This window comes from Hyla sarda, chromosome 6 (genome assembly GCF_029499605.1).
Source record: "Hyla sarda isolate aHylSar1 chromosome 6, aHylSar1.hap1, whole genome shotgun sequence".
NCBI lineage: Eukaryota > Metazoa > Chordata > Amphibia > Anura > Hylidae > Hyla > Hyla sarda.
In genome coordinates, this window is record NC_079194.1 from 41,481,198 (window position 1) to 41,553,286 (window position 72,089).

Sequence of the window (72,089 nt, forward strand, 5' to 3'; positions counted from 1 at the left end):
TCAGATGGTGCACCACCTCCCTCAAATACCTTGGATCCAGGTTCTGATCAATCTGTTAGACACATATAGACTCAATTTCCCACCCCTCTTACATTTCTTGGGGAAGATGGGAAAGAAGGGATTTTTCATGGTTGGACTTCTCTATCTTTTTTCTTGTATTCCTGTCCATCTGCACCACATCTTCTTCAGGGAACTGACATCGCTCCAATTGGAATTTGTCTGGGCCCAGAAACGACCAAGATTGGCCAAGCATATTCTCATACGGAGAAAATCCGAAGGGGGACTAGCCCTCCCAGTCTATCTTTCATATTACTTGGCGGCTGTATAAACCAGAGTACTGGATTGTTGTCATCATCGTACTAGCAAACAATGGGTGGTCCTTGAGGGCCTGAAAGGCTTGAAAGTGATATGATGGTGTTCCTGTGGCTCCCTCATCATACCTGTTCATGTCATGACCCTTCCCCCGGTGCTCTGCTCCATACACCGCACGCGTAAGCTGTATTTGTCCAAACTCGCACTTTTTCCGTTTGATGCACCCCTAACTCCACTCTTTAATAATCCTACCTTCCCACCGACCCTCTCTAGTCACCACTTCCTAACTTACTACCGAGGTCAAGGTATCACATTTGCTAACCTCCTGACATCATCATCACTTAGACCCCTTGAAGACATCCTCTTTGGTACTATCCTGTCCCCTACTCAGCACTTCCAATACGCTTAGCTAAAACACTATTACCAGACCATGAAAGACAGACTATACTTCCATCGCCCCCTAACCAGGTTTGAGCGTCTATGCATGTCCACCCACCCTAAGACTCACACCATCAGCTTTCTCTATAACATACTCATTGATGAATTATCGACAAAACATCTTCCCTTTAGGCCGGGATGGGAAAGGGACCTAGAAGTCCACCTCACTGATGAAGACTGGCACAAAGCCATGAAAAACTGCCACAAATCATCCCTGTCCTGCAAAGAGCAGAAGACCAACTACAAAATATTCATGCGATGGTATAGAGTCGCCACGCTGCTAGCGACCTTACTTGCCCCCCCCCCCCCCCCCAATGGACTTCTGGAAAATCACTTCAATACATCTTGACTAGCGTTGAGCGGCATAGGCCATATTCAAATTTGCGATATTTCGCGAATATATGGACAAATATTCGTCATATATTTGCAAAATTTGCATATTCGTAATATTCACGTTTTATTTTCACATATGCGAAGATTCGCGTATGCAAAAATTAGCATCTGTGAAAATTTGCATATAAAAAATCACCATAAGCGAAAATTCGCATATGCGAAAATTAACATGTGCAAATTTTCGCATATGAAAATTTTCGCATGTGCGAAAATTCACTAGTCAGTCTCACACAGTAGTATTAGAGCCTTCTTAACACCACACAAGCTGGAAGCAGAGAGGGATGATCACTGTGATGTGTACTGTGAAAAAAAAACTCCAAAAAATAATATTCGTAATTACGAATTTATAGTTATATTCGCGATATTCGCAAGCAACACTAATCTTGACCCCATCCCGGAAATTATCCTCCTTTCCATACTCCCCCCATTGATACCTGACCTTACTTCTAGATTAATCGCTTTTCTATTAATAGCTGCACGGACGGTTATCCCACTGTGGATTGTGGAAATCTACTCACCCGCCTACCATAACGTCCTGGCTCCATGAAGTATCTCACATTCATAGAATGGAGGAACTCACAGCCACCGTACATGATACTCAAAGGTGCTTTAACGCTACTTGGCACCCCTGGACTGCCTTTCAGGCCTCCCCGTCCTTTACTTCCCTATACCTCACAGAATAGGCTCCTAGCAGTCCATACCCCCCTGACTCCACATTTCTTTTCCTGTGCACTGTTACCATACACGCTTTGCTATAACTCACCTTCTCCGCTCAACCACTGCCAGATGTGACTGGATGCCGTGGGGGTCTGGCATCACCCCTGATCGCAAGGTAACCTGATCTCCCTCTTTAGGATCCTCTATATGTTCTCTCCCTTTTTCCTCTTCTCTCTCCTTACTGCTTTCCGTCCTTCTCTATTGTCCCCCCTTCCCCATTTTCATTCCTCACTTCCCCCCTCCCCCCCTTCTCACGTCTTTCTTCCCCCTATAAACTCCCCCATTCTTCTTCTAGTTATTTTACTCTGTTCCGAGTTTTCTTGATTTAGCATTTTTACAGTTGCTTGTTTATTACTGGTGGAATGTCTGCAGTATATGCACTGCCTCCATACTGTACAGGCCTACGGCTTGGCCTCCCTTACCTAGACCGACGGGATTTGAAATACTTAGCCTCCACCATTTTGATGTATTTACAGTTTATGCAACTGTTTCTTTCAATGACCTGTTATATTAGACAGTGTTTGTCTTTATCTTTTGCTTTTTCTCTTCTGTAAGAAAACATTCAATAAAACTTGAATTTGGAAAAAAAAGCTTCTATTTCTGACCTACAGAGAGGCTCAATAGGGGTGTAGAACACTTTGCCTTGTCCTAACAAGCATATGGAGTGTCCTGGGGTAGTGATATAATGCTGTTTTTCAGTATGATATGCAGATTACAGGCATCACAATATGAATCACTGCTGCAGAGCGTCTGGATGTGGCAGATTTTTTATGTAATTTTTATTTAATTGAATTTGAATGTACTTAAATTTTTTCATTACCCATTCTGGTGGGCATCGAGCTGGTGGTCCTCCGCCAGGCGAGATACCCCCTGTTCCAGTTCCTGCCTCTCTGCACCCCCCTAACTCTGAAAGTGCGAATGTTTCATTTAATCAGTTAAGGTTCATTGTTATCGCTCCAATCTGTTTAATTGGATTTTTGTGACAATTCCACAGGTAATATGGGCCTCAGTCTCAGTCTTGAGAGCCTCAGTCTTGAAAAGGCTACATACATTTTTTTAAATTTAAATTTAAGATTTATATCAGATTCCCAAGTTTAATGTCCTGGCGTTTACTTTGTACTAATACTGTATGATAAAAAAAAAACAATCTAACAAGGAGTCACATGGCGGCACAATGACAGAGCCAAGAGGTAGCAGGAGCACGAGGAGACAATAATCTGGCAGAATGACACAGCCTGGAATTGGCAGCAGCAAGAGGAGACCATATAGTGGCTGAATGACATGGCCTGGAGTAGGCGACAGCATAAGGAGACCATAGGGCCTCACAATCCCTAAGATTAAAATATGAGCTTTCAAATGTAAATTGAAGATTTATGGAAGCTAGTGGTACCATAAAAATTTTTTTAGGAAATGTCCCAGGTCCAGCAGCCTCGGTAAACTATATAGTGGGCTGAATGACACAGCCTGGAGCTGGCGAGCATGAGGAGACAATAGGGCTTCACAATCCCTAAGATTAAAAGATGAATTTTCAAATTTAAATTGAAGATTTATGGTAAAGAGTGCTACCATAAATATTTTAGGTAATGTCTCAGGCCCAGCAACATCAGTAAACAATATATTAGCTGAATGACACAGCCTGGAGCTGGTGGCAGCTTGAGGAGACAATAGGACTTCACAATACCTAAGATTAAAAGATGAATTTTCAAATTTAAATTGAAGATTTATGGTAGCTAGTGGTAATGTCTCAGGCCCAGCAGCTTGAGTAAACCATGTAGTGGCTGAATAACACAGCCTGGAGGTGGCGGAAGCATGTGGAGACAATTTGGTGGAAGAATGAGACAGCCTGGAGGTGGCAGCAGCATCAGGACTCCTGAAAATGACCAGGTGACAGAGTGGTCCAGGGGTGGTAATACCAGTACCCGGTGATGAAGGTGGGTGAAAAAATGTCTGATGCAGAGGTATGTTTGTAACTTGGGAGCAGCGCCTTAAATCACTTTGGCACTATCCATATTTGTGAAGTGTTGGTGTGGCACCATGGTCAATTCTGATGCATCAGGCATTGGTGGGTGGAAATCCTGGCTGATCCATGCCTGATTCATCTTCACAAAGGTTAGTCTCTCCACATTTTTCGTGGACAGACGAGTTCTCCTTGGGGTGACTATGGCCCCCGCCGCACTAAACACCCGCTCTGATGACACACTACTGGCCGGACAGGTTTTCCAAGGCAAACTCTGCTAGTTGCAGCCACAAATCAAGTTTGGCTGCCCAGAAGTCCAGCAGATCTTCAAGGTGTGTTGGCATGGGTATGTCAAGGTATGCCACCACCTGCTGGTTCAGGTCCTGCTCCAGGTCAACCTGCTGCTGATGAGTTGCTTCACTATGCGGACTCATCAGCGGCTGTAGACTCAGGCTGCTGCTGATGGAGCTGGTACTGCTCCTGCCACCCCACCCCTCCCCAGCAGCCATGGCAGTGGTAGAGGGCCCCCCCGAGTCAGACCTGCGAGGGTATGGAAGATGGCGCCGATAGACATTGGCCAACTGAATACGTAGGATGTCTCTGTAGTAGGTCAGTTTGTCCTCCCTCTCATTTTGTGCCGGAAGCGAGGATCTATTAAGGTGGAGAGCCAGAAGTCATCCCGCTGCAGAATGGTGACAGTCGACGGTCACTACTCAAGCAACTGAGCATGCATCATGCCATTTGTGCAAGTGACTCGGAGGGACCCTCTGCCTCCATCTCCACTGCATACTGCCACGGGGTGTCTGGGTCCTCTGTCTTGCCTTCCTCATAACCCTCTAGCTCCTCAGGCTGCTTCTGCTACTCCTCTCCTTGTGTTCAGCCCCCATAGGGCTCATGTGGCCTCGAGATGTAGGCGCCACGTCTCCAGTGCCCTGACCAGCCCTCGTTTCCAACTCGTGTTGTAGTAAATGAAGCAGTGGAATGACGTTGTTCATGTTTTAATCCTGGCGACTGACCAACATTGTGGCTTCCTCAAAGGGCCTGAGCAAACTGCAGGTGTCACATATGAGCTATCACTGGTTGACATTGAAGTTACAAAGGGGAGTACTCCTATACGCTTTGATCATCAGTGATGGCTTTTCTCTGTTCGTATAGTCGGTCCAACATATGGAGGGTGGAATTCCAACCTGTGGCAACATCGCAAATCAGACTATGTTGGGGGATACCGTTCTGAGACTGCAGCTCAAGGAGTTTGTGCTTTGCTGTGTACGAGTGGCTGAAGTGCATGCAAAGTTTCGTTCCCATTGTTAGGATGTCTTGCATATGGGGGGAACACTTCAAGAACCGCTTGACAACCAGATTGACCACGTGTGCCATGCAGGGCACATGGCTCAGCCTCCCTTGTTGCAGTGCAGACAAGATGTTCTTCCAGTTGTCGGTCACCATGGTTCCCATTTCCAGTTTTCGTAGAGTAAGCCATGATTCGATTTCTTTATGAATGACTTTTAGCAGTTGCCCCTGTGTTTCTCCGTTCGCCAATGCAAACCATGTGAAGAACAGCGTGACACCGCTGTGCCCTGCATACATGATATGCTGAAGGGGCACTGAGACTTGTCCGTGCAGTGGAGGCTGAGGACACGGTGGAGGATGAGAAGGCAGAGTCACATACTGTCACAGGACCAATGGCCTAAGAGCGTGGAGGCTGAAGCAGCGTGACCTGTCCAAGTTGGTGTTGTGGCTGTGCAGGAACCCCATTCCCCCAATGGGCAGTAAAGGACATGTATTGTCCCTGACCATAGTTACAGCTCCAGACGTCGGCGCTGCCATGCACTTTGGTACACACCGACAGGCTCAAGGACTTGCCCACCTTCTCTTCCACAAAATTGTGCAGGGCTAGTACTAACGGCTTGGGACTCTCCACCTCGGCTCGGCACAAGCCATCAGTTCTCTGAAAGGTCCAGATTCCACCACTTGAAAAGCGAGAGACTGCAGCACCAGCAACTTGGACAGGAAAGAGCAACTTGGCTGAAAGAGGGAGCGGCGTGCCACTGGGTGATGCAGCAGGCTGGACCACCACATCGGAGCCATGGTTCTACCAGGCCGCTTTATGTTGATGCTGCATATGTTGACGCAGGGTCGTGGTGCCAACAATGGGACCCTGTCCACGCTTCCCCTTCTGTTGACCAATCTTGCATGTAGCTATGTTAACCTCCTCCGGATGCTTGATGAAAAACTGCCACACCGCTAAGTAGCTGATTTTCCCACCAACAGTCCGCACTAATTGACTGTTACTGCTGCCGTCTCCAGGAACCTGTTCCATTTCCTCCCTGGAAGGTAGGCTGTTGCAAAGCAAGTGGTCTCCCCTGGGCACATTTGGGTCCATAATTTCCACTTCTGCCAAGATGCTGACTGCCAACCATGCTACCACCTTGCTGGCTCAGCTGCTGCCTCATGGGCAACCTGCAACCTTCTCCTCCTGATGATGAAGCCCCTTCTGCACAGGCTCCCAATTGCGATTGGCTTTATTATCATCAACAAGAGTCTGCACGTCACTGATGTCCTCCTCAAGTTCCTCAACATTGTCTACTTTAGGACCCTGAACGCTGGCAACACCACCTCCAACTTTCCTCTCCTCATCACTTCTTGCAGACCTAGCGGAGGAAGCGACGGATGTCTCCTCCACTTGTTGGCTGGGCAGAAGCTGCTGGCTGTCCTCTATTAGATCGTCCTCAGTGAATAGTGGAGCTGAACCCACAGCATAAGATACTTCTCTAGGAAAGGGACCAGCATAGGACAAACTCTATGGGAGGACAGGGACTGCTCACAGGCGATGCCAACTGAGGGTTGTGTCTGTGGAACCCACCAACTGTTGACTGAGGGTATCAGGTGTCATTTGTGATGAAGTGGATGACCGTGTTAACCAATCAATGTCAGCAGATGAATTGCTGGTCGAGCTAGCTGATACCGGGAGATTAGGCCTCTCGCTGCGACTCCTGCTGCCACTTGCCCCTAGTCTGCTGCGACCTCTGCCTGCACCTGATAAATTTAGGCCTATGCCACTCCTCTGTGCACGTCCTGACACTTCTCTGCCTGACATACTTAGTGTGTATATGAGGGGAGTACAATTCGCTTCATTACACTTAAAACAGTATTTGTCTAGAACAGCAGCAGGTGTGTACTTTTGGCTGGCCTTTTTTTCAGTAATTAGGCCCTTAAGACTTTATCAGGATGTACGTATGTGGTATGCACTTATGAGGGCAGAAAAATGTGCTTCAGTACGCTTGAAAAAGTATGAGTACAACATCAGCCGGTGAGTACTTTTGGCTGTCCTTTTACAGTATCTAGACACTTGAGACTTTATCAGGAACACAATGGTACAACACTTAATTGTACATATGTGGTATGCACGCATGAAAGTAGGAAAAAGCGCTACAGTATGCATAAAAAAGTTTTTGTGTACAACACCAGCCAGTGAAGAAGGGACTTATGTCCTTGGTTGGTGGTTTTGAGGGACTACCCAAGGTCACCATAAAAGGATTGAAATTAAGGACATATATAGCTCAGGGGAATGGAAAGACCCTATTGCACCCCTAATCCATTCTATAGAACATGTCCAGTCCTACAAGAAAAAGGTAGCTATAGCGAATCCCACCTTCATAGAAACCATGGCCATAGAAACAGGATATTCAGATGTTAACCTCTGGCCTCAGTGGATGAGGTATACAGCAGGAAAAAGTTATATAACTAACTGTTATGTTTGTGGTATCGCCAGGCCTCATCTAGGTAAGGTCCCATTATATATCCCAGAACAAGCAGAGGAATGCTTCCTCAGCCTATATACAAATAGCTCCACAAATCACACAGATTGTGAATGGTGGAAGAAGGAATATCCTATAACCACTAAAACCCCTAAACCAGGAGAAGGTATTACCATCTACCCATGGAACTATACTTGCTATTCCATCCCAGGTGACCAAGGCAGATTCATGGGAAACTTTACTGATGGTTACTGTTCCTCATATCGCGTTATAGATAAAGACAAACTACAAGGCCAAGTCCAGACTCTAGGTGATATTTACTGGTTGTGTGGGGATATGAAGCTTAGAACCCAGTTAGAAGGAAAGTGGACTGGAGAATGCACATTGACTAAAGTCATTATTCCTGTGTACATCTGTAACCATGAACCAATAGCAGAACAAGAAACTCGCCATAGAAACAGGTGAAAAGTCCCTAAAGGGAGCCTTGACTCCATGTGCATATTGATGCCATTGGAGTCCCAAGTGGGGTCCCAGATGAGTTAAAGGCTAGAGAAAAAGTAAAAGCAGGATTTGAATCTTTCCTACTAAAACTAATCACCATAAATAAAAATGTAGACTGGATTAATTATATCTATTATAATCAACAAAGATTTGTACATTTTTCAATAGAAGCCTTCAAAGGACAGGCTGAAAATATTAGCACCCCATCTACCATGACCTTTCAAAATAGGAGTGACTTAGATATGATCTTAGCCGAGAAGGGAGGGGTATGCAATATGTTTTGGGATACCTATTGTACATACATCCCAGATAACATAGGACCCAATGGTAAAGTAACCATAGCCATCGGAACTTAAAAGAAATTCTGGAGTGTCAGACCCCTAGGACCAATATTTTAATGGAATGGGGGGTTGGCAGAAGATGTTGATTCAAATAGGTATAATAATTCTTCTCATCCTTGCATTTATCATCTGTTGTGTGTTGCCATACCTGAAGATGTGTGAAAAAGCCATGGACAATACTACTCCGATGATGACTAACCTTCACTATGAAGAATACCATGATGAACCACATACTCCATTACATGAATACAGAATCATTGCAAGTGTAAGGGACAGCATCTGAAAATCTTGCCAAAGAAGTCTGTGGCAAGGGGGGGAATAGCCATCTCTAACGTACAGCAAGAAGAAAAAAGAGTTGGAGAAGTGCATAGGACAGATGAGATAGAGCTACATGGTAGGGAAATAATGTAAAATAGGCATTTTAAGGGGGGATTGTAATGGATTATATATGTGTGTGTGTGTGTGTATACATGTATTATAATTGGTATAAAATGACTTATTTTATTTCTGCTTAGCTTTTTGCTCATATTAGCTGACCTGACAGATGAAATCCACTTCTTCCCCAGTGAAACCTGACAATCAAGATTGAACTTTGATATTAATGTTTCAAGAGAGATAATAATGTCAGTATGACATCTGGGGGAAAAGTACAAGGTTATAATGGCTTGAAGGGTTACTCCCGTGGAAAACTTTTTTTTTTTTTTTTTAATCAACTGGTGCCTGAAAGTTAAACTGATTTGTAAATGACTTCTATTAAAAAATCTTCCAATACATTTTATGGGATGTATACTACAGAGGAAATGCTTTTCTTTTTGGATTTCTCTGATGCCATGACCACACTGACCTCTGCTGACCTCTGCTGTCCATTTTAGGAATTTTCTCAGGGATTTTCTCCTGCTGTGGACAGTTCCATAAATGGATAGCAGAGGTAAGAAGAAAGCACTGTGGTCTTAACATCAGAGAAATCCAAAAAGAAAAGTGTTTCTTCTGTAGTATATAGCCCCTAAAAAATACTGGAAGGATTAAGATTTTTTTTAATAGAAGTAATTTACAAATATTTTTAACTTTCCGGCACCAGTTGATTTTAAAAAAAAAAAGTTTTCCATGGGAGTACCCCTTTAACGCTTAGGCTAAGGGCTAAGTTTCCACTTGTTTTTTTTCTGCAGTTTTTGGAGATCTGCCACTGCAGTTATTGAGCCAAAGCCAGAAATGTATTCAAAAGGAATAAGACATATAAAGGAAGGACTTACACTTCTCATCCCTTATGGATCCACTTCTGACTTTGGCTCAAAAACTGCAGTGGCAGATCTCCAAAAACTACCAGAAAAAAAAACAAGTGGAAACTTAGCCTTAGAAGTAAACAAGCCATACAAATTTGCACATGACAAAACCACACACACGTACACACACATCACTAATAATCAATAATGTGGGTGGTAATTTATGTTGATTCTGAAGTCTATATAACTTATGCAATGTGCTGTCATGAACAGAGGAAGAATTGTTTTACCCTGAACAAATGTGTTAGTGTGTGACATTCACTCCGATGCATGCATCAACTCTAATGCCCAATTAGGCAGAGGATAACAGATATTTACTAGGCCTCTGAAGGAGTTCCACTTCACAAGCAGGACTCTGCACTACAGACAAGAAGAGCTCTGTACACTGAGGACAAGCAGGGCTCTGTACACTGAGGACAAGCAGGGCTCTGTGCACTGAGGACAAGCAGGGCTCTGTACACTGAGGACAAACAGGGCTCTGTACACTGAGGACAAGCAGGGCTCTGTACACTGAGGGAAAGCAGGGCTCTGTGCACTGAGGGCAAGCAGGGCTCTGTGCAACGAGGACAAGCAGGGCTCTGTGCACCGAGGACAAGCAGGGCTCCGTGCACCGAGGACAAGCAGGGCTCTGTGCACGGAGGACAAGCAGGGCTCTGTGCACCGAGGACAAGCAGGACTCTGTACACTGAGGACAAGCAGGGCTCAGTACACTGAGGGCAAGCAGAGCTCTGTGCACTGAGGACAAGCAGGGCTCTGTACACTGAGGACAAGCAGGGCTCTGTACACTGAGGGCAAGCAGGGCTCTGTGCACCGAGGACAAGCAGGGCTCTGTACACCGAGGACAAGCAGGGCCCTGTACACTGAGGACAAGCAGGGCTCTGTGCACTGAGGACAAGCAGGGCTCTGTACACTGAGGACAAGCAGGGCTCTGTGCACCAAGGACAAATGTTTAAATCAATGTATGTTACAAATATACATATAACGTTATTATCTACAATGTCTAAAAATTTTTTGCAAATGATAGTTACACTTTGCTGTAAGCACTTCATTGGATGTATGTTGTAAATGATGGTGGTAAAATAATCCAAGTCAAGTAATTGCGTATCTGGAGGTCGTCCTGGAATGTTTCTAAATGTTAAACATAAAATAAATCTAACAAAATTGGAGAAACTGAGAGTCCAGGCACCATTCCAATTTATAGTTTGTCATTGGAATGATTTGTTTTTATCCATATTTTTATATAACTTGGTAGAGCATGAACAAATTGTCATACATATATAGGAGAAAAATGACTTTTTCTACATGAGCAAAAGATGATCTGTCCACAATGTGAACCATCTTTCACACACTGATCTAGTTATTGTAGGTCCATTAAATACAGCAACATGCATTAGACTTTTTTTTTCCTCTGAAGCAGGAAAAACATTTTACACATTTTTAGAAAGGTATTCTATTTTAGTTGCAGGTACAGTTGTAATCTTTTAGATGACATATCATTTTACTAAACCTATTAGCACCTGACATGATTTACATAAATTTGATTTTCTGTCAATCAAAGCTGTCATTTCCTCATTTTCTTGGCTGAGCGAATCCTAAAAACTAACTTTAATTTGACATATGTGTCAAAATTGACATATCTCAAAATTCTTCCAATTATTTTGTGTTTGAACTAAAACAAAATAAAAACATTTTTTTTTTCTTTAGAAATTGCAATTGTCATTGATGTTATCAACAATGAAGACATAATCAGGAGTGTCCAAAGGGCATCAAATGGAACCTTATTTTTGTAAAGAAAACAAGATCACAGATATACACACATTATATATATATGCCATAGAAAAAGACAAGATAGAATTGTCAAACCCAGGAACAAAATAAACAAAACAAGACTAAGCAACAAAAAACAATGTATCACAATACCTATAAAAAAAAAAAAAGTTAAATCCTGGTCAGCCACCATCCCACACTTGATCACAATTTTTAAAGGACCCAGAGAATCTTAGAGTTCTTTAGTACCAAACCATGTGCCTAAAAAGAATCATTAAAGGAGTACTCCGTTGATAGATATCCAAAGGATAGAGTATAAGATGTCTGATCGTGGGAGTCCGGCTGCTGGGACCCCCTCAATCTCCATGCAGGCACCTGGCATTCTGAACATTTAGGTTCAGAGTGCCGGCTTCAGGTGGCCATGGTTGTTACATCATGCCACTCTCCTCTATTCATGTCTATGGGAGGGGGCGTGATAGCTGTGCTCGAGCGACCAAAGCCATCACACCCCCTCCCACAGACATGAATGATGGCGGCGTGGCATGATGTCATGACCACAGCCACCCGAACCCAGTGCTCTGAACATAATGTTTAGAATGCCGAATGTCTGCACAGAGATTTCAGGAGGTCCCAGCAGCCAAACCCCTGTGATCAGAAACCTTATCATCTATCCTTTGGATAGGAGATAATATGTCAATGGAGTACCCCATTAATGCCCTAGTATCCTCCACACTCAATTGCTGCACAATAAATGCTCTCCATTTCATAAAGAAGGATTTTTTGAATGTAGTTTTCTTACATTTATTTATTGTATAATTGTAAAAGAAAAAAATATTACAACTAAAAGTATGAGTTTCCAAGCTTGTATGTGAACCTTGTATTTCCTGAGAGTGAAGAGATAAATGTAATTTATGTCTCCTTTCATCCTTCCAAAGTACAGACACCTGCTACTGACCTGAGTAACTATGACCTTGCAGCAAATTTTAGGAAGAAGATTAACAACATATAGTACATCAGAGGATTCTATCTAATTATCCCAGAATTGATGTCACCCCATTGTCACACATTCCTTCTTCTACTTTCTCCATGTTTGACAGATTACATTTCAGCATTTATATCGTCTGCCAACTCAATCACTTTCCATTACCAGCTGTCTATGTTTATGGATTTTACTAAAATATTTAAATACTTTTTATAGTAAAATGGATGTTTCTTCTATTTTTCTGATCATACTAACTTTTAAATCTTTTTGCTGGTTTTACTTTTTATCTACTTCCTTTTACCAAAGATGTTTAACCCCTTCATGACCCAGCCCATTTTCACCTTCACGACCTGGGCATTTTTTGAAAATCTGACCACTGTCACTTTAAACATTAATAACTTTGGAATGCTTTTACTTATCATTCTGATTCCGAGATTGTTTTTTCGTGACATATTCTACTTTATTTTATCGGTAAAATTTCACTGATATTTGTATCCTTTCTTGGTAAAAAATCTAAAAATTTCATGAAAATTTTGAAAATTTTGCATTTTTCTAACTTTGAAAGTCTCTGCTTGAAAGGAAAATGGATATTCCAAATAAATTACATATTGATTCACATACAAAATATGTCTACTTTGTGTTTGCATTAAAAAATTGACAAGTTTTTACTTTTGGAAGACATCAGAGGGCTTCAAAGTTCCGCAGCAATTTTCCAATTTTTCTCAAGATTTTCAAAATCTTAATTTTTCAGGGCCCAGTTCAGGTTGGAAGTGGATTTTAAGGATCTTCATATTAGAAATACCCCATAAATGACCCCATTATAAAAACTGCACCCCCCAAAGTATTCAAAATGACATTCAGTAAGTGTTTTAACCCTTTAGGTGTTTCACAGGAATAGCAGCAAAGTGAAGGAGAAAATTCTAAATCTTCATTTTTTACACTCGCATTTTCTTGTAGACCCAATTTTTTTATTTTTACAAGGGGTAAAAGGAGAGAAATCACCCTAAAATTTGTAACCCAATTTCTCTCGAGTAAGGAAATACCTCATATGCGTATGTAAAGTGTTCGGCGGGCGCAGTAGAGGGCTCAGAAGGGAAGGAGCGACAATGGGATTTTGGAGAGTGAGTTTTTCTGAAAGGGTTTTTGGGGGGCATGTCCCATTTAGGAAGCCCCTATGGTGCCAGAACAGTGGACCCCCCCACATGTGACCCCATTTTGGAAACTATACCCCTCATGGAATGTAATAAGGGGTGCAGTGAGCATTTACACCCCACTGGCGTTTGACAGATATTTGAAACGGTGGACTGTGCAAATCAAAAATTTTATTTTTCATTTTCACAGACCACTGTTCCAAAAATCTGTCATACGCCAGTGGGGTGTAAATGCTCACTGCACCCCTTATTACATTCCGTGAGGGGTGTAGTTTCCAAAATGGGTTCACATATGGATATTTATTGTTTTGCGTTTGTCAGAACTGCTGTAACAATCAGCCACCCCTGTGCAAATCGCCTCAAATGCACATGGTGCACTCTCCCTTCTGGGCCTTGTTGTGCGCCCCCAGAGCACTTTGCGCCCACATATGTGGTATCTCCGTACTCGGGAGAAATTGCATTACAAATTTAGAGGGTCTTTTTTCCCTTTTACCTCTTGTGAAAATGAAAAGTATAGGGCAACACCAGCATGTCAGTGTAAAAAATTTATTTTTTTACACTAACATGCTGGTGTAGACCCCAACTTCACCTTTTCATAAGGGGTTAAAGAAGAAAATACCCCCCAAAATTTGTAAGGCAATTTCTCCCGAGTACGGCGATACCCCATATGTGTCCCAAAACTGTTGCCCTGAAATACGACAGGGCTCCAAAGTGAGAGAGCGCCATGCGCATTTGAGGCCTGAATTAGGGATTTGCATAGGGGTGGACATAGGGGTATTCTACGCCAGTGATTCCCAAACAGGGTGCCTCCAGCTGTTGCAAAACTCCCAGCATGCCTGGACAGTCAATGGCTGTCCGGCAATACTGGGAGTTATTATTTTGCAACAGCTGGAGGCTCCGTTTTGGAAACAGTAGCGTACCAGACGTTTTTCATTTTTTGGGGGGAGGGGGGCTGTGTAGGGGTATGTGTATATGTAGTGTTTTTTACTTTTTATTTTAGGTTAGTGTCAGTGTAGTGTAGTGTTTTTAGGGTACAGTCACATGGGCAGAGGTTCACAGCAAGTTTGCCGCTGGAATTTGCGCCATCTCAAACTTGCAGCACTCACTGTAAACCTCCGCTCATGTGAGTGTACCCTGTACATTCACATTGGGGGGAGGGGGCAAACATCCAGCTGTTGCAAACTCCGAGCATGCCCTTTGGCTGTCCGTGCATGCTGGGAGTTGTAGTTTTGCAACAGCTGGAGGAACACTGGTTTGGAAACACTAAGTTAAGTAATAAACTTTCAAGTGTTTTGCAACCAAACTTAGTGTTTCCAAACCAGTGTGCCTCCAGCTGTTGCAAAACTACAACTCCCAGCATGCATGGTCTGTCAGTGCATGCTGGGAGTTATAGTTTTGCAACAATTGCAACAGCTGGAGGCACTGAGGTAGGAAACGGACAATGTTTCCCAACTAGTGTGCCTCCAGTTGTTGCAAAACTACAACTCCCAGCATGCCCAGACTGCCAAGGCATGCTGGAAGTTGAAGTTCGGCAATATCTGAAGGATCAGATGTTGCCGAACTACAACTTCCAGCATGCCTGGGCAGTCTGGGCATGCTGGGAGTTGTAGTTTTGCAACATCTGGAGGTCCACAGTTTGGAGACCACTGTATAATGGTCTCCAATCTGTGCTCTTCCAGATGTTAGAGAACTACAACTCCCAGCATGCCTGGACAGACTGAGCATGCTGAGATTTGTAGTTTTGCAACATCTGGAAGAGCACAGATTGGAGACCATTATACAGTGGTCTCCAAACTGTGGACCTCCAGATGTTGCAAAACTACAACTCCCAGCATGCCCAGAAAGCCAAAGGCTGTCTGGGCATGCTGGGAGTTGCAGTTTTGAAACTCTCAGAGGCAGCAGTGAGATCGCTTTACGGCGATCTCACTGCTGCCAATGAAGATGCTGCACTGCTGCCGGAAACTCACCTCCGGGACGCAGCGCAGCCAGGACCGCATGGAGGACGCCGGGACCGCTCGGGACACCGCTCCGACGGGTAAGTGACGCCGGGGGACGGGACAGGGACACTTAGCAGAGCGGTGTGTGTCCCGATCCCCCTGATCCGGACTCACACACCGCGCTGCTAAGTATTCTGATAGCGAAACGCTGCTATCAGCTAGTCAGATTTGACCAGCTGATAGCAGCGATCGCTGGGGGGGGTGGGGGACGAAACCCCCCGTGGTCGCACGGTAAGATGGCTGGCTATCAGTGATAGCCACCATCTTTCCGGGCGCTGCGGGATGCCGCGAGTAGCGGCAGTAATGTCCATGACGTACCTGTATGTCATGGGTCGGGAACACCTTGCCACCCATGACGTACAGGTATGTCATAGGTCGGGAAGGGGTTAACATGGTTAAAGAGGTTCTCCAGTGGAAAACTTTTTTTTTTTTTTAAATCAACTGGTGCCAAAAAGTTAAACAGATTTGTAAATTACTTCTATTAAAACATTTTTATCCTTCCAGTACTTATTAGTGGCTGTATATTACAGAGGAAATTATTATTTTTTTGGATTTCTTTTCAGTCACGAACACAGCGCTCTCTGCTGACACCTCTGTCCATGTCAGGAACTGTCCAGAGCAGGAGCAAATACCCATAGCAAACATATGCTGCTCTGGACAGTTTCTAAAATGGACAGAGGTGTCAGCAGAGAGCACTGTGGTCGTGACAAAAAATAAATCCAAAAAGAAAATAATTTCCTCTGTAGCATACAGCCGCTAATATGTACTGCATCGATTAATAATTTTTAATAGAAGTAATTTAAAAATCTTTTTAACTTTCTGGCACCAGTTGATTTAAAAAAAAAGTTTTCCACCAGAGTATCCCTTTAACCCCTTAAGGACTCAGACCATTTTGGCCTTAAGGACTCAGACAATTTTCTTTTTACGTTTTCATTTTTTCCTCCTCGCCCTCAAAAAATCATAACTTTTTAATATGTTCATCCACAGACTAGTAGTGAGGGCTTGTTTTTTGCACGACCAATTGTCCTTTGCAATGCATTCACTCACTTTACCATGAAATGTATGGTGCAACCAAAAGAATACTATTTGTGTGGGGAAATTAAATAGAAAACCGCAATTTTGCAAATTTTGGAAAGTTTTGTTTCACGCTGTACAATTTATGGTAAAATTGACATGTGTTCTTTATTCTTTGGGTCAATACATTTTTTTCTTCAATATGAACAATGTCAATTTGATGGAGGCTCATAAGAACTTGTCTGTGGCTCAGCACCCCAATCCCCAATGCTTTTTTGGCTAGACCCCCATCAATGCAGTAAATCAAGTGGCTTTGTGGCAGCTATTGCGCCGGATGTAGAAATATACATGTCGCAAGTAGGCCCTAAAGTCACATGTGCTGGTGTTACCCCAATTTTTTTCATTTTCACAAGGGGTAATAGGAAGAAAGCCCCCCAACATTTGTAACACCATTTCTTCTGAGTAAGAAAATACCCCATATGTGGATGTAAAGTGCTCTGCAGGTGAACTACAATGCTCACAAGAGAAGGAGCGACTTTGGGCTTTTGGAGAAAAAATTTATCTGGAATTGAAAGTCATGTGCGCTTTCAAATACCCCATGCTGCCAAAAGAGTGCCCTCCCCCACATGTGACCCCATTTTGGAAACTACACCCCTCACAGAATGTAATAAGGTGTGCAGTGAGCATTTACACCCCAGAGGTGTCTGACAGATTTTTAGAACAGCGGTCCATGAAAATGAAAAATTTTATTTTTCATCTGCACAGCCCACTGTTCCAAAGATTTGTCAATGGAGTATAAATGCTCACTGCACCCCTTATTAAATTTCGTGAGGGGTGTAGTTTTCAAATTGGGGGGTCACATGTGGAGGGTCCACTGTTATGGCACCATGGGGGCTTTGTAGATGGACTACCATTCCAAACAAATTCTCTCTCCCAAAGCTCAATGGCGTCCTTCTCTTCTGAGCATTGCAGTTCGCCCGCAGAGCACTTTGCATCCACATAAGAGGTATTTCCATATTCCGAAGAAATGGTGTTACAAAGTTTGGGAGGCTTTTTCTCCTATTACCCCTTGTGAAAATGAAAAATCTGGGGTAACACCAGCATTTTAGCGGAAAATTCTGAAATAAGCTCCCTCCTGAGCCACTTAAAAAGTTACTTTAAAACAACTTGTCTAGAAACCAGATAGCTGGACTGTGAGGGACCTGAGGAACAAATAAACACCTCATTTGCGCTCCTAATTCAGAGCAATTTTCCCAGATCTTGTTTTGAGGCCTACAACATCAGGTAAAACTTGTAGGCTGCTACCAGTCACCACCCTGGATGGGGGGGGGGGGGGGAGATCATTCTGCAGTGAATTGTAGTTTTGCAACAGCTGGAGACACCCTGATCAGAAAACACTGGTCTATTGCATGGGAAGGATCACAGGTGTGTTTCAATAGGTGTAGTGGCTGATGAAAAGTGACCTCACACAAACACGGCATCATGGGACTTGAAGTTTAAGGGAATGAACTTCAACAGGAAATAGCCAGTTCACAAAAAGCTAGCCTCAGCGTTATGGTAATCTCACAACATAGCCATTTAGCCCCAAGACAAGCACAAATTTTTCCTAAGCATGTCCATTACTGTCTGGCAGGTACATACTAAAATCACCTTATAGTGGATAACCCCTTTAATCTCTTCTAAGTGTCTGCTAAGGCCATTCTAAGAGGTCATATCATTTTCTATGTCTCTCAGAAATAATGCAAACTGTTGTCTTCAATCCGACCTCTCCTTCACAAGCTGACTGGGGCTTATAAGGGGTTTTGTACCCAGGTTACTCTTGAACCAAAGAGTAGTGCTTCATGACCAGGCATCGTCTCATTTGGCTTATCATAGGACTAAAAATTTCAAGTGGGGCAATGTGGCAGGATGTTTACTAGCTTCTTTGAAAAAGGTGTATTCAACTTCTACCAGGGTGTCTTAACTAGTATCTCCTGATGGCTACCTAGTTCATGACTCGGTTACCATATGTAAGAGATTCTTATGCCGATTTTACATTCTTCCCTCTGCTGGTAAGTGATATGGTGGCATTTGAATGTGAAGCCTCCTAGATTTTCCACTGTTCAGAGGGAGGTCATGGAGAGCCTGTGGAAGAGGTAGAAGCAATTGTTAAACTACTTAAATTGTGGAAGTCCCCAGGCCCTGATGAATACTCAGGAGAATTTTATAATAGGCTTCAAATCATGTTGCCAGACTTAGTAACTGGATCCCAAATGGCACTACTTTGGGAGGCATGTTTCATAGTAGACTAACTAATGCCAAAGATCATAACCTTGTCAGCCTTGATGCTGAAAAGGCATTTGATTTGATTGGGTCTCCTGGGCCCCCCTCATCCAATTCTTAACATCTACGCTTGTTGAATGTTGGGATTTACTCTTATTATGTCTGTTTATTGAAAAAATGCCACTGTTTCTCATTTGCTTGGCTGGCTATTTGAGGATTTTGCATGTATATGTGCACATATTATGTGACTGACTTATCTGTCTGTCTTAGTTGGAGGTTAATAAAAAAAAATGTAAAGAGGTTCCGGTTCCGGTGCAGGGATGTGAAGGAAGAATTTTTACCATCTCCTGCCTGTGCATTTACCTCACATCCAGCCACTACAATATACCTGCATTTTTCACCTGCCAAATTGGAGGAAGATTACGGGAAGGTGTTGAGAGCCGTTTTATGGAGCGTTTCCTCACTAAGCCGTCTGGTAAACAGTGCAATCCTGATGGTTCTTCTATGGCTTCAGACGGCTCCAGCGCTAATATGGCCGCCACTGCTGAGAAGATGGTGTCGGGCTCGACCCACAGCTCCTCTCTTCATGCCCACAATGCTGCAGTGGCGCAGCCTGCAGACATGGACACCGCTATTCCTTCTAGCCCGGACCTTTTCCAGCTTGCACCTGACCGGGAAATGGAATTGGAATTCTCAGGTACCGGAGATGAGACTGGGGGTGCTTTTAATAAAGTGAACTTTAACTTACATGTTGCAGAGATAGCAAAGCGCTTGTACCCTGAACTACGGGCGGCCATGATTGAGACCCTCTCTGCTTCTCTACAGAGTATGCAAGCAGACCTTGCTACGACTTTGCAGAGAGTTACTGTAGTAGAAGAGAGGGTACAGAAAATAAAGGACATGTCCACTGCTTCAGTGTCTGCCATTAAACATGTCATGCAGGATATCACTTACCTTAACCCCTTAAGGACTCAGCATTTTTCAGTTTTTGCATTTTCGTGTTTTCCTCCTTACCTTTTAAAAATCATAACCCTTAAAATTTTTCACCTAAAAACCATATTATGGCTTATTTTTTGTGCCACCAATTCTACTTTGCCGTGACATTAGTCATTTTACCCAAAAATCCACAGCAAAATAAATTAAAAAAATCTTTGTGCGACAAAATTGAAGAAAAAATGTATTTTGTAACTTTTAGTGGCTTCCATTTCTACGCAGTGCATTTTGTTGTAAAAAAAAGGACACCTTATTTTTATTCTGTAGGTCCATACTGTTAAAATGATACCCTACCTATATAGGTTTGATTTTGTCGTACTTCTGTAAAAAATCATAACTACATGCAGAAAAATGTATACATTTAGAAATGTCCTCGTCTTACCCCTATAACTTTTTTTCTTTTTCTGCATATGGGGATGTATGAGGGCTCATTTTTTGCACTATGATCTGAAGTTTTTATCAGTGCTATTTTTGTTTTGATCGGACTTTCTGATCGCTTTTTATAAAAAAATTTTAGGATATAAAATGTGACCAAAAATACGCTATTTTGGACTTTGGATTTTTTTTTACATGTATGCCATTGACCGTGCGGTTTAATTCATGATATATTATTATATTTCAGAAATGTATGCATGCGGTGATACCACATATGTTTATAATTTTACTTAGATAGTTTTTTGTTTTTTTTATGGGAAAAGGGGGGTGATTCTTACTTTTATTAGGGAAGGGGTTAGATCACATTTATTAACCCTTTTTTTTTTTTGCAACAGTTATAGCCTCCATTTTTGACCAGTGATATTGAACCTTATTCCTAGTGCTACCTGATATTTGAGTGTCCTCTGTATACACTACTGCTTGAACAGTTCCATTCCTTTTGAGGAACTTTTTGAGCAAAAATCATTGGCATTAACGCTCCTGTTTGATAAAATTCCCCTTAAGGGATTGTTATAGTATTGAATTGCTTAACTAGGCTCGGATATATGTATCTCCCTCCTACACTAGCTGTTATGACTATCTATTTGGTATGAGAGGATTGATTTGCTAGGATTTCCACCTTAGATCATTATTATTCTACTGTATTTCTCCCCACATCTTTCTTCCCCTCTTTTCCCACCCTTCCCTCCTCCCCCCTTCCCCCCCTCTTTTGTCTCCCCTTCTCTCTCCCCCCTTACCCCTCCACCCTGCCCTCCTTCCCTCCTCTTCTCCCTAACCTTACTCCCGCCCCCTCCCATCCCTCCTTCATACTCTCTGGCATCTGGTTATATGTGGCGGATGCCCATATTTATATGAATTTGGGTACCTATCTACCTGGTTTCCCCCTTTTTTATGTAATATTGTATCTATTACTTGCATAGTTAGGAGCTTGTACTCTCCCTGAAGAAAGTGAAGTCACTAGTGCTTTTTGGTGTCACCTCAGATGTCTTTTTATTTTTTTATTTTACGTTCTCTCCAGAATGTTAATTCATGTTTCATAACAAGCTTTTGTTCATGTTACCTGTTTTATGTTCCCTTGTCTGTCTGCAGAGTCTACATCTACACCTTTCCAGCTTCATGTTCTTTAAGGTATTACAGGTCTATGATATATTTCTTGTATGCAAGTAGTGTCTTGGAACGTTAAGGGGTTGCGTTCCCCCCAAAAACGCATGATGGTACTGAGACACCTTTGTAAACTGGAGGCAGACATTGCCTTTTTACAAGTGACTCATCTGCTAGAATTTGAATTCCACCGTATGAAAAAGCTTTGGGTAGGCACAGCTTCTGTTGAAAGCAAGGCTGGGGTTCTTACCCTGGTCAGTAAAAATTTCCATAATAACAGTCGCAAAATGACAGTGAGGGTAGATTACATTCATTGTTACTCGAATCTCCTAACAGGATCTTCAGTATATAACATATATATGGGCCTAACACAGAAAACAAAACCTTCTTTGCTACCTTGGAGTCCCGGATTCTGGCAGATCCAGTCCCAGCTTAAATAGCAGGAGGAGATTTTAACTCTGTGGCACACTCCTTGGAGGATAGATCACCAGCCTTTGGTAGAACAGAGTGGAAACATGACCAGGTTCTTACCCCATTGTTGGAACATACCTCTCGTAGATCCGTGGAGAGTCCATAATCCGGTGGAGAGACCGTTCACCTTCCTTTCCCATGCCCAATCATCCTGGTCACGCATCAACTATATCTTTGTACATTCTTTCCTATGACCATAGAAGACATGGTTATCTCAGATCATGCCCCCCTCGTACTTCACCTATCTGACCGGCATCCACATGGCACAGACATATTGGGGTTTATTTACTAACGTGATCCCGACTCTTTTTTGTCGGGTTTTGCGCCCAAATTGTGTTGCACGTTCCATGCGACACAATTTGCGACCAACAAAAACCCCAAACCCTCCATTTTACAATAAAAACACGAAAAGGGGACATGGCCACAGGAGAAAGTGGCCATGGTCCCGACAAAAAGGGTGTGTCCCCGACAGTTTTGAAAAATCCTAACATATTTACTAATGTTTCCACAGAAAATGTAATGGATTTGAGCTGAGGAAAACCAGACAGATCAGAACAGTTGTAAAAAAAGCAAACGTAGGGAAAAGTGCAAAATGTACGGAAACCTTAGTAAATACCTGTCGGAAATCAAAACCCACAAAGAAAACTATACTCCACTCTTAGTAAATAAACCCCATTGTGGCGTTTTCTGGCTGCTTTATACAAAGATGACTCTTTTACTACATTATTGCAGGGATCGGGGTTAGAGTACACAGTCCACATTGCGGAACATACAGATAACACATCCTTATTTTGGGACAGCGCTAAAGCGGTTTTATGGGGACATATAATTTCGTATGTGGCGGGGGAAGAAGAGGGAATTGGCTACTAAATATGCCACTGCTAGTGATTCTTTTAGGAAAGCACATACCACATTTTTAGCTGAGGATGGGACGTGAGGACGGGATATGATGTTGAGATACGAGGATGGGATATGGGGTTGGGATATGACAACAATATATGAGAATGGGATATGAAGTCAGAAGTTTCCTCATTTGTTGATTTTCCTCCACAACAAGGATTAGGAAGGAAAAACTGGGCAACGCCTGGTACTCAGCTAGTTACTTCTAAAACGGCTATCCACTACATATGCCTTGCACACTCGCTCTTTGGGAATACCAATTGCTCCCCAGCATATCACATATTTAGAAATAAAAATAGGTAAACTGCCCCAATCTTTGTATGCTTTAAATTACCCTCCATTAATTGATGAAGTCCAGACGGAATTGCAAAGGTGGCATCAATTACCACTTTCACTACTAGGCCGCTGTCACCTTCTTAAGTTGTGCAGCTTTGCTAAACTGCTTTATCCACTTCAAACCGTCCCATTATTATTGAAACACACAGAAGTTATTGACAGCGATGTTCACTTAATTCATTTGGGCTGGAAAGAAACCCTACATAGCCCTACGGACTTTAATGCTCTCTGTTTCGGAAGGGGGGGGTAAATGTTCCTGAAATTCAAAGTTATAACCTAGGATGTATCATGAGACATACTGTGGATTGGTTCCATAATTCCTCTTTCTACTCCAACATGCCTCTAGAATCTGCATATGCAGCTCCATGGCATCCCCTGGCATTACTCCACTGTACACTTCCTTCTTTGCCTCCAGTCATCAAACGATCCATACTCTTTAGAGATACTATCGTCACATGGAAAGAACTGAGAAAGGGTATGGGTTTATCATATGCATACTCCAAACACCTTTCGCTCTGGTTTACCCCTGACTTCATAGTAGGTCAAGACAATTCTTTAATTCACTTGTGGTGTCAGAAGGAAATCATTAACATGGGTGACCTCATGCATAAACGATGGTATACCTTATCCGGACTGACTGCTCAATAAGACATTCCTCCTTCTCATTTTTTACAGTATAGCCAAATTTGTTCGTATTGTAGATCTAAACTTTGAGGTCTTAGCAAAGTAACAATCTCAACTAATTATGATTCCATTCTCACCTCCACAAGTACATCAATTTGTATGCTAGACTTTGTAAATAGTATATACCTTCTATGCCCAAGAAAGTTGGCAAAAAATGGCCGGTTCTTTTGCAAAATCCAAATGTCACTGACCATATCCTGGCGGGGTTGACTGATTTCAGAGCACATGTTCACAATGAAAGATGGAGGAAGACTCAATTTAAGCTAATCCACTAAGCTATGTTACAGTTTGCGCTCCGGCCGCACATGTCGGACGCAAGCGCATTGTCCCCCCTAATTCTGGTCTGTCACCTACCTGCTTCTTCTGACTCCTTTGCTACTGTGCTTCATCTCCGGCGTGTGTGTCCCCGTCCTGTAGGGCGCATGTGACGAAGCTTTAAAATTTAAAGGGCCAGTGCGCCCATAATTGTTACGCCGAGCGCTCCGGGTCCCTGCTCCTCCCCGGAGCGCTCACGGCGTCTCTCTCCCTGCAGCGCCCCGGTCAGACCCGCTGACCGGGAGCGCTGCACTGACATTGCCGGCGGGGATGCGATTCGCACAGCGGGACGCGCCCGCTCGCGAATCGCATCCCAAGTCACTTACCCGTCCCGGTCCCCGGCTGTCATGTGCTGGCGCACGCGGCTCCGCTTTCTAGGGCGCGCGCGCGCCAGCTCTCTGAGACTTAAAGGGCCAGTGCACCAATGATTGGTGCCTGGCCCAATTAGCTTAATTGGCTTCCACCTGCTCCCTGGCTATATCTGCTCACTGCCCCTGCACTCCCTTGCCGGATTTTGTTGCCTTGTGCCAGTGAAAGCGTTTAGTGTTGTCCAAGCCTGTGATACCTGAACTCTTGCTATCCATCTTGACTACGAACCTTGCCGCCTGCCCCGACCTTCTGCTACGTCTGACCTTGCCTCTGCCTAGTCCTTCTGTCCCACGCCTTCTCAGCAGTCAGCGAGGTTGAGCCGTTGCTAGTGGATACGACCTGGTTGCTACTGCCGCAGCAAGACCATCCCGCTTTGCGGCGGGCTCTGGTGAACACCAGTAGCCTCTTAGAACCTGTCCACCAGCACGGTCCACGCCAATCCCTCGCTGACACAGTGGATCCACAACCTGTAAGCCGAATCGTGACAGTAGATCCGGCCATGGATCCCGCTGAGGTGCCGCTGCCAAGTCTCGCTGACCTTACCACGGTGGTCGCTCAGCAATCGCAGCAGATTGCCCAACAAGGACAGCAGCTGTCGCAGTTGACCACCACGTTACAGCAACTTCTGCCTCTGCTACAGCAGCAACCATCTCCTCCGCCAGCTCCTGCACCTCCTCCGCAGCGAGTGGCCGCTCCTAGCCTCCGCTTGTCCCTGCCGGAAAAATTTGATGGGGACTCTAGACTCTGCCGTGGATTTCCGTCTCAATGTTCCCTGCATATGGAGATGTTGTCGGACTTGTTTCCTACAGAACGGTCTAAGGTGGCGTTCGTAGTGAGCCTTCTTTCAGGAAAGGCCTTGTCTTGGGCCACACCGCTCTGGGACCGCAATGATCCTGCCACAGCCACAGTCCAGTCCTTCTTCGCTGAAGTCCGTAGTGTCTTCGAGGAACCAGCCCGAGCTTCTTCTGCCGAGACTGCCCTGCTGAACCTGGTCCAGGGTAATTCTTCAGTGGGCGAGTACGCCATCCAATTTCGTACTCTTGCTTCCGAATTATCATGGAATAACGAGGCTCTCTGCGCGACCTTTAAAAAAGGCCTATCCAGTAGCATCAAGGATGTGCTGGCCGCACAAGAGATTCCTGCCAACCTGCAAGAACTTATCCATTTGGCCACCCGCATTGACATGCGTTTTTCTGAGAGACATCAGGAGCTCCGCCAGGAAAAAGACTTAGATCTCTGGGCACCTCTCCCACAGCATCCTTTGCAGTCTACGCCTGGGCCTCCCGCCGAGGAGGCCATGCAAGTGGATCGGTCTCGCCTGACCCAGGAAGAGAGGAATCGCCGTAGGGAAGAAAATCTTTGTCTGTACTGTGCCAGTACCGAGCATTTCTTGGTGGATTGCCCTATTCGTCCTCCACGTCTGGGAAACGCACGCACGCACCCAGCTCACGTGGGTGTGGCGTCTCTTGGTTCAAAGTCTGCTTCTCCACGTCTCACGGTGCCCGTGCGGATTTCTCCTTCAGCCAACTCCTCCCTCTCAGCCGTGGCCTGCTTGGACTCTGGTGCCTCTGGGAATTTCATTTTGGAGTCTTTGGTGAATAAGTTCTGCATCCCGGTGACCCGTCTCGTCAAGCCGCTCTACATTTCCGCGGTCAACGGAGTTAGATTGGATTGCACCGTGCGTTACCGCACAAAACCCCTCTTAATGTGCATTGGACCCCACCACGAAAGGATTGAATTTTTCGTCCTCCCCAACTGCACCTCTGAGGTCCTCCTCGGTCTGCCATGGCTCCAGCTTCATTCTCCCACCCTTGACTGGACCACCGGGGAGATCAAGAACTGGGACTCTGCTTGCCATAAGAAATGCCTCTCCCCCCCTCCCAGTCCCGTCAGGCAAGCCTCAGTGCCTCCTCGTACACCTGGTTCCCCCAAGGCTTATCTGGACTGTGCCTTGCCTCCTCATAGCCCCCGTCCTGGTGACACCCTGTCCCGTGCCATGTTTCACCCCCTGCCCTCCCTCCCCATTCCCACTCCTGCTGTACGGCCTGCCTTTGAGGAAACCCTTCAATCACTCCCGGTGTCCTCATCCCATTGGAAGCAATTGCCGGACAAAGAAAGGGGGAGACCTAAGGGGGGGGGTACTGTTACGCCGAGCGCTCCGGGTCCCTGCTCCTCCCCGGAGCGCTCACGGCGTCTCTCTCCCTGCAGCGCCCCGGTCAGACCCGCTGACCGGGAGCGCTGCACTGACATTGCCGGCGAGGATGCGATTTGCACAGCGGGACGCGCCCACTCGCGAATCGCATCCCAAGTCACTTACCCGTCCCGGTCCCCGGCTGTCATGTGCTGGCGCACGCGGCTCCGCTCTCTAGGGCGCGTGCGCGCCAGCTCTCTGAGACTTAAAGGGCCAGTGCACCAATGATTGGTGCCTGGCCCAATTAGCTTAATTGGCTTCCACCTGCTCCCTGGCTATATCTGCTCACTGCCCCTGCACTCCCTTGCCGGATCTTGTTGCCTTGTGCCAGTGAAAGCGTTTAGTGTTGTCCAAAGCCTGTGTTACCTGAACTCCTGCTATCCATCTTGACTATGAACCTTGCCGCCTGCCCCGACCTTCTGCTACGTCTGACCTTGCCTCTGCCTAGTCCTTCTGTCCCACGCCTTCTCAGCAGTCAGCGAGGTTGAGCCATTGCTAGTGGATACGACCTGGTTGCTACTGCCGCAGCAAGACCATCCCGCTTTGCGGCGGGCTCTGGTGAACACCAGTAGCCTCTTAGAACCGGTCCACCAGCACGGTCCACGCCAATCCCTCGCTGACACAGAGGATCCACTACCTGTAAGCCGAATCGTGACAATAATTATCACTCACACCTGACACTATTCTTTAAAGTCCCTGCACCTCCTCACTTCTGACAGATCTTCAGTGCCATTTGCCTGATAGAAAGCGTTCCCATTGCCTGTTTTGCCATTCCCATGTATCCAGACCTTCCTGCTACATTTTTTGACTATGAACCTTTGCCGCCTGCCTTGACCCTCTGCTACGTTTGACTACGCTATAGCCTCACCCTTCGGTACCTCACCTTACCCAGTTACCTATGTGGTCGAGCCGTGTCAGGGGTAGCAACCTGGGTGTCGCCTGCCGCAGCAAGCCCATCCTGCCTTGCGGCGGGCTCTGGTGAAGACCAGCGGCACCTTAGACTCCACTCCCTGATACGGTCCGAGTCATCTGCCACACAGGTGGAGGATCCACTTCCAGCTTTGTGACAGCCTACATCCAGGAGCGTGACAAGCTATATATCAGCTATATAGCTATATAGGATCAACCATTGTCCAAAAAGTAAGCTGTTCAACACTGACTTGTATCATTGTATATGGCTATGCTGGTACTCTTAGTTTTTATGAAACACTTTTCCCATATTATAGTTAAAGAGTCACAGGGTTGTTATTCGTACGCTCAATTTCCACCGATGGCACATGCTGTCATTAGCCTTGCCAAGTTACACCTTCTACATGAATGGCTCTCGCCATCCCCTCCTACTGTTATACATTTACAAATGGTAGCTGTTTTTAACTCACTACAATACCACCTCAGAACTCATATGTATAGTCCGTCCATTTGCATCTACACAATGATACACTATGGCGGCTTTGGCAGGCTCCCTTGGAGCTCTGAAAGTTCTGTAATTCTATTCTCTGATTATTATATTAGATAGCACTAACTATTAACATGAACCCCAATGATGCTACTGTGAAGGTATTTGAAGAACACTCTTGCACTGGACTCTGGATGCTGACTGCTTACCTGTTTGTCTGTCCGTTTGTTTTCCCAGGTATGTTGGTAGTGTCTTTGTGTTGTTTATTTCAGGTTGTATTCATATAATGGCCCCCTGGGCTCTTAGGGTGTAGTCTAGATTAGACTCATTTGTCTGTTACTGTTATTATTCCCGGCAGCTACTTACATTTTTTGGGGGGCCAAATCTATCATTATAGATTAATGGACTAATGGACTGAGATTATTCACCATGCACTACTACTGTTCCCCTCATTTTTGACTTCCTGCAGATGAATGTATTGGAAATGTAAACCTGCTCATTCTCATTATTGGTAGTAAGCCTGTTTGCATGTGTAATATACTTACCCTGTATATGTGGTCAAGCTTGTATTGTCTATTTTATATCTTATTGTTAATGTTTCTAATGTTTATATCTTATTGTTAATGTTTCTCTTGAAAATAAAGAAAATTGTCTTTAAAAAAAAGTAAAAAAATAATATATTTGTAAAATAAAACCTTAATTTAAACAATAGGCCACTTTTCTGATGACATATTCACTTTAACTCTATTAAAAATCCACCGAGCCTGGATGTACTATCCATCAAGATTTCCTTTACTCCTAATACCATACTTTATTATCTACACATATAGCCCATTTTATTATATTCATACACCAATATAGCAAAAGATAATAGGGAATAATTATCATAACACTGAAAATGTATTTTATTATATTACTGTAACTCTTGTGCCAATGTTCCATCTGGAGAAAAAGTGCCGTAAAATCATGGCACACACAGTCCTTCAGATGTGTATATTATACACCCAAGAATCCTGGTTGTAACAAATTGACTTAGTTCATAGATACCAATATAATACCACCCACAGCAGGGTCCCAACTATGAGAAAAGTGCTACCACATGACCTTGACACTTTGTCAGGTACCCATATGCAGAGGCGTAGCTTGTAAATTCTGGACCCTGATGCAAAATCTGCAACAGAGCCCATATGCCAAATAAAATACTGGGCAGATGTGTTTTGGGGCCCCTTTAGGCAACAGGGTCCCGGTTCGACTGCTACCTCTGCTACCTCTAAAGCTATGCCTCTGCCCACATGGACTTAAGTGTATACAAATCATATAATATACAACTAAAGATCACAGCTTGATTGCAATGGAATCGATGTTTTAACGAAAAAAAGAAGGATATTACTGTTCTCAAGCTAAATCCTTGAGGATGGTAATACCCTTCTTTTTCACCTATAATTCATGAGGTTGTATTAGGTATACAACCTTATACCTGTACTCGCTTAAACCTTATTTCATTATCTGTTGAGCCACATTTTCCCCTTTTATAGATATTTTAACGGGGTTGGTAATGTATAGGGCAATACAAAAAGTATGGTGCAAGTGGAAAGTAACATCAGTGCTAAGTATCCAGTGACTGAAAATTAAAGGAAAACTGACTTAGTTCCCCATAGTAGCCAATATGTTAAGGGAATGGCTTATGCCACAGATGTAGGATGGTGCTCCACCAATTTCCATTTGGATGTTCACCAATATCTGAATAAAACTCTACCAGAACGTTGGATCGTACACTCCGAAAACAACAATTACCCAATTGAGTGTAGACTTCCGCGATTGCCAGACCTAACACCTTGCACCCTGGGCTACATCAAGGAATCAGTGTATATGTCTCCCCTGCCAAAGGATCTGAACAACCAAAGACAAAGCACACCTGAAACAGTGGAGTCCATTTCCCAGGAGATGCTGGCCCAACTTCCCTTTTTTGGTTTCTTCTCCATCAAGTATAATAGAAAATGTTATTTGCAATATTTAATTTTAAAAAAATAAATAAATAAATAAATAAAAAAAAAAAAATATATATATATATATATATATATATATATATATATATATATATATATTTATTTATTTTTTGTTTTTTTTATACTTGAAACAGATAATGTATTTTTCAAGATATATTCTTTGACTCAAATGTTTTTTCTTATACTGAGTAACGACGCCTAAAATGTAATTATGCTGAACATGTTTTTTTTTATACACAGAGCATCACAGGGACTCGTAATACATTAAACATACAGTATGATTTACTAGTAATATATTCTGCTTTTGTTTCTAGCTTTAATGGTAAACTTGCTAAGCCGCATACTGCAAGGTGATGTGATCTGTCTATTGCTTTATTTACTGTTCCGGTAGGTAATAAGGTGTACATAATAACCAGATGTCGCCCTCCAGATGCATTACAGTCATACAGGAAACTTTCCTATGTTTATGAGCAACAGCATTTAAAGTCTTTGTCTAATGCTTTACTTTATATGTGCAGCAAATAATTTCACACCGTGCAACCCAATTTCATGCAAGCTTTGCTTTTATTTATTTAATTGAATACCAGAAAGGCTTTCGTTTTAAATTAAGGAATTCTAGATGAGTGTTGGCTTTATAAAAAGGGGTTTTACATAAATTACAATTTCATTCTGTTAATGCATCAGCAAAAACAAAAACAGCATTACCACAATGGGTTTTGGAATGTAGCAGCTTGCTTTTAGTTCAGGTTCACAGCTTGGTTTTTAAAGAAAAATGGTACACTATATGGCCTAAAGTATGTGAACCCTCAATCTTTATTGCAACATTCATTTGTTGAACATCCCATTCCAAAACTACGGGAGGTAATAGGAAATAGGTCAAATATTTTGGATATACAAACAGATTTGTCTTGGATTTGGGTTTTCTGTTCCCAATTTTAAAGTGCCCCGATTGCCCTGGAATTGCCCCTGCTCCTGTACAGTTCATTGAGAAAACTAATATGAGATGTCTACAACATTGAGACTTAGTCATATGCAAAATGTCCATGATTTTCATTTATAAATAATTGGGTGTTTGGATCAGTAATTTAATTGACTTGTGCCAAAGGTGGTATCCTATAACGGTGCCACGTGTAAAGTTACTGAACTCTTTAGTATGAGATTACATCGCTGTGCACTTGTTTTTATAGACTTTTCGCAATATAGTATAGATGGATATATAGCAATTACAACTGTGACGATAATGTGTAGGTAATGGCAAAACCTGTATTCAACTGAAACAGGTATGAAACATCAGGTATGACATTTTAAACATCCAGTCAATTTACCTGTTTGAAACAAATATGGTTGTAGAATTCCACGCAATTTATTGAAAGCAAAATTAAAATTATCACTTACAAGTTGAGAATTGCACTTGATAGACTGTTGTATATATGGACTTTGCTATATATACAGTTATTTCAAAGAGAAAATGGCAGAAAACCCATATTTACACACTTTAAAGGTTTATATCATCACAATGGTAAATTATACATACACAGCCCATTTTGTCGTTGAGGGCACAGCCAATTTCCATTTTCTTTTCCAATATTCTTTGAGTTTTGTAATGAACAATACAGCGTATGATAAAGCAAAACATCATAGATGAGGTAATGAAATGCATAGATAAGTAATTTATCAAGATTCAAGAAATGCGATACATAGTGTTATACTTAAAGGGGTATTCTGGCTTTAGAAATTTTATCCCCTATCCAAAGGATAGGGGATAAGATGTCTGATGGCAAGGAGCCCGCCGCTGGGACCCCCCCTCCAGTTTTCGGGACTGGAGACGTGACGTAACACCACGCCCCCTTGTGACGTCATGTCACGCCCGCCTCCCTTCATGTCTATCGGAGAGGTAGTAACGGCTGTTATGCCCCCTCCCATAGACATGCATGGAGGGGCGTAAAATATCACGAGGGGGGTGTGGCATTACATCAAGTCTCCAGTCCCAAAAGCTTCTGGTTTCCGAGCCTGGAGACGCAGCTCCACACATAATGCGGGTGCTGCAGGGAGATTGCGGGTGGGTCCCAGCGGCGGGCCCCCTGCGATCAGACATCTTATCCTCTATCCCATTTAGATAGGGGATGAAATGTCTAAAGGCGGAATACCCCTTTAAAAAGTACCTGTCACTAAATAAACTTTTCTAAGCTAACTAAGGCTATGTTCCCTAGCTACACCTAACACCCCCCCCCACCCTTAAAACATTTTTAAGAGCTTTAAAAAGCTCTGTGTCGTGTCCACAGGCTGTAGCCTCCAAACTAGCTCTCTTCTTTTTCCCTTGATTCCTGGAAAAGAAAGCAAGCACAAGTCCTCTACAAGTTCAGTCCAGCTAGGCCAAAGCCTACAAGTCTGCAGCCACATCTAATCTGTACGTCTTCAAGTCAAGTTTCTACTGTCCCTACCAAAGTCATAACAGTAGCACAGTGGCCTGCATCATCATTATTATCAATACAAGTCCAAGCAAGCCTGAGAGGTTCCCTATGTCCCGGTCACCTCTGTGGAAATTGGTAATCAGTATGGAAATCAGTAAGAAATGTTATACTGCCTTCTTCAGTAAGGTTCCGGTTGTATCAAAACATGCTTTGGACTCTCATTTGATATATACCGTTTTAGATTGGTTGTCGGCGGTGCCCTACACCATACAACCACATCCTGGCATCAGGAACACTAGGGGTTAACAGCATCTTGCCCCCGAGGTTGATGCCATATGATCCCACCACCTACATCGCTACACCCCGTGGTCCCGCCATACACCGGTGGTCACCACATCTGTATCTTACCTTTCTTCTTGCTCACATAGTGTACGCTGCCGGCAGGAAAATGAGGGCGTGTCCCAGCAAGAACTACGTCACTGAAGCCTGCTGGGGGGTCCGCTTCCGCTCTCACTTCAGGCTTCACCGAGGAGGAGCAGCGGTTGGGAGAAGATGAGACTGCTCTTTCACCTGTCCCCAGTCGCATGTACAATAAATAGTCATGCTGCACCAAATTAATCATTAATTCACTTCTTCAATATGTCTACTTTACGTTACCATCATTTGATAAACATTATTTTACTTTTTAGAATGTTAGAAGGTTTATAAGTTTAGCCGCAATTTTCCCGATTTTCAAGAAAATTTCAAAATCATATTTGATAGGGACCAGTTCAGTTCTGAAGTGGAATTGAGGAGCCTGTATGTTACCCCCATAAATCACTCCATTTTTAAACTGCACCCCTTAAAGTAGTCAGAATGACATTAAAGTTTATTAACCCTTTAGGCGTTTCACAGAAATAAAAATTGAAAAGAATTTTAAAATTTCATTTTTTTTAAGATTTTTCATTTTAATCAATTTTTTTCTGTAACACAGTAGGTATTGACTAATAAATACAACTCAATATTTATTCCTCGAATTCTGAAGTACTTAGAAATATCCCATATGTGGACTTTGTGCTCTACGTGTCTCTCACACAGGCCTCAGACATGAAGACATGCTATGTGGATTTTGGGGCCTCCTTTTAGTTTAGGATATTTTGTTGGCATCATATAAAATTGCAGAGGCCTTGGGGTACAAAAATATTTTTGGGAGACAAGTTGACCTTTTCATTGGTTCCATTCTGGGGTACGTGTGACACATTTCCGTACTCGGGAGAAATTGTACTACAAATTTTGGGGGACTTTTTCCTCCTTTTACCCCTTATAAAAAGGTAAAGTTGGGGTCTATGCCAGCCTGTTAGTGTAAAAAATATATATTTTTTTTACACTAGCATGCTGGTGTTGCCCCATACTTTTAATTTTCACAAGATGTAAAAGGAAAAATAGACCGCCAAAATTTGTAACACAATTTTTAATGAGTATGGAAATACCCCACATGTGGACGTAAAGTGCTCTGCGGGCACACAACAAGGCTCAGGAGTGAGAGCACTCAATGTACATTTGAGGCCTAAATTGGTGATTTGCACAGGGGTGGCTGACAGTTACAGTGGTTTTGACATAAACGCAAAAGAAAAACATCCACATGTGACCCCATTTTGGAAACTTCCCCCACAGGTGTTTGACACATTTTTGTTAAAATTGGGCGTGAAAATGAAAAACACATTTTTTTTTCACTAAAATGCTGATGTTACCCCAAAGTTTTCATTTTCACAAGAGGAAATAGGAAAAAAGCCCCCAAATTTTGTAACACCATTTCTTCAGAGTAAGGAAATACCCCATATATGGATGTAAAGTGCTCTGCGAGAGCACTACAGGGCTCAGAATCGAAGAAGCGCCATTGAACATTCTCTTCTGAGCCCTGTAGTGTGCTTGCAGATCACTTTACATTCACATATGGGGTATTTCCATACTCAGAAGAAATAGTGTTACACATTTTGGGGGGCTTTTTCTACTATTAACCCTTGTAAAAATGAAAAATTTGGAGTAACACCAGCATTTTAGTGAAAAAAAGTTTTTAATTTTTTGTTTTCATGTTCAAATTTAGTGAAAATTCGTCAAACACCTGTGGGGTGTTAAGGCTTACTATACTGCTTGTTACGTTCCTTGAGGGGTGTAGTTTCCCAAATAGTGTACCATGTGTTTTTTTTCTTTTTTTGCTGTCACCATGGGGTCTTCCTTAATGCGATATGCCCCCCAAAAACCATTTCAGCTAAATTTTCTTTCCAAAAACCCAATGTCGCTCGTTCCCTTCTGAGCACCCAAAGAGCACTTTCCACATATGGGGTATTTCCTTACTCAAGAGAAATGGGGTTACAAATTTTTGGGGACATTTTCACCTATTATTCCTTGTGAAAATGAAAAATTTGGGGTAACATCATCATTTTAGTGAAAAAATTAAATTTTTCATTTTCACGTCCCACTTTAACGAAAGTTTGTCAGTCACCTGTGGGGTGTAAAGGCTCACAACACCCTTTGTTACATTCCTTGAGGAGTGTAATTTCCCAAATAGTGTGCCATGTGTGTTTTTTTTGTTTTTTTTTTTGCTGTAGTGGCACCATGGGGGCTTCTTAAAAACGACATGCCCCTCAAAAACCATTTCAGCAAAATTTGCTCTCCAAAATCCCATTGTTGCTCTCTCCCTTCTGAGCCCTGTAGTGCGCTCGCAGAGCACTTTACATCAACTTATGAGGTATTTCCTTACCCGAGAGAAATTAAAATATGGGTCTACAAGAACATGTTAGTGTAAAAAAGGAAGATTTTGAATTTTCGCCTCTACTTTGCTGCTATTCCTGTGAAATACCTAAAGGGTTAACAAACTTTCTGAATGTCATTTTGAATACGTGCCGTCACGAGCCCTCCCATAGACTTGCATTGAGGGGGCGGGGCGTGATGTCCCAAGGGGTGGAGTCGTGATGTCGTGAACTCCAGCCCTGTAGTTGTGACCCTTAAGACACAGAGCATACAACGCTCTGTGCAGCTGCAACAGGTGGGTGTCTGCATGAGAGATTGCGGGGGTCCCCAGCGGCGGGACTCCCGCAATCAGATATCTTATCCCTTATCCTTTGGATAGATGATAAGATGTCTTAGGGCCAGAGTACCCCTTTAAGGTCATAATGGGCTCAGTCCTTAAGGGGTTAAGTTCAATGTTTTGTTTCTGAATTTTATATGATGGATCAGAACGCAATAGTCTAAGTTGATGAAGTAAAATGAGAAAAATATATGAATAAAACTATTGTTTAGAAATAGAAAACAGAAAATTGGCATGTGTGTATGTATTCACCCTCTTTGATAGGATGCCAATAAAAAACTCTGGTGCAACCAATTACCTTCATAAGTCACATAATTAGTGAAATGATGTCCACCTCTGTGCAATCTAAGTGTCACATGATCTGTCATTACATATTACACACCTTTTTTGAAAGGCCCGAGAGGCTGCAACACTTAAGCAAGTCATCAGTAACCAAGCACAGCCATGAAGACCAAGGAACTATACAAACAAGTAAAGGACAATGTTGTTGAGAAGTACAAGACAGGTTTAGGTTATAAAAAAATATCCAAATATTTGATGATCCCCAGGAGCACCATCAAATCTATCATAACCAAATGGAAAGAACATGGCACAACAGCAAACCTGCCAAGAGACAGCCGCCCACCAAAACTCACAGATCGGGCAAGGAGGGCTTTAATCAGAGAGGCAGCACACAGACCTAAGGTAACCCTCAAGGAACTGCAGAGTCCACAGCAGAGGCTGGAGTATCTGTACATAGGACGACAATAAGCTGTACGCTCCACAGAGTTGGGCTTTATGGCAAAGTGGCCAGAAGAAAGCCATTACTTTCAGCCAAAAACAAAAAGGCACCTTTTTGAGTTTGCGAAAAGGCATGTGGGAGACTCCCAAAATGTATGGAGGAAGGTGCTCTGGGCTGATAAGACTAAAATTTTACTTTTCGGGCATCAAAGAAAACGTTATGTTTGGCACAAACCCAACACATCACATCACCCAAAGAACACCATTCAGCAGCCGGGACTGGGAAACTGGTCAGAGTTGAGGGAAAGATGGATGGTGCTAAATACAGGGATATTCTTGAGCAAAACCTGTACCACTCTGTGTATGATTTGAGGCTAGGACAGAGGTTCACCTTCTAGCAGGACAATGACCCCAAACACACTGCTAAAACAACACTTGAGTGGTTTAACCCCTTAAGGACTCAGGGTTTTTCAGTTTTTAGCACTTTCGTTTTTTCCTCCTTACCTTTTAAAAATCATAACCCTTTCAATTTTCCACCTACAAATCCATATTATGGCTTATTTTTTGTGTCGCCAATTCTACTTTGCAGTGACATTAGTCATTTTACCCAAAAATGCACGTTGAAACGGAAAAAAAAATCATTGTGCGACAAAATCGAAGAAAAAATGCCATTTTGTATCTTTTTGGGGCTTCCGTTTCTACGCAGTGCATATTTCGGTAAAAATAACACCTTATCATTATTCTGTGGGTCCATACGGTTAATATGATACCCTACTTATATAGGTTTGATTTTGTCGCACTTCTGGAAAAAATCATAACTACATGCAGGAAAATTTATACGTTTAAAAATGTCCTCTTCTGACCCTTTTTTATTTTTCTACGTACAGGGAGGTATGAGGATTCATTTTTTGCGCCGTGATCTGAAGTTTTTATTGGTAGGCTTTTTGTTTTGATCGGACTTTTTGATCACTTTTTATTCATTTTTTAATGGTATAAAAAGTGACCAAAATGCTTTTTTTGGCTTTGGAATTTTTTGCGCGTACGCCATTGACCGTGCGGTTTAATTAATGATATATTTTATAGTTCAGACATTTACGCACGCGGCGATACCACATATGTTTATTTAAATTTTTTTTTACACAGTTTTATTTTTTTTTTATCGGAAAAGGGGGGTGATTCAAACTTTTATTAGGGAAGGGGTTAAATGACCTTTATTAACACTTTTTTTAAACTTTTTTTTGCAGTGTTATAGGTCCCATAGGGACCTATAACACTGCACACACTGATCTTTTACACAGATCACAGGCGTGTATTAACACGCCTGTGATCAGTGTTATCGGCGCTTGACTGCTCCTGCCTGGATCTCAGGCACGGAGCAGTCATTCACCAATCGGACACCGAGGAGGCAGGTAAGGGCCCTCCAGGTGTCCTGTAATCTGTTCGGGATGCCGCGATTTCACCGCGGCGGTTCCGAACAGCCCGACTGAGCAGCCGGGTCACTTTCACTTTAGAAGTGGCGGTCAGCTTTGACCGCCGCTTCTAAAGGGTTAACACCGCACATCACCGCGATCGGCGATGTGTGGTATTAGCCGCGGGACCCGGCCGTTGATGAGAGCCAGGACCGACGCGATATGATGCGGGATCGCGGCGCAATCCCGCTTCATATCGCGGGAGCCGGCGCAGGACTTAAATATACGTCCTGCGTCATTAAGGGGTTAAAGGGGTACTCACATGGAAAACTTTTTTTTTTTTATCAACTGGTGCCAGAAAGTTAAACAGATTTGTAAATTATAAAAAAGAAGAAGGTACCATAAGCCTCTAGACTAATACCATAAATGGTACATGATGAATGAATTAAATGGAACTGTGCTTCACTTTTGATAATAACATTTTATTTTTATTTTTCAATATGATTTTAATAATAATAATAATAATACAACCTCCGTACACAGGGCCCTTGTGGGGAGGTAATATATATAAATTGATAAAATATAAAATAAAAATAAACAAAATAATGGAAAAAATGTTCAAAATACAAATATAACCGCTATATTCCGATAATCCGACATTTTTGGCACCGCATAGTTCACTTCTTCTGCTGTATTAAGTCTGTATCGATGTATGATATAAAGTTCAACAATAGTAGAGGACACCATTTATAGTTACCAGCTCCTGCAGGGAAATGATTTGTGGTGTAATGCCGCATGACTTGACGCCCGGGAGGCAGATGGTATATACCGTAGAGGCTGTGTTACAGTACTGGCGTGCACTGTAGCGACTGGCCCGGTTGCCACAGGCCTATGGAAAGTTGCTTGTCTTGGAGATGGATGTGCCCGCTCTGATGGCAGGGAGCGGCATTGTGGAGAGCCCCTCGGTGTCTGACATCAGTCAGGTGAATGAATGGAATGCGGCAATTAGAAAAAATGGGTTTGCAGGTCTTGCAGCACTTGTAGATATATGCAAGATTGTAGCGCTAATTCATGCTGTCCTTTGCGGTAATGATGCTGCAGTTGTTGGACTGCGGTAATGGTGTGGTTAAGATGTGGTTATTTCTCTCCTCTAGACGCGTTTCAGGGTACTTATAGAACGACCCTTTCCCCAGTAGAGATATTATATTATAACTATAAATGGTGTCCTCTACTATTGTCTGAACTTTATATCATACATCGATACAGACTTAATACAGCACAAGAAGTGAACTATGTCGGTGCAACCAATGTCGGATTAGCGGAATATAGCGGTCATATTTGTATTTTAAATATTTTTCCATTATTTTGTTAATGTTTATTTTATATTTTATCAATTTATATATATTACCTCCCCACAAGGGCCCTGTGTACAGAGGTTGTATTATTATTATTATTATTATTATTATTATTAATAACATCATATTTTAAATTTATTTTAATTTTTTTTCATTATCAAAAGTGAAGCACAGTTCCATTTAATTTAGTTTTACTCTTTGTACTTTTTTAGGTGTAAGTACTTTTTTTTCACTTAGCCTCGACTAATAATTTTGTGAGCTGCACAATATCCATTTTTTCCTAGATTTGTAAATTACTTCTATTAAAAAAAATCTTAATCCTTCCAGTACTTTTTAGGGGCTATATACTACAGAAAAATGGTAGGTAAAGGTAAAGACTGATCTGCTCCTGTTGCCATGACAATGGAGGCCACTGTCAGGCTTTCACTTTGCAGAGCACCGATTGGTGACAGAGGGAGACTCCCTCTTTTACCCTAATAGACACTGTGGTCACAGTGACCACAGCGTCTACATGATTAACTAAGGTTTGGAGAGCAGCTCCGATTCTGAGTGCCGCGGGTGGCCTCCTATTTGCATGTCTGAATTGACATGCGATTTTCTGTGATTGCCGACATGTGGGGGTCTCAAGACTCCCCTCGGCGATGTGCCGGGATGCCTGCTGAATGATTTCAGCAGGCATCTCGGTCCGGTCCCCAACCAGCTAGCGGCGGGGACCGGAATTCCCACGGCCGTATGCATATGCCCTACGTCCTTAAGGACTCAGGATGCAGGGCGTATGAAAAGGTTAAAGGAGTTATCCACCATAAGGTGATTTTAATACATACCTGGCAGATAGTAATGGACATGCTTGGGAAGGATCTGCACTTGTCTTGGGGCTAAATGGGTATGTTGTGAGATTACCAAAACACTGTGTCTAGCTTTTTGTGAACTGGTATTTCCTGTTTGAGTTTTTCTTTTTTGCCTACAAATCCCATAATTCCATTTTCCTCCCTCCCACACATCAGCACCCCCCACCCATTGAAACATAAATGAGCTTCATCGATTCAAAAGACCTGTGGTTTGCAATCGGGGTGCCTACAGCTGTTGCATTGATTGAAGATTGATCTCTCTCCCACCAAGCGATCCCTCCACTCATTGAAGCAGACAGGCTCCCTGTCATCAGCTGACTAGTGAGGTCAGGTCTCGGCAGCATTGCAACCTGGGAAAAATCCGAGACAACAGTCATTTTGTAATAAATATTGGTGTGAAAATCACATAATAATTGTGAGAAAACCGTCACACACAGGTACAGACTATATTATGAACTAAACTAACTTTACAGCTCCTGTAGCATAGTCAAATAAAAAAAAAAAATCCTGGAATACCCCTATAAGTACCGGACGTCAAGGGCGTAATTTTTTTCTCTGTGTCCTTTACTGGTTAAATTTATATATTTGATATCTTCTTATTTCTTAAGTCTTTTTTTAATTAACTCTTTCCTGCCAGAACTTAGATGGCAGCCACTGGGGGGGCTCACAATGCCATGACAGGTGATCAGCACCCTGTGGGGAGGGGTCATTGGCACTGATCTCTAATGCCAGTTTGTGACAGTGTCAGCTAAAAAAAGCCACTCACTGCTAAAGAGTGGACTCAGCTCCTAAATCTACCCCATAGATCTCCACCAGATCTATGACCTAAATTATATCATAGGTTGGGAAGGAGTTTGGGCTAAGCAGGGTATGGAATGCTAAGGCTATGTTCACACATCTATTTGTAAGCTAAAAACGACTGGAAACAGGGGTACCCATACTTGGTGTTCAGCTACCTTTTACAAATACTCTGAGGAGAGACAATGTTCACACACCATGTTTGAGCCGCATATTGAGCTGTAAGTGGCAACAAAAACACTTTAACCCCTTAAGGACTCAGCCCATTTTGGCCTTAAGGACTCAGACAATTAAATTTTTACATTTTCATTTTTTCCTCCTCGCCTTCTAAAAATCATAACTCTTATATTTTCATCCACAGACTAGTATGATGGCTTGTTTTTTGCGCGACCAGTTGTCCTTTGTAATGACATAACTCATTATATCATAAAATGTATGGCGCAACCAAAAAACACTATTTTTGTGAGGAAATTAAAACGAAAAACGCAATTTTGCTAATTTTGGAAGGTTTCGTTTTCACGCCGTACAATTTATGGTAAAAATGACGTGTGTTCTTTATTCTGAGGGTCAATACGATAAAAATTCTACCCATTATTACATACTTTTCTATTATTGTTGCGCTTAAAAAAAAAATCACAAACTTTTTAACCAAATTAGTACGTTTATAATCCCTTTATTTTGATGACCTCTAACTTTTTTATTTTTCCGTATAAGCGGCGGTATGGGGGCTCATTTTTTGCGCCATGATCTGTTCTTTTTTTGATACCACATTTGCATATAAAAAACTTTTAATAAATTTTTTATAACTTTTTTTTAATAAAATGTATTAAAAAAGTAGCAATTTTGGACGTTTTTTTTTTTTGTTCATGCCGTTCACCGTACGGGATCATTAACATTTTATTTTAATAGTTGGGACATTTACGCACGCGGCGATACCAAATATGTCTATAAAATTAATTTTTTACGCTTTTTGGGGGTAAAATAGGAAAAAACTGACGGTTTACTTTTTTATTAGGGGAGGGGATTTTTAACTTTTTTTTAACTTTAACTTTTACATTTTTATACATTTTTTTTACACTTGAATAGTCCCCATAGGGGACTATTCATAGCAATACCATGATTGCTAATACTGATCTGTTCTATGTATAGGACATAGAGCAGATCAGTGTTATCAGTCATCTTCTGCTCTGGTCTGCTCGATCTCAGACCAGAGCAGGAGACGCCGGGAGCCGGACGGAGGCAGGTGAGGGGACCTCCGTGCGGCGTTCTGAATGATCGGATCCCCGCAGCAGCGCTGCAGGCGATCCGATCATTCATTTAAATCGCGCACTGCCGCAGATGCCGTGATCTGTATTGATCCCGGCACCTGAGGGGTTAATGGCGGACGCCTGCGAGATCGCGGGCGTCGGCCATTGCAGACGGGTCCCTGGCTGCGATCAGCAGCCGGGATCAGCCGCGCATGACACGGGCATCGCTCCGATGCCCGCGGTTATGCACAGGACGTAAATGTACGTCCTGGTGCGTTAAGTACCACCGCACCAGGACGTACATTTACGTCCTGCGTCCTTAAGGGGTTAAAATCAAAAAGTCTAAAAAATTAAAAAAATGCGAACAGTCAAAAAAAAAATGTGTGTGCAAACATAGCCTAAAAATCCTCCTTTTGATATTTTAATGAAAATTCCAGAAAGCAGCCGTCACTAGGGCTTTCCATTAGAATATTTCGAAAATCGCGTTTAAAGAACACAATATTGCTGAACAAACCTTAAAGTGGTGCTCCGCTGCTAGACATCTTATCCCCTATCCAAAGGATGCCATGTCTATGAGAGGGGGCATGTCAACCAACAAGCTCCCTCCCATAGACATGAATGGAGGGGACGTGGCATCATGGCACAAGAGGGCGTGGCTGAGACATCACGAACACAACCTCCTGCTACGAGCATTATGAACAAAATGTTCAGAACACTGGAGTACCTCTTTAAGTGTTGCCCTTTTTTTGTTCACACTCCTGCTTGTTATAAAAGCTATTGCTTAGATAAGTAAATGATTATCAAAGGTAGAAGAATTTATTGTTCGTTGTGCGACACCTACAGAAATAGTTTGCAGCATCTTTGTGGCACCCAGAAGTGTAGGAGATGTGTGCAGTGTATATTTATAAACTGACATACAGTTGTGAGCGTGCAATTACCTCCGTGACCATTTACAGATGTGTCTCTTCTTAACTTCTCTCTGAACTCAATGAGGGAAATGCATCATCTACAGCATTTTGGTCTAAATGCCCCCCTCCATGTGAGACTGACCCCTTTTTAAGCCTTCTTTAGGTCTCCTTTACACCCCCTGGGTGCAAGCAGTGTAAAACGTCTGACTTTAGAAGATCTGGGCCTCTGGCCGAGCTTGCCCCAAATGTATTTAGAGATGTATAGTGTCAGGGTATCAGTCTTTCACACCAACATAGTCTCTAGACACTATGGAGGGCATTCCAAAGTTGTACTTTTTTTCATCTTTTTTTTTTTTTACATTTTCTAAATGAAAAATAAGCAGCAACAAAAGTAGGGGCATCAAGGTGCTGGATTGCTTTTAAACGACTGATACTGTTCACCTGTTGTCCTAGCTTACCATTACTTTTTGCACCTCCTTTTCATCATGTGATCAATACTTTTTCCTTGTGTCATTTCAGATTATTACACTTAACTTAATTTCTGATCTTATTTGTTTTAGTTGAATGGATTATTTGGGTTGTTACCAATATCTGGTGAACATTTCATGTCAATAGCACTTCTGGAAATATATTTAGTGAGAAAAAATTGGAACGTGTTCATTACTTATTTCCCCTGCTGTATATTTAGATTAGTAGCATTACATAGCATAGGAGCCACATGTAACATAAAATTCAGCTCTTATGCTATCATAATGTGGAATACTTGACTTTTAGAGACATTTGAAAAATATTTCTTTGGGTGGGTATCCTAAATACTGATGACAAAGAAGACATCTTGAGCCTAGGTTCTTGTCTTTTAATGTAGCGACACATCAAAGACGTCTTAAATAGACAATAAAAAGATAGGTAGGCAGATAGATAAATAGATATATAGATATTGCATCTGTTTATGAATCAAAAATCACATTCAGTTTTTGTGTATCTGTCGTGTGGTCTTTTGTATTCTGTCTTACAATTTTACAATGTTTTTCAATCACACAGACCAATACACAGTTAAACATAAATCCCACCAGGATGAAAGCTTTACACAGAGCCTTAGTGACAGTTTCACATATTACAGAGATTGGATAACAAAATGAAATGGAAACCTCTATTGCAAAACCACAAAACCCCACAAAACCAGAATGGATAGGTGAAAGATCCTTAGAGGTCAGGACAATAACTATCTGAACCGCTGTCTGACTCTTCAGAATTGATAGTGGCGTTTTCCATGGATTTCAGTGAAAGGCAGTTTTGGATTTAAAATCTGAAAACATTTTTAAACATTAAGCCGTTCACTGACAGAGAGGATTACTGAGGGCTACAAAGGAGGAATAATATATGTCATAAGACAATTGAATGCGAGAATGTTCTGTTCAAGTAACCTCATATGTTGCATTGTATGTAAATGTTGCATATTGTGGTAGAATCAATTCAAAACTTTTTGAATGTTTCCAATTTCAAAATTTCAGACATTTCATATTTACTTTATACTTTTTCTTACCATGCAAACCAAGGCCAAGTGAACAATAGAAATCTTTAGATAATAGCAGTAAAGTGTGCCTACATGAAATCAGAAGTAATTGCCAGGCCAAGGACATTTTTATGTACAGAAAACATCATAATAGACATTTCTATAATAAAAAAAACAACTATTTTTATTATGAAGCAAGGCTATGAAATGATTGTGCATGTATTTATTATTTATAAGGCAGAAATATTTCATGGATATATATATATATATTATACATAACCTTCTAGCATTTGGTTGGTTCCAGTTACTGGCGTTTCTCCTTGTTTCTATTGCTCCTTTTATGTTTCATTGTAAATTTCTGTAAATTTGAACCCCAAATTTGTTTTGTCAAAGTCAAAAGAAAATGTAGGGAAATCCATAAATCACTTTATGATATAAATTATTCTTATTATTATTATTATTGAACTTAAAGTTTTCAAAATGGTACCGAAACATTTAAAGAGTACCTGTCACCAAACTAAACTTTTAATATATTGTTCCTTATGTAACTATAAGACACTTTGCTATCTAGTTGCTGTCAAAATTCTCAACCTTTATATGTTTTTAATGTGATTGAAAAAACAACCACTAAGTGGCACTTTTCAGTTCCCTGTGCAAGTCAAAAAGTTAGTTTGGTCTCCTCCTGGCCTGGCAGGAGACAAAACTCAGGAAGTGCACGCGGGGCATGGTGAGGCACAGCTCTCACAGGTTTCAGTGACGTTGCGCCTGATGGGGACCACCCACTTTATCCTGCTGGGAGCTCACACAATGTGACCAAGAGGAAAGGTATGATACACAGCTTTTGAAAGCTTGGAAACATATTTAAGGGCAGGAGGGGTGTTAGGAGTAGTAAGGGAATATAATCTGAGTTAGTTTAGAAAATAGGGTTTGATGACAGGTACTCTTTAATCTAGGAAAGCATTAAAAATGTAAAAAAAGATTCAAAGGATTTTTATATTCCAATTTTTTCTCTTGCTAAATGGTTCGACTAAAGCTGGAACTCATTAAACTTTTTCTCCCATCCCTCTCATAGGCTCATTCACTTAGCTTGGGCAGGCATGCGTGTGTTCTGAAGGTCGAGAGGGAACTAATGTGCTTCCAGATACATATGTCAATGGTTAATCTTCCTTGAAAACAATAAGGTTGGGCATGTTCCTTCTCTCTTCTCACATCTGCTATTGCCTGGTATCACATGGACATATTACGATCACATATCTGCCCCCATATTACAGCCACAAGCCCTAGGCTATCTGCTGGTCTGATGACCTGAACTTACACCTGTCCATGTGGGTCATCAGTTTCACAGTCAGGTTGGGTCTTGTGTCCGTAATATGCAAAAATATGTATTTACAAAGTTCATGTGAAACCGGCCTCTGATTGAGAATTGGAAGGCACATACACATTAGACTGTTAGCCAGTCCCAACAAACTGAGCAGGTTCTTCTAACAGTAATGTAAAGTGTCTGGCCATCTGAAGAGCATAAGGACTTGAAATGCGCTGTAAGTAGACTCATCATTTTAAATTGCCGTAACAAATTTTTACAGATATTTCATCCCTTGTGCTTCATGCCTTTTGTCAATTTTTGTGTCCAATGTTTGCCTCATGTCACATGCACATTTAATGTAGACTAATGTTACATGCAAATTGTTAACTTCAGTATTTTTTTACTACTGGCAGTAAATATTCAAACTCTTTATTCATTCTTTGTCAGCTATTTTTTTTTTAATAAAAAATAAATAAATAAACTGATCAATTCTGCTTCCATAAGTCTTTAACCCCTTCATGACCCAGCCCATTTTCACCTTCATGACCTGGGCATTTTTTGAAAATCTGACCACTGTCACTTTAAACATTAATAACTTTGGAATGCTTTTACTTATCATTCTGATTCCGAGATTGTTTTTTCGTGACATATTCTACTTTATTTTATCGGTAAAATTTCACTGATATTTGTATCCTTTCTTGGTAAAAAATCTAAAAATTTCATGAAAATTTTGAAAATTTAGCATTTTTCTAACTTTGAAAGTCTCTGCTTGAAAGGAAAATGGATATTCCAAATAAATTACATATTGATTCACATATACAATATGTCTACTTTGTGTTTGCATTAAAAAATTGACAAGTTTTTACTTTTGGAAGACATCAGAGGGCTTCAAAGTTCCGCAGCAATTTTCCAATTTTTCTCAAGATTTTCAAAATCGTAATTTTTCAGGGCCCAGTTCAGGTTGGAAGTGGATTTTAAGGATCTTCATATTAGAAATACCCCATAAATGACCCCATTATAAAAACTGCACCCCCCAAAGTATTCAAAATGACATTCAGTAAGTGTTTTAACCCTTTAGGTGTTTCACAGGAATAGCAGCAAAGTGAAGGAGAAAATTCTAAATCTTCATTTTTTACACTCGCATTTTCTTGTAGACCCAATTTTTTTATTTTTACAAGGGGTAAAAGGAGAGAAATCACCCTAAAATTTGTAACCCAATTTCTCTCGAGTAAGGAAATACCTCATATGCGTATGTAAAATGTTCGGTGGGCGCAGTAGAGGGCTCAGAAGGGAAGGAGCGACAATGGGATTTTGGAGAGTGAGTTTTTCTGAAAGGGTTTTTGGGGGGCATGTCCCATTTAGGAAGCCCCTATGGTGCCAGAACAGTGGACCCCCCCACATGTGACCCCATTTTGGAAACTATACCCCTCATGGAATGTAATAAGGGGTGCAGTGAGTATTTACACCCCACTGGCGTTTGACAGATATTTGAAACGGTGGACTGTGCAAATCAAAAATTTTATTTTTCATTTTCACAGACCACTGTTCCAAAAATCTGTCATACACCAGTGGGGTGTAAATGCTCACTGCACCCCTTATTACATTCCGTGAGGGGTGTAGTTTCCAAAATGGGGTCACATATGGATATTTATTGTTTTGCGTTTGTCAGAACTGCTGTAACAATCAGCCACCCCTGTGCAAATCGCCTCAAATGTACATGGTGCACTCTCCCTTCTGGGCCTTGTTGTGCGCCCTCAGAGCACTTTGCACCCACATATGGGGTATCTCCGTACTCAGGAGAAATTGCGTTACAAATTTAGAGGGTCTTTTTTCCCTTTTACCTCTTGTGAAAATGAAAAGTATAGGGCAACACCAGCATGTCAGTGTAAAAAATTAATTTTTTTACACTAACATGCTGGTGTAGACCCCAACTTCACCTTTTCATAAGGGGTTAAAGAAGAAAAAGCCCCCCAAAATTTGTAAGGCAATTTCTCCCGAGTACGGCGATACCCCATATGTGTCCCAAAACTGTTGCCCTGAAATACGACAGGGCTCCAAAGTGAGAGAGCGCCATGCGCATTTGAGGCCTGAATTAGGGATTTGCATAGGGGTGGACATAGGGGTATTCTACGCCAGTGATTCCCAAACAGGGTGCCTCCAGCTGTTGCAAAACTCCCAGCATGCCTGGACAGTCAATGGCTGTCCGGCAATACTGGGAGTTATTATTTTGCAACAGCTGGAGGCTCCGTTTTGGAAACAGTAGCGTACCAGACGTTTTTCATTTTTTGGGGGGAGGGGGGCTGTCTAGGGGTATGTGTATATGTAGTGTTTTTTACTTTTTATTTTAGGTTAGTGTTAGTGTAGTGTAGTGTTTTTAGGGTACAGTCACATGGGCAGAGGTTCACAGCCAGTTTGCCGCTGGAAGTTTGAGCTGCAGCGCAAAATTTGCGCCATCTCAAACTTGCAGCACTCACTGTAAACCTCCGCCCATGTGAGTGTACCCTGTACATTCACATTGGGGGGAGGGGGCAAACATCCAGCTGTTGCAAACTCCGAGCATGCCCTTTGGCTGTCCGTGCATGCTGGGAGTTGTAGTTTTGCAACAGCTGGAGGAATACTGGTTTGGAAACACTAAGTTAAGTAATAAACTTTCAAGTGTTTTGCAACCAAACTTAGTGTTTCCAAACCAGTGTGCCTACAACTCCCAGCATGCATGGTCTGTCAGTGCATGCTGGGAGTTATAGTTTTGCAACAATTGCAACAGCTGGAGGCACTGAGGTAGGAAACGGACAATGTTTCCCAACTAGTGTGCCTCCAGATGTTGCAAAACTACAACTCCCAGCATGCCCAGACTGCCAAGGCATGCTGGAAGTTGTAGTTCGGCAATATCTGAAGGATCAGATGTTGCCGAACTACAACTTCCAGCATGCTTGGGCAGTCTGGGCATGCTGGGAGTTGTAGTTTTGCAACATCTGGAGGTCCACAGTTTGGAGACGACTGTATAATGGTCTCCAATCTGTGCTCTTCCAGATGTTAGAGAACTACAACTCCCAGCATGCCTGGACAGACTGAGCATGCTGAGATTTGTAGTTTTGCAACATCTGGAAGAGCACAGATTGGAGACCATTATACAGTGGTCTCCAAACTGTGGACCTCCAGATGTTGCAAAACTACAACTCCCAGCATGCCCAGAAAGCCAAAGGCTGTCTGGGCATGCTGGGAGTTGCAGTTTTGAAACTCTCAGAGGCAGCAGTGAGATCGCTTTACGGCGATCTCACTGCTGCCAATGAAGATGCTGCACTGCTGCCGGAAACTCACCTCCGGGACGCAGCGCAGCCGGGACCGCCTGGAGGACGTCGGGACCGCACGGAGGACGCCGGGACCGCTCGGGACACCGCTCGGACGGGTAAGTGATGCCGGGGGACGGGTCAGGGACACTTAGCAGAGCGGTGTGTGTCCCGATCCCCGTGATCGGAACTCACACACCGCGCTGCTAAGTATTTTCATAGCGAAACGCTGCTATCAGCTAGTCAGATTTGACCAGCTGATAGCAGCGATCGCTGGGGGGGGTGGGGGACGAAACCCCCCGTGGTCGCACGGTAAGATGGCTGGCTATCAGTGATAGCCACCATCTTTCCGGGCGCTGCGGGATGCCGCGAGTAGCGGCAGTAATGTCCATGACGTACCTGTATGTCATGGGTCGGGAACACCTTGCCACCCATGACGTACAGGTATGTCATAGGTCGGGAAGGGGTTAAACACTGTGAACATCCCAAATTAATCACAATTGGCCTTCAACGCTTAATCATTAAAAACAAAATTATTTGTATGAAACACAACTGGTTCAAATATTATAATGTCAATAAGAAAACAGCAAGTTGGCACTCACCACCTCTTCTAAAATGTTCTTTATTGGAACTCACAACATTGCATGGGGAGGACAAACAGGGTGTACAACAAGCAAGGCTACAGCAGCCATTTCACACCTATTTAGTTGCTTCATCAGGCCTTAGATATGGTGTAGGGCAGTGTTATACTCAGGGGCACAGTGTGTGGCAGTATTGTACTCAGAGACAGGGTGTGTGGTATTATACTCAGGGATCTCTGAATATAAGTGACAGTGTCCTAAGCTTACACTGTCTAATTTGTAAGGCTGAACAAAGACGTACATCTGTTAAGTTCAACCTATGACCCAGCAGCGTGGATCCAGAAAAATGCAAGAAGCCCATGATGTATAAACTAATTTTTTTTTATTTATAAATCCCTGGATCATCAATTCTTCTCCAAAATCTAGTTACTATAACCTATAATATTATTGAAGCACCAGTTGTCAGCACTCAGTACCTCTTTAATAGAAAAGACAAAAGTATTACCACTCCGCCTGCTTTAATTGTTTACTGCAGTGCTGTCTCACCATGTATCTTTGTTTTCGGTATATTAATAAAAACTGTTAATTCCTAAAGAATAGGCAATAACATAGTTTACAGTAAATGTCATCTGGTGCTTGTTTGTGCTGTGAGCTCTTCATTACATACAACTTGAATTATGCTACATGGATTTTCACTTCACAACACATAGTAAATTTTCTGGCATCAAAAGCTAAAACTAAGATATCAGATATTTTTATGTCCAACGGGGGAAATAATCCTTGGCAAACACTCAAATAAATAAAATATTACAATATGATACAGTAAAGGATATATAACAACCTTATGAGGACTGAAATAATTAAACTGTAGATGAGGGTAAGAAAGAAATAAGAGAATACTGCAGGGCTCCAACAAACAATTGACATCACTGGGCTTTACCTATTGTTTTATTCTCTAAGAAAAAGTAATAAAAAGCTAAACTGGGAAATAAAAGCTAAACTGGGATACAGGTAACAGAGATCATTCTGTAGACTTTACACAGATCTATCCCATATGTATGTATCTATCTATCTATCTATCTCATATATATCTATATCTATCTATCTAAAAATTGATAAATCCGCAGCACACTCAATTCATAAAAGGTGAAATTTATTCCATTTTCCAAAAAAGTGTCACAGCAACGTTTCTGCCAGCTCACCTGGCCTTTCTCGAAGCTTGAGAAAGGGCAGGTGAGCTGGCAGAAATGTTATTTGACCCAGGTCTGGCTCTGCGTTCACCTTTCATCATTTTTTGGGATTTTTGGATGTGCTGCTTCCCTTTTTTTTTTTTTTTTTTTTTTTTTATTAATATTTTTATTTTAATAATTACAAAAATACATTGTACAAATCCGATAAAACAACATCACCATTGTACAAATCCGATAAAACAACATCACAAATCGGAAGAAGAGCAGAAGCCATAAAAGCCAAATTAATACTTGTTTACATAGTATGTCTAATCAACATCCCCCCCCCCCCCCAACCCACTGGCACCGAGAAGAGCAAAAAAAGAAAAAAAGAAAGAAAAAAGGGGGAAGAGCTTTTTAAGTCTACCATAAATTCCTAATTTTTCGACATTCTCTTTGTCCACCCTTACTCCTCATCCATCTAAACTCCTTATTTTTCATAGTTTTCAGACCTTCCTTCCATTCCTCTATTTGCAGTTCTTTAGGGGATATCCAATTCCTTAATATAATCAGTCTGGCGAAGAACAAAATTTGATGTAATAGGCACTCAAATTTGCCCATATTACCCATAGCTCCCAACAATATGAACTCTATCGTACGAGGTACCTTCACAGAGATTTTACTTTCTACCTCTTTTATTACAGATTCCCAGAAAACAGATATCTTCTCACACGACCAAAAACTATGTAGATAGTCCGCCTCTTCCAAACCACATTTAACACACTGTGAAGTGGTTCTCACCCCTATCCTATGTAAATGAAGCGCGGAATAGTGGGTCCCGTGTAATATCTTAAATTGTGTAATTTTATGTTCCATATTACGAGAAACCTTACTTATATTTTGGGCCATAATGTCCCAGTCTTCCTCAGACACGGTACCCACTATTCCGGACCATTTTTCTTTAATTCTGTCAATCCCCCTTACTCCGATAATCTTATTTAATTTCTTATGCAAAATTGAAATTCCTTTTTTTTAAAGTGCTCTATTTGAGTTAGTGCTTCTATGAAATTGTGTTTCTGTGCTACATATATCTCCTTATCTATCGTGTTATGGACTGCATGACTAACTTGCCAATAGTACAGCCAATCATTATCACTAATATCATACCCCCTTTTTATGTGTTCAAATGAAAAGAGTTGTCCTTTATCAAATAGTTGTTCTAGTCGTTTTATACCCTTACTATCCCAAAAAGTTGACTCACAATTCCCCAATTCTTTAAATTTGTTGTTACCCCATAGGGGTGTGAACCCAAAGCTATTTCCTACATGTAATTCTCCCTTTAATCTTTCCCATACTTTCCTATATTTATACCATAACATCGTGTTGTTTGACCCACTCTCCTCATAATCATCTAATTCCAACACCTCATATATGTTCACTTTCTCCTTATCTACTACAGTCTTCTCCAGATATCTAGAATTTCTCCAATTCACGATTCGTACCAACTGCGCGGCCATGTAATAAACAAAGAAATTGGGCATATCCAATCCCCCCCTATCTCCAGGGGCCATAAAATATCTGTACTTCAGACGAACCCTTTTTCTTCCCCATAACAATCTACCCAGTATCACTTCTATCTTCCGGAACCAGCATTTGCCGATCCACACTGGCGAGGCAGCAAGAAAAAAAAGGATCTGTGGGAGGACCACCATTTTTATTATCGCCATCCTTTCTGACATAGAGAAGGGCATTTTAATCCATACTTCTACTCTCTTCGCTAAACTATTCAAAAGGGGCCGTATATTGTTGCTCACAAACCTATCATTCGTGGCTGCTATTTTTACTCCGAGATACAGGAAACATTCATTTTTTTTAACACGGATAGTCTTCCCACCGTCTCCCCCATATCTTCATCCAGGGGGAGCATAGTAGATTTACTCCAATTTATCTCCAACCCAGATAGAGGGGCAAATGCCTCGAACATCTTAATGATACGATGTATTTTTTTCTTGTGGGTTAGTTACAAAGAGGAGAATATCATCTGCAAATAACAGGATCTTACTCTTCTCTCCGTTTACTCCAAATCCCTCATAAACATCATTATCTCTTATCCAAGCCGCTAAGGGTTCAATATAAATTAAAAATAAGAAGGGTGAGAGGGGGCAGCCCTGCCTTGTTCCTCTACTTAGTTTGAATGGGTAGGAGGGAGTTCCATCTACCACCACACTCGCCTCGGGGTTAGTGTATAGTAGCTGAATATAACTCAAAAACCTCGGGCCCACCCCAACCCTCTTCAAAACTTCCCAGAGGTATCCCCACTCCACCCTGTCAAAAGCTTTGGTAGCATCCAATGACAGAATGGAGCGGGGGCCCCGGGATCCACTCTGGATTGCTTCATACACCTGATGAATGTTACGCCGAGCGCTCCGGGTCCCCGCTCCTCCCCGGAGCGCTCGCTACACTCCTCTCACTGCAGCGCTCCGGTCGGTTCCACGGACCCGGGGCGCTGCGATACCGCCTCTGGCCGGGATGCGATTCGCGATGCGGGTAGCGCCCGCTCGCGATGCGCACCCCGGCTCCCGTACCTGACTCGCTCTCCGTCAGTTCTGTCCCGGCGCGCGCGGCCCCGCTCCCTAGGGCGCGCGCGCGCCGGGTCTTTGCGATTTAAAGGGCCACTGCGCCGCTGATTGGCGCAGTGGTTCCAATTAGTGTTTACACCTGTGCACTTCCCTATATCACCTCACTTCCCCTTCACTCCCTCGCCGGATCTTGTTGCCTTAGTGCCAGTGAAAGCGTTCCTTGTGTGTTCCTTGCCTGTATTTCCAGACCTTCTGCCGTTGCCCCTGACTACGATCATTGCTGCCTGCCCCGACCTTCTGCTACGTCCGACCTTGCTTTTGCCTACTCCCTTGTACCGCGCCTATCTTCAGCAGCCAGAGAGGTGAGCCGTTGCTAGTGGATACGACCTGGTCACTACCGCCGCAGCAAGACCATCCCGCTTTGCGGCGGGCTCTGGTGAAAACCAGTAGTGGCTTAGAACCGGTCCACTAGCACGGTCCACGCCAATCCCTCTCTGGCACAGAGGATCCACTACCTGCCAGCCGGCATCGTGACAGTAGATCCGGCCATGGATCCCGCTGAAGTTCCTCTGCCAGTTGTCGCTGACCTCACCACGGTGGTCGCCCAGCAGTCACAACAGATTGCGCAACAAGGCCAACAGCTGTCTCAACTGACTGTTATGCTACAACAGTTACTACCACAGCTCCAGCAACCATCTCCTCCGCCAGCTCCTGTACCTCCTCCGCAGCGAGTGGCCGCTTCTGGACTACGACTATCCTTGCCGGATAAATTTGATGGGGACTCTAAGCTTTGCCGTGGCTTCCTTTCCCAATGTTCATTACACTTGGAGATGATGTCGGACCAGTTCCCCACTGAAAGGTCTAAGGTGGCTTTCGTAGTCAGCCTGCTGTCTGGAAAAGCCCTGGCTTGGGCCACACCGCTCTGGGACCGCAATGACCCCGTCACTGCCTCTGTACACTCCTTCTTCTCGGAAATTCGAAGTGTCTTTGAGGAACCTGCCCGAGCCTCTTCTGCTGAGACTGCCCTGTTGAACCTGGTCCAGGGTAATTCTTCCGTTGGCGAGTATGCCGTACAATTCCGTACTCTTGCTTCTGAATTATCCTGGAACAATGAGGCCCTCTGCGCGACCTTTAAAAAAGGCCTATCCAGCAACATTAAAGATGTTCTGGCCGCACGAGAAATGCCTGCTAATCTTCATGAACTTATTCACCTAGCCACTCGCATTGACATGCGTTTTTCCGAAAGGCGTCAGGAGCTCCGCCAAGATATGGACTCTGTTCGCACGAGGCGTTTCTTCTCCTCGGCTCCTCTCTCCTCTGGTTCCCTGCAATCTGTTCCTGTGCCTCCCGCCGTGGAGGCTATGCAGGTCGACCGGTCTCGCCTGACATCTCAAGAGAGGACACGACGCCGCATGGAGAACCTCTGCCTGTACTGTGCTAGTACCGAACACTTCCTGAGGGATTGTCCTATCCGCCCTCCTCGCCTGGAAAGACGTACCCTGACTCCGCACAAAGGTGAGACAATCCTTGATGTCCACTCTGCTTCTCCACGTCTTACTGTGCCTGTGCGGATGTCTGCCTCTGCCTTCTCCTTCTCTTCTGTGGCCTTCTTGGACTCTGGATCTGCAGGAAATTTTATTTTGGCCTCTCTCGTCAACAGGTTCAACATCCCAGTGACCAGTCTCACCAGACCCCTTTACATCAATTGTATAAACAATGAAAGATTGGACTGTTCCATACGTTTCCGCACGGAGCCCCTTCTAATGAGCATCGGATCTCATCACGAGAGGATTGAACTTTTGGTCCTCCCCAATTGCACCTCGGAAATTCTCCTTGGACTTCCCTGGCTTCAACTTCATTCCCCAACCCTGGATTGGTCCTCTGGGGAGATCAAGAGTTGGGGGCCCTCTTGTTCCAAGGACTGTCTAAAACCGGTTCCCAGTAACCCTTGCCGTAACTCTGTGCTTCCTCCAGTAACCGGTCTCCCTAAGGCCTATATGGACTTCGCGGATGTTTTCTGCAAAAAACAAGCGGAGACTCTACCTCCTCACAGGCCTTATGATTGTCCTATCGACCTCCTCCCGGGCTCTACTCCACCCCGGGGCAGAATTTATCCTCTCTCTGTCCCAGAGACTCTTGCCATGTCTGAATACGTCCAGGAGAATCTAAAAAAGGGCTTTATCCGTAAATCCTCCTCTCCTGCCGGAGCCGGATTTTTCTTTGTATCCAAAAAAGATGGCTCTCTACGTCCTTGCATTGACTACCGCGGACTTAATAAAATCACTGTTAAGAACCGCTACCCCTTACCCCTCATCTCTGAACTCTTTGATCGCCTCCAAGGTGCCCACATCTTTACTAAATTGGACTTAAGAGGCGCCTATAACCTCATCCGCATCAGAGAGGGGGATGAGTGGAAAACAGCATTTAACACCAGAGATGGACACTTTGAGTATCTGGTCATGCCCTTTGGCCTGTGCAACGCCCCTGCTGTCTTCCAAGACTTTGTTAATGAAATTTTTCGTGATCTGTTATACTCCTGTGTTGTTGTATATCTTGATGATATCCTAATTTTTTCGGCCAATCTAGAAGAACACCGCCAGCATGTCCGTATGGTTCTTCAGAGACTTCGTGACAATCAACTCTATGCTAAAATTGAGAAATGTCTGTTTGAATGCCAATCTCTTCCTTTTCTAGGATACTTGGTCTCTGGTCAGGGACTACAAATGGATCCAGATAAACTCTCTGCCGTCTTAGATTGGCCACGCCCCTCCGGACTCCGTGCCATCCAACGTTTTTTGGGGTTCGCCAATTATTACAGGCAATTTATTCCACATTTTTCTACCATTGTGGCTCCTATTGTGGCTTTAACCAAAAAAAATGCCGATCCCAAGTCTTGGCCTCCTCAAGCGGAAGACGCCTTTAAACGACTCAAGTCTGCCTTCTCTTCGGCTCCCGTGCTCTCCAGACCTGACCCATCTAAACCCTTCCTATTGGAGGTTGATGCCTCCTCAGTGGGAGCTGGAGCTGTCCTTCTACAAAAAAACTCTTCCGGGCATGCTGTTACTTGTGGGTTTTTTTCTAGGACCTTCTCTCCGGCGGAGAGGAACTACTCCATCGGGGATCGAGAGCTTCTAGCCATTAAATTAGCACTTGAGGAATGGAGGCATCTGCTGGAGGGATCAAGATTTCCAGTTATTATTTACACCGATCACAAGAACCTCTCATACCTCGAGTCTGCCCAACGGCTGAATCCTCGTCAGGCCAGGTGGTCTCTGTTCTTTGCCCGATTTAATTTCGAAATTCACTTTCGGCCTGCTGATAAGAACATTAGGGCCGATGCTCTCTCTCGTTCCTCAGATGCTTCTGAAATTGAACTCTCTCCTCAACACATCATTCCTCCTGACTGCCTGATTTCCACTTCTCCAGCCTCCATCAGGCAAACTCCTCCAGGAAAGACCTTTGTTTCTCCACGCCAACGCCTCGGAATCCTCAAATGGGGTCACTCCTCCCATCTCGCAGGTCATGCGGGCATCAAGAAATCTGTGCAACTCATCTCTCGCTTCTATTGGTGGCCGACTCTAGAGACTGATGTGGTGGACTTTGTGCGAGCCTGCACTATCTGTGCCCGGGATAAGACTCCTCGCCAGAAGCCCGCTGGTTTTCTTCTTCCTCTGCCTGTTCCCGAACAACCTTGGTCTCTGATTGGTATGGATTTTATTACTGACTTACCCCCATCCCATGGCAACACTGTTATTTGGGTGGTCGTTGATCGATTCTCCAAAATGGCACATTTCATCCCTCTTCCTGGTCTTCCTTCAGCGCCTCAGTTGGCTAAACAATTTTTTGTACACATTTTTCGTCTTCACGGGTTGCCTACGCAGATCGTCTCGGATAGAGGCGTCCAATTTGTGTCTAAATTCTGGAGGGCTCTCTGTAAACAACTCAAGATTAAATTAAATTTTTCTTCTGCATACCATCCTCAATCCAATGGACAAGTAGAAAGAATTAACCAGATCTTGGGTGACTATTTACGACATTTTGTTTCCTCCCGCCAGGATGACTGGGCAGATCTTCTACCTTGGGCCGAATTCTCGTATAATTTCAGAATCTCTGAATCTTCCTCCAAATCCCCGTTTTTCGTGGTGTACGGCCGTCACCCTCTTCCCCCCCTCCCTACCCCCTTGCCCTCTGGTCTGCCCGCTGTGGATGAAATTTCTCGTGATCTCTCCATCATATGGAGAGAGACCCAAAATTCTCTCTTACAGGCTTCTTCACGCATGAAGAGATTCGCGGATAAGAAAAGAAGAGCTCCCCCCATTTTTTCCCCTGGAGACAAGGTATGGCTCTCCGCCAAATATGTCCGCTTCCGTGTCCCTAGCTATAAGTTGGGACCACGCTATCTTGGTCCTTTCAAGATTTTGCGCCAGATTAATCCTGTCTCTTACAAACTTCTTCTTCCTCCTTCTCTTCGTATTCCTAATGCCTTTCATGTTTCTCTTCTTAAACCACTTATCATTAACCGTTTCTCTCCCAAATCTGTTCCCCCCACTCCTGTCTCCGGCTCCTCGGACATCTTCTCCGTCAAAGAAATTTTAGCATCTAAAAAGGTCAGAGGGAAAACCTTCTTTTTAGTGGATTGGGAGGGTTGTGGTCCAGAAGAGAGGTCCTGGGAACCTGAGGACAATATCCTGGACAAAAGTCTGGTCCTCAGGTTCTCAGGCTCCAAGAAGAGGGGGAGACCCAAGGGGGGGGGTACTGTTACGCCGAGCGCTCCGGGTCCCCGCTCCTCCCCGGAGCGCTCGCTACACTCCTCTCACTGCAGCGCTCCGGTCGGTTCCACGGACCCGGGGCGCTGCGATACCGCCTCTGGCCGGGATGCGATTCGCGATGCGGGTAGCGCCCGCTCGCGATGCGCACCCCGGCTCCCGTACCTGACTCGCTCTCCGTCAGTTCTGTCCCGGCGCGCGCGGCCCCGCTCCCTAGGGCGCGCGCGCGCCGGGTCTTTGCGATTTAAAGGGCCACTGCGCCGCTGATTGGCGCAGTGGTTCCAATTAGTGTTTACACCTGTGCACTTCCCTATATCACCTCACTTCCCCTTCACTCCCTCGCCGGATCTTGTTGCCTTAGTGCCAGTGAAAGCGTTCCTTGTGTGTTCCTTGCCTGTATTTCCAGACCTTCTGCCGTTGCCCCTGACTACGATCATTGCTGCCTGCCCCGACCTTCTGCTACGTCCGACCTTGCTTTTGCCTACTCCCTTGTACCGCGCCTATCTTCAGCAGCCAGAGAGGTGAGCCGTTGCTAGTGGATACGACCTGGTCACTACCGCCGCAGCAAGACCATCCCGCTTTGCGGCGGGCTCTGGTGAAAACCAGTAGTGGCTTAGAACCGGTCCACTAGCACGGTCCACGCCAATCCCTCTCTGGCACAGAGGATCCACTACCTGCCAGCCGGCATCGTGACAATGAATATTGTCATGGACCGTTCTTCCTGACCTAAACCCTCCCTGGTCACTGCCCACCACTACCTCCACTACTTTTTCCAATTTCCTTGCCAGTGCTTTTGCTATTATCTTTATATCTGTATTAAGCAAGGAGATAGGATGATATGAGCCCAAATCCAAGGGATCCTTATCTTTTTTTCCTAATGAGTCTAATATTAGCCTCACACATAGATTTAGGGAGAACCCCCCCCCCCTCCAGGATTCATTAATGATACCCAGCAGTTTTGGAAGTAGCAGAGTTGAATATATCCTATATATCTGGAAGGGAATGCCATCAGACCCGGGGGATGTATTCCCTTGGATTGATGCCAATGCCTCCTCCAATTCCTGGAGGGAAATTGGGTCGTCCAGGGAATCCCTGACATCCTCTGTCAAACTTGGAATATTAATTCCCCTCAGGAATTCCGCTATCTCCGCCCTATTAATATCGCTGCTCATATAGAGATTGGAGAAAAAAGAGCTAACCATTTGGGCTATTTCTTCTCTATCTGTGGTTATGCTATCATCCTCCCTCCTCAGAGCCATAATACCACATTCGTCGCCTTGATTTTTAAGTAATCTTGACAGTGTCTTATTTGGTTTCCCTTTCTCAAAGAAGTTAAATTGCCCACTGAAGAATAGTTTATTTTGTGCCTTTTTAAGTAGATATTCTTTATATTCCTCTTGAGCTGCCTTCAGTTCTAATAGCTGTTCCCCCCCCCCCACTATCCTCTTCCATCCCTGCTTCTAATGTTGCCACTTTACTATTCAGTACTGTTTCTTCCTGTGAGAATTCCTTTTTTTTTATTGATTCGCCCTATATATAGGCCCCTCAAATATGCCTTCATAGTATCCCATACCTCCTGAGGATTTGCGGACTTATGATTAATCTCCCAGAATGCCTCTATTTCCTGTCTAAACCAGTCCTGGTCGCCCACTAATTCGATCCAGTGGGGGTTGAGCCGAAAGCCCAACCTTTTCCCACCCATTACCTTGCCTCCAATTTCCACCACCACTGGGCAATGGTCCGATAGGGTTTTAGCTTTATACTGCACCCTGCTGGTCCAGGTCATTGCATTCTTATCACACAGGCATAAATCAATTCGGGAAGCAGTGTTATATGAGGTACTAAAACATGAGTACTGTCTTACTCCTGGGTTTAGTTTCCGCCACCCATCAACCCAATTCATCTCTCCACAGTACCTCGCCAATGCTGTTTCTTTCCCCTCTACATTCCTACCTAATTTATATCTGTCCATACTAGGGTCCATTACATTGTTCAAATCTCCAACTATCCATAATGCCGAATGTGTCTTACTTTCGCTATAGCTCACAAGGTCCCTCACAATATCCACCCTAAAAGGTGGAGGAATATAAACAAAAGCCAAGATGACTGCCCTATCTTCCCATATCCCATAAAGAAATACATATCGACCATACTTATCTACTTTTGCATTCTTAGTCTCAAATGGTGCCCTCCTGTGTACATATACTGACACTCCCACGGAGTAGGAAGAGAATCTGGAGTGGTATTCTTCTTTGGCCCACTTGGAAGTATCTGCTCATCTCTTGACCTATGGGTCTCAACTAAACATATGATCGCAGGAAGGCACCTCCGAATATAATCGAAAATTGCACACTTTTTAATTCTATCCGACATACCTCGTACGTTCCAGGCTAATAGTTTAAGCATAGATATATTTGCCTAAGAGAAGAGAGAAGAAGGAAAGAGAGAGAGAGAAGAAGAAGAAAAAAAAAGAAAAAAAGAGGAAAACCAAACCCTCTTTTGATCATCCCGTGCCATCCCTCCCTCCTTTCCCTTACCCACTGTCACGATTCGGCTGGCAGGAGGTGGATCCTCTGTGCCAGAGAGGGATTGGCGTGGACCGTGCTGGTGGACCGGTTCTAAGTTGCTACTGGTATTCACCAGAGCCCGCCGCAAAGCGGGATGGTCTTGCAGCGGCGGTAGCAACCAGGTCGTATCCACCAGCAACGGCTCAACCTCTCTGACTGCTGAAGATAGGCGCGGTACAAGGGAGTAGACAAGAGCAAGGTCGGACGTAGCAGAAGGTCAGGGCAGGCAGCAAGGATCGTAGTCAGGGGCAACGGCAGGAGGTCTGGAACACAGGCTAGGAACACACAAGGGAACGCTTTCACTGGCACAATGGCAACAAGATCCGGCGAGGGAGTGCAGGGGAAGTGAGGTATAAGTAGGGAGTGCACAGGTGAGAATACTGATTAGGCCTGCTGCGCCAATCAGTGGCGCAGCGGCCCTTTAAATGGCAGAGACCCGGCGCACGCACGCCCTAAGGAGCGGGGCCGCGCGCGCTGGGACAACACAGACGGGGAACGGGTCAGGTACGGGAGCCGAGATGCGCATCGCGGGCGCGTCCCGCATCGCGAATCGCATCCCGGCTGGGAGTAATATCGCAGCGCACCCGGTCAGCAGGTCTGACCGGGGCGCTGCGAATGAAAGAACGCTGCGAGTGCTCCGGGGAGGAGCGGGGACCCGGAGCGCTCGGCGTAACAGTACCCCCCCCCCCCTTGGGTCTCCCCCTCTTTTTGGAGCCTGAGAACCTGAGGATAAGACTTTTGTCCAGGATGTTGTCCTCAGGTTCCCAGGATCTCTCCTCAGGGCCGCAATTCTCCCAGTCGACCAAGAAGAATCTTTTACCTCTGACCGTCTTGGATGCTAGAATCTCCTTCACCGAAAAGACGTCAGAAGATCCGGAAACTGGAGTGGGAGAAACAACTTTGGGAGAGAAGCGGTTAAGGATGAGTGGTTTAAGGAGAGAGACATGGAAGGCATTGGGAATACGGAGAGAAGGAGGAAGAAGGAGTTTGTAAGAGACAGGGTTGATCTGGCACTTGATTTTGAAAGGACCAAGATAGCGTGGTCCCAGTTTATAACTGGGGACACGAAAGCGGACATATTTAGCGGAGAGCCATACCTTGTCTCCGGGAGCAAAAATGGGGGGAGTTCTTCTTTTTTTATCAGCAAATCTTTTCATCCGGGATGAAGCCTGTAAAAGAGAATTTTGGGTCTCTTTCCATATGGTGGAAAGATCACGAGTCACTTCATCCACAGCGGGCAAACCAGAGGGCAAGGGAGTAGGGAGGGGAGGAAGAGGGTGACGGCCGTACACCACCAAAAATGGGGATTTAGCAGAAGATTCGGAGACTCTGAAGTTGTATGAGAATTCGGCCCATGGTAGAAGATCTGCCCAGTCATCCTGGCGGGAGGAAACAAAATGCCGTAAATAGTCACCCAGGACCTGATTAATTCTTTCTACTTGCCCATTGGATTGGGGATGATAAGAAGAAGAGAAGTTTAATTTGATCTTGAGCTGTTTACAGAGGGCCCTCCAGAATTTAGACACGAATTGGACGCCTCTATCTGAGACGATATGCGTGGGCAAACCGTGAAGGCGAAAGATGTGTACAAAAAATTGCTTTGCCAACTGAGGCGCTGAAGGAAGACCAGGAAGAGGAATAAAATGTGCCATCTTGGAAAATCGATCAACGACCACCCAAACAACTGTGTTGCCACGGGATGAGGGCAAGTCCATAATAAAGTCCATACCAATCTGTGACCAAGGCTGTTCAGGAACAGGCAGAGGATGAAGGAGACCAGCAGGCTTCTGGCGAGGAGTCTTATCCCGGGCACAGACCATACAGGCCCGCACGAAATCAATAACATCAGTCTCCAGAGTCGGCCACCAATAAAATCGAGAGATGAGTTGCAAGGATTTTTTGATGCCCACATGGCCTGCGAGGTGGGAGGAGTGTCCCCATTTGAGAATCCCGAGACGCTGGCGTGGAGAAACGAAGGTCTTCCCTGGAGGAGTTTGCCTGATGGAAGCTGGAGAAGTGGAGATCAGACAGTCCGGAGGAATGATGTGTTGCGGAGAGACCTCTACTTCAGAGGCATCAGAAGAACGAGAGAAGGCATCGGCCCTAATGTTCTTGTCAGCAGGGCGAAAATGGATTTCAAAGTTAAAACGGGCAAAGAACAACGACCACCTAGCCTGGCGAGGGATCAGTCGTTGGGCAGACTGGAGATAGGAGAGATTCTTGTGATCAGTGTATATGATAACTGGAAATTTTGATCCCTCCAGCAGGTGCCTCCATTCCTCAAGCGCCAATTTAATGGCCAGTAGTTCTCGATCCCCGATGGAATAGTTTCTCTCCGCCGGGGAGAAGGTCCTAGAAAAAAAAACACAACTAACAACATGCCCGGAAGAATTTTTTTGTAGAAGGACAGCTCCAGCTCCCACTGAGGAGGCATCTACCTCCAATAGGAAGGGTTTAGATGGGTCAGGTCTGGAGAGCACGGGAGCGGAAGAAAAGGCAGACTTGAGATGTTTAAATGTGTCTTCCGCTTGGGGGGACCAGGACTTGGGATTGGCATTTTTCTTGGTTAAAGCCACGATAGGAGCCACAATAGTGGAAAAGTGTGGAATAAACTGTCTGTAATAATTGGCGAACCCCAAAAAACGTTGGATAGCACGGAGTCCGGAGGGGCGTGGCCAATCTAAGACGGCAGAGAGTTTATCTGGGTCCATTTGTAGTCCCTGGCCAGAGACCAAGTATCCTAGGAAAGGAAGAGATTGACATTCAAAGAGACATTTCTCCATTTTGGCATAAAGTTGATTGTCACGAAGTCTCTGAAGAACCATGCGGACATGCTGGCGGTGTTCTTCTAAGTTGGCAGAAAAAATCAGAATATCGTCCAGATAAACCACAACACAGGAATATAGGAGATCACGAAAAATTTCATTAACAAAGTCTTGGAAGACGGCAGGGGCGTTGCATAGGCCAAAGGGCATGACCAGATACTCAAAGTGTCCATCTCTGGTGTTAAATGCGGTCTTCCATTCGTCCCCCTCCCTGATGCGGATGAGATTATAAGCACCTCTTAAGTCCAGTTTGGTAAAGATGTGTGCACCTTGTAAGCGATCAAAGAGTTCCGAGATAAGAGGTAAGGGGTAGCGGTTTTTTACCGTGATTTTATTAAGTCCGCGGTAATCAATACAAGGACGTAGGGAGCCATCTTTTTTGGACACAAAAAAAAATCCAGCTCCAGCAGGAGAGGAGGACTTGCGGATAAACCCCTTTTTTAAATTCTCCTGGATGTACTCCGACATGGCAAGAGTCTCAGGAGCAGACAGAGGATAGATTCTGCCCCGGGGTGGGGTAGTACCCGGGAGGAGGTCAATAGGACAGTCATAAGGCCTGTGAGGAGGCAAAGTCTCAGCTTTCTTTTTGCAAAAAACGTCAGAATAGTCCATATAAGCCTTAGGAAGACCGGATACAGGGGGAACCACAGGGTCACGGCAAGGAGTACTGGGAACCGATTTAAGACAGTCCTTGTGACAAGAAGTACCCCAGTTCTTGATTTCTCCTGTGGACCAATCAAGGGTTGGGGAATGGCGTTGAAGCCACGGTAATCCAAGAAGAATTTCAGAAGTGCAGTTGGAGAGGACCAAAAATTCAATTTTTTCGTGATGAGGTCCGATGCACATTAGGAGAGGTTCCGTGCGGTAACGCACGGTACAGTCCAATCTTTCATTGTTAACAGAATTGATGTAGAGGGGTCTGGCGAGACTGGTCACCGGGATGTTGAACCTGTTGATGAGAGAGGCCAAAATAAAATTTCCTGCAGATCCGGAATCCAAGAAGGCCGTAGCAGAGAAGGTAGAGGAAGATATCCGCACAGGCACAGTAAGGCGTGGAGAAGCAGAGTAGACATCAAGAACTGTCTCATCTTTGTGCGGAGTCAGCATACGTCTTTCCAGGCGGGGAGGACGGATAGGACAATCTTTCAAGAAGTGTTCGGTACCGGCACAGTACAGGCATAGGTTCTCCATGCGGCTTCGTGTCCTCTCTTGAGGTGTCAAGCGAGACCGGTCAACCTGCATAGCCTCCACGGCGGGAGGCACAGAAACGGATTGCAGAGGACCAGAGGAGAGAGGAGCCGGGGAGAGAAACCGCCTCGTGCGAACAAAGTCCATATCCTGGCAGAGCTCCTGACGCCTTTCGGAAAAACGCATGTCAATGCGGGTGGCAAGATGAATAAGTTCATGCAGGTTAGCAGGAATTTCTCGTGCGGCCAGCACATCTTTAATGTTGCTGGATAGGCCTTTTTTAAAGGTCGCGCAGAGGGCCTCATTATTCCAGGATAATTCGGAGGCAAGAGTACGGAATTGGATGGCGTACTCGCCCACATAAGAATTACCCTGGACCAGGTTCAGCAGGGCAGTCTCAGCAGAAGAGGCTCGGGCAGGTTCCTCAAAGACACTTCGGATCTCCATGAAGAAGGAGTGTACAGAGGCAGTGACAGGGTCATTGCGGTCCCAGAGCGGTGTGGCCCATGACAGAGCTTTCCCAGACAGAAGGCTGACTACGAAAGCCACCTTAGACCTTTCAGTTGGAAACTGGTCCGACATCATCTCCAAGTGCAGGGAACATTGCGAAAGAAAGCCACGGCAAAACTTAGAGTCCCCATCAAATTTATCCGGCAAGGATAATCGTAAGCCGGAAGCGGCCACTCGCTGCGGAGGAGGTGCAGGAGCTGGCGGAGGAGATTGTTGCTGGAGTTGTGGTAATAGCTGCTGTAGCATCACGGTCAGTTGAGACAGCTGGTGACCTTGTTGCGCTATCTGTTGCGACTGCTGGGCGACCACCGTGGTGAGGTCGGCGACAACTGGCAGTGGGACTTCAGCGGGATCCATGGCCGGATCTACTGTCACGATTCGGCTGGCAGGAGGTGGATCCTCTGTGCCAGAGAGGGATTGGCGTGGACCGTGCTGGTGGACCGGTTCTAAGTTGCTACTGGTATTCACCAGAGCCCGCCGCAAAGCGGGATGGTCTTGCAGCGGCGGTAGCAACCAGGTCGTATCTACCAGCAACGGCTCAACCTCTCTGACTGCTGAAGATAGGCGCGGTACAAGGGAGTAGACAAGAGCAAGGTCGGACGTAGCAGAAGGTCAGGGCAGGCAGCAAGGATCGTAGTCAGGGGCAACGGCAGGAGGTCTGGAACACAGGCTAGGAACACACAAGGGAACGCTTTCACTGGCACAATGGCAACAAGATCCGGCGAGGGAGTGCAGGGGAAGTGAGGTATAAGTAGGGATTGCACAGGTGAGAATACTGATTAGGCCTGCTGCGCCAATCAGTGGCGCAGCGGGCCTTTAAATGGCAGAGACCCAGCGCGCGCGCGCCCTAAGGAGCGGGGCCGCGCGCGCCGGGACAACACAGACGGGGAACGGGTCAGGTACGGGAGCCGAGATGCGCATCGCGGGCGCGTCCCGCATCGCGAATCGCATCCCGGCTGGGAGTAATATCGCAGCGCACCCGGTCAGCAGGTCTGACCGGGGCGCTGCGAATGAGAGAGCGCTGCGAGCGCTCCGGGGAGAAGCGGGGACCCGGAGCGCTCGGCTTAACACCCTCCCCCCCCCCCACACCGCCCCTCTCCCCCTCTCCCCATAATGCACCATACTTCTACTATGCACTCCTATCCTAGTGACACCCCAGAGAACCGCCCGACCCCTCCCCCCTCCCCCCCCCCGAGACGTAACATTATTACTCAACTAATACTTCCAACCCCTAATGCCACAATAATGCCTTATATTAGATGCCTTCTTTATCCATCCAATCTGAGACTTCTTGTGGGGTTCCATATATTGTTACCTTTCCCTTATGCTCAACCCGGAGTCTCGTTGGAAACAGCAGAGAGAAGGGCACCCCTGCGTTCTTTAACCGCCTTTTTATCTCCCTAAAGGATGCCCTTTTCTTCTGGGTCTCCCAAGAGAAATTCGGATATAGAAAAATATTCTGCCCATTATACTGTAGGTCCCTCATCTCTCTTGCCCTCCTAAGGATAGTATCCCTGTCCTGTGAGGTATATAACTTAATTAGGATTGTCCTAGGGGGACCCCCCGGAGGGGGAATACGCCTTGGCACCCAATGAGCTCGTTCAATCCCAAACATTGGGGTAAGATGCCCTTCCCCTATCCCTTCCTTCAACCACCTACTAAGAAACTGTATGACAGAGTCCCCCCCCCTCCACCCCCTCAGGAAACCTCACCATCCTTATATTACTTCGTCTAGATCTATCCTCAAGGTCTGTGAGCTTATCTTTAACAGATGTCCTCTCCTTTTTCAAGTCATTAACCTCCTCCTCCAAAACCTTGATCCTATTTTCTGTTTTAGGGGCTTCTTCCTCCAATCTGGAAATCCTATCTCTCATTTTAGTCATATCGTGTCTTATCAGAGATACCTCGGTAGATACCACACCCAGTTGTTTATTAATCTCCTCAATTGCACAATTAGATTTTTTTCACCCCTCCCAAGATCTCCTCTAACATCTGTGTTCCCATAGGGTGCACTGACTGCCCTTCCTTAGTTTCTTCCACCTCCAAGACCGAGTACCTAGAGCCTGTTTTACTAGGGGAGAGGTCCTTCTGGGTTCTAGTTTTTATACCCACAGCTGGAGACTTCCACATTTTATCCAGTTTACCTATAGCCCCCTTGTCTTTTTGTGGCGAGCTATCCCCTGATCTTCTGGGGTTCACCTTAGGGGCCATTTCACCCACTATTTCTCTTCACTTTATATTTGTGGGATGTATGTAGCACTAAGGGGATATCGCGAACCAACTTAGCAACTTTATACACCATAGGCCCCTCCCACTCAAGACTTTAAATCCCGTTCTTTACAGCATACAAAAGTAAGAATTCACAGTCCCATGTGGCTCTGAGGAGCGCTTAAAACCTAGGGTATCACACCCTGACCCAGAAATATCCACCACCAGGTATAGCATACTAATATGCAACTACAGAATCATTAGCGTATTCACGCTCCCCTGGTAGACAGTGCAATCACCCCCCAGAGTCACTGATCTTATCGGGTCCAAGGAGGGGTCCAATTTCATGAGAGAGGAATTCTGCTAACACCAGGTTGTTCAATTTAGTCCAAGAGTCCCGGTTTCTCCTGTATAAGAGAGAGGGGGGGGGGGGGGTAAGTCCTCCAAAAACATCGATTTTTACAGCATGGCAAGCCATAGGTACCTCTACGTGACCACAATTATAACATCCATACTCCTCAGAGTCCACACAGCTTTCGTCATGGGCAGAGAGTCTCCATGATTAAAAGTAAAAGATGCCGAAAGGGAGGAGGGAGGGGGGGGGCATCAGTCCCATATTGCTCAATTAGCTCAGTTCCCCGAGGCGTCAATTGTCCATTAGGGCTCAGCCCAAACAGGTGGAGCAGGAGCATTTCTATCACTGTAATTAGGCACACTGTAGCTCCTTCCTCCTGTGCGGCAGCAAAAAAGCACCCCAAGCTAATCATATACATGTCTGCCTCATAGGGACATTTAATAAACTTCAATGGGCGCTCCACAGTTATCAACCATCACAGGGGGAAGAGGGGGGAGACCGGGACAGATGCATTGCTGCAGCTGCCACTCACCAAATCGCTAGGAGGAGTGACCAGGCAGAGAGTCAGGCATCCGATATTGTCCATTCCACATGGGGCCAGTGCAAGGGGCTGCTGCTGTTCGGAAAATTGCAGGGGTATTAATCAATGGTTTCACCTAGTTGGAGGGAATCCGTGAGTAGGTTTCATGGCAGTTTGTCCTCATGTAAAACACATCCATGCAGAGAGATTGCTGAATAAAAAAATCTGCCCCCCAAGAGGGAGCAATAACTCACCGGCTCCTGCACTGTTAAATATTCATCACATGTAGCATCTGACAGCTCCACTCTCTATCCACAAGAAAGAGTCTGGGCCAGTCTATCCAAATCCCAGCGAGGAGTAATGGAGATCCACACATGTCCCTCAGCACCTCCGCGCCCCTGTGGCCTACGTGGGGCAGTAGATGGCCAAGGCAAAACCACACCCCCCCTCTCTCACCTTCTCTCCGGCATCCCCTTCCACAGCACCTCCCGTCCTAGCCGACGACCGGCTATACCGCCACCTTATCGCTCCTCCCTCCTCCGACCGCAGAATCCAGCGCCCCCGGCTCGCCACAGGGCGTCCGGGCAGAAAAGCCCCACTGTCGGCATTAGGCTGTGAGTGTCCCGATATCGCGAGGTCGGCATTCACTCCACCTCCGTCCCGAGAGCTCAGGGGGCGGGGCCAGAGCCCTGGAGTGCGCGGCTCTAGCTCATGCCGCCGTCACTTCCTCAAACCAAACCCGGATGTGCTGCTTCCCTACTCTATGTATCTATCTATCTATCTCATATCTATCTATCTATCTATCATCTATCTATCTCATATCTATCTATCTATTTATCTATCTTTTATCTATCTATTATCTATCTATCTCTATCTATCATCTATCTCATATATATATATATATATATATATATATATATATATATATATATCATATATCTTTCTTACTATCTATTTATCTATCTATTTCATATCTATCTATCTATCATCTATCTCATATCTCTATTTATCTATCTATCTCATCTATCTATCTATCTATCTATCTCATATCTATCTATCTATCTATCTATCTCATATCTATCTATCTTATACAGGGGCGGACAAAAAAACAGCAGAGGGCCCCTTTGCAAATAATTTGCCTGGGACCCCCCCCCCCCCCCCCCGGGAACAGCCTGACCCTCAGCACTGTGCTCCCTCATTTAACCAGACCCCACATGAGTGCTCCCACTTACCCCGCTCGTGTAGTGTCGCCACCTGCCTTGTCCGGCACAGCCCCAGGTGCAGCAACCCACAGGTGGATAGAACGGCTGCTAAGGTGGGCTCTGGGGGGCTCTTGTCCCTCTCAGTGTGCGGCCCAGGCCCGGTAAGTGCTCCCCCCCCTCCCCCGGGTCAGCCGGACCCGTATCTAGCTGGCAGGTGGAGGACAGCAGTCCCCCTTACACTCGCACCCCTGGACTTAGCACGACATCCCTTGGCACCCCCACTCCGGATACCCAGGCAGCTTCTTGTTCCCTGGCTCCTTAGGGGGCGTAGCTAGAAACCACAGGACGCTGATGCAAAAAATTGTCTTGGGCCCCTCTATCCCCCAACGACCTGCTTTCCCAATCCCTGATGACACCCTTACTCGGACTCGGCCGCACAAATATATCAGTGACTACAGCACTGATGGGACACAGTCAGGAGAATACACAGTGATATAAGTGACTTACAGGCCCAGGCATTTTAAAATAAGCAGCCCATTTTTATGGTGGTGGTCTGACTGATGAGACCCCCAACAATCACCTTGGTTCAAGTGGCTCTCCAGATGTAGGAAAGCTGTAACTCTCATCATGTCTGGAGAGCCTCAGGCATTATGGAAGTTGCCGTTTTGCAACAGCTGGGAAGCCACAGATTGGGGTACAGCGTTTCCTATCATAACTACAGAATTTACAAGTGACTCCAGCTCTGATGGGACAGTAAGACAGAATACATAATGATATCAGTGACTACAGCTCTGATAGGACAGTTAGGAGAATACACAATGATGTCAATGACCGGAGTGATGTCTTCTCTGTTGTCTTTAATATTCTTCTTCGTCTGGTCCAGACACCAGGATTTCTTCCAGCTACATCTTCTCTGCAGAGTCTGATGCCCAGACATCATTGGTTCCTTAATTTGTCAGCAGATGCTTCTGCTTTTTATGAAGACAATAAACATTATATTTCTGCCAAATACTGTACCCCCTGAATATAATACTGACAACCACTGTACCCCTTAAATATAATACTGCCAAATATTGTACCCTCTGAATATAATACTGCCAACCACTGTACCCCCTGAATATAATACTGCCAACCAATGTAACCCCTGAATATAATACGGCCAACCACTGCACCCTCTACATATATGATAGATATGTGTATGTATGATGGATGTGTGTATGTATAATAGAGAAGTGATATATCATACATACACACATCTTTCATGCATCCATCCATCATACACACACACACACACACACCTATCATACATACACACATCTATCATACATACATCCATCATACATACATCTGTCATACACACATCTGTAACATGTACACACATCATACATACACACATCTATCATACACACATACACACATACACACAAACACACATCTATCATACATATACACACATCCCCCCTCTTCCTCGGTTTCCTCATCATTGCATACCCCTCATCCCATCCTCAGTCTCCTCCCCCACTCCATCATTGGTCTTCTCATCACCCCAATGCCACCTCCCCGCAAACCCCATCCTTTGTCTCCTTATCACCCCATACAACACACAAACACCATCCTTGTTTTCCTCTTCCCCCATGCACCCCACACACTCCCTCCTCAGTCTCCTCATCACCCCATACACCCCAAGAACCCCATCTTCAGTCTCCTACCGCCCACCGCCACCCCAAAGACCCCCCCCCAAAAAAAAACTGTCCTCGGTCACCTCATCATCAATCAACCCACCGCCCCCGGTCCTCGTTATCATTATTACACCCCTGACCCCCCCCCCATGGTCCTCCTAATGATCATTTCAACAACCACTACATCCCCCCGGGTCATCCTCACCATCATTACATTGCTGACCATCCCCCCCTCTGGTCTTCATCATCATCATCATTACACCCCTGACCCCCCCATCTGGTCCTCTTTATCATCATTACGCCCCTGACCCCCCCCTCTGGTCCTCCTCATCATCATTAATTACACCCCTGACTCCCCCCTCTTGTCCTCCTCATCATCATCATTACACCCCTGAGCCCCCTCTTGTCCTCCTCATCATTATTACACCCCTGACCCCCCCCTCTGGTCTTCCTCATCATCATTACACCCCTGAACCCCCCCTCTGGTCCTCCTCATCATCACTACACTCCCCCTCCACCCCCAATTCTCCTTATCGTTACACCCACCCCTTCAACCCCCCATTCACTTAATCATCATTACAATCCCGCTGACATCACATCAATACATTATCATTACAAGCACCAAATCACAAACGTCGCCCCCAAACCCCCCCCCCAATTCCTCTGCCCAGTCCTCCTCATTCTCCCCCTGCCCTGCACCTGATCGTCGCTCTTCTCACCTGCCTGTGGCTCAGCAATGCGGCGGTGTGAGGCAGGAGGGTTTGCTGCTCCTGCTGCTCCTCCTGGGGTCAGAGTCTGTGACACGTCAGGGACTTGGAAACAGTCGTGGGTGCCTGAGTGGGGCACATCTGTTCCCATCAGCCACTGGCCTGTCAGTCTGGCCTGTGCCGGTATAAAGGTAAATAAGTGCTGGCAGCGGCAGGTATGGGACCTGTTGCTGCTACATATAGTTTGAAGTAGGGGCAGGGGGGTCCTGCGCCCCCCCCCCCCCAGGTTGAGGCCCAACC